Raw genomic sequence first — 72,089 nt, forward strand, 5'->3', positions numbered from 1 at the left:
TGCGTTTTCTTTTGAGGCTGCACGCTAAGAGAAAAACGCAACACCAAAGCTTTTCGAGTTACAACAAGTTGTTTAGGAAAAAAAGATAAATTCGCAGGACACATGATTTCCCTAAAACGTTCTTAAATTCTTTCGAGAGAAAACTCTCCTGTGCGTTCCCTTTTGAGGCTACAGGCTTAGACATACAGGGAACACCAAAGCTTTTCGAGTTACAACGTGTTGTTTAAGAAAAACAAGATAATTTCACACGATGCGGGATTTCCTTAAAACGTGATATTCTGACATATTTTTTTGAGAGAAAACTCTCCTGTGTGTTCTCTTTTGAGGCTACATGCTTAGACATACACGCAACACCAAATCTTTTCGAGTTACAACTGTGCATTCTCTTTTGAGACTACCATCTTAGACATACACGTAACACAAAATCTTTTCGAGTTATAACGTGTTGTTTAGGAAAACAAGATAATGTTGTACGATGCGTTATTTCTTCTCGTAAAGTTTAAGTATTTCCATTATTTGTCTTTAATCTGCAACACTGTATTTCCTTATAACGTGGTATTTTTACATATTCTTTTGAGATAGCACTGTCCTGTGTGTTCTCTTTTGAGGCTACATGCTGAGACATACAAGCTACACCAAAGCTTTTCGAGTTACAACGTGTTGTTTAGGAAATACAAAATAATTTCGCATGATGCAGGATTTCCTTAAAACGTGGTATTCTGAAATATTTTTTTGAGAGAAAACTCTCCTGTGCATTCTCTTTTGAGGCTACAAGCTTAAACATACACGCAACACAAAATCTTTTCGAGTTACAACGTGTTGTTTAGGAAAAAGAAGATAATTTTGCACGATGCTTTATTTCTTATCTTAATGTTTAGTATTTCTAATATGTACGTATTTGTCTTTACTCTGCAATACTGTATTTCCTTGTAACGTGGTATTCTAACATATTCTTTTGAGAGAAAACTCTCCTGTGCATTCTCTTTTGAGGCTACAAGCTTAGACATACATGCCACACCAAATCTTTTCCAGTTTCAACATGTTGTTTAGGAAATACTAGATAATTTTTTACGATGCGTTATTTCTTCTCGTAAAGTTTAAGTATTTCTAATATGTACGTATTTGTCTTCACTCTGCAAACTGTATTTCCATGTAACGTGGTATTCTTACATATTCTTGCAAGAGAAAACTCTCCTGTGCATTCTATTTTGAGGCTTCACACTTAGACATACACGCAACATCAAAGCTTTTCGAGTTAAAACATGCTGTTTAGGAAAAACAAGATAATTTAGCAGGATGCAGGATTTCCTTAAAACGTGGTATTCTGACATATTTTTTCGAGAGAAAATTCTTCTGTGGGTTCTCTTTTGAGGCTACACCTTTAGACATACACACAACACCAAATCTTTTCGAGTTACAACGTGTTGTTTAGGAAATACAAGTTAATTTTGTACGATGCGTTATTTCTTCTCGTAAAGTTTAAGTATTTCTAGTATATACGTATTTGCCTTTACTCTGCAACAATGTATTTACTTATAACGTGGTATTTTTACATATTCTTTCGAGAGAAAACTCTCCTGTGCGTTCTCTTTTGAGGCTATACGCTTAGACATACACGCAACTCCAAAGCTTTTCGAGTTACAACCTGTTGTTTAGAAAAAACAAGATAATATTGCACGATGCCTTATTTCTTCTCATAAAGTTTAAGTATTTCCAATATGTACATATTTGTCTCTAATCTGCAACTCTGTATTTCCTTATAACGTGGTATTCATACATATTCTTTTGAGATAAACCTGTCCTGTGTGTTCTCTTTTGAGGTTACATGCTGAGACATACAAGCTACACCAAAGCTTTTCGAGTTACAACGTGATGTTTAGGAAATACAAGATAATTTCATACGGTGCAGGATTTCCTTAAAACGTGGTATTCTGAAATATTTTTTCGAGAGAAAACTCTCCAGTGCATTCTCTTTTGAGGCTACAAGCTTAGACATACACGCAACATGAAATCTTTTCGAGTTACAACGTGTTGTTTAGGAAAAACAAGATAATTTTGCACGATGCTTTATTTCTTCTCATAAAGTTTAAGTATTTCCAAAACGTACGTATTTGTCTTTACTCTGCAACACTGTATTTCCTTATAACATGGTATTCTTACATATTCTTTCGATAGAAAACTCTCCTGTGCGTTCTCTTTTGAGGCTACACGCTTAGACATACACGCAACACCTAAGCTTTTCGAGTTGCAACGTGTTGTTTAAGAAAAACAAGATAATTTCGCACGATGCGGGATTTCCTTAAAACGTGGTATACTGACATATTTTTTCGAGTGAAAACTCTCCTTTGCATTCTCTTTTAAGGCTACATGCTTAGACATACACGCAACACCAAATCTTTTTGAGTTACAACGTGTTGTTTAGGAAATACAAGATAATTATTTACGATGCTCTATTTCTTCTCGTACTGTTTCAATATTTCTAATACGTACTTATTTGTTTTTCAGTTGCAACACTGTATTTCCTTGTAACGTGGTATTCTTACATATTCTTTCGAAAGAAAACTCTTCTGTGCATTCTCTTTTGAGGCTACACGCTTATACATACACGCATCACCAAAGCTTTTCGAGTTACAACGTGTTGTTTAGGAAAAAAAAGATAATTTCACAAGATGCGGGATTTCCTTAAAATGTGGTATTCTGACATTTTTTGTCGACAGAAAATTCCTCTGTGGGTTCTCTTTTGAGGAGTGTATGTCTAAGCGTGTAGCCTCAAAAGAGAAAGCACAGGAGAGTTTTCTCTCGAAAAAATATATCAGAATATCACGTTTTAAGGAAATCCCGCATCGTTGGAAATTATCTTGTTTTTCCTAAACAACATGTTGTAACTCCAAAAGATTTGGTGTTGCGTGTATGTCGAAACGTGTAGCCTCAAAAAAGGACCAACAGGAAATTTTCTCTCGACAATATATGTCAGAATGCACGTTTTAAGGAAATGCTGCGTCGTGCAAAATTATCTTGTTTTTCCTAAACAACACGTTGTAGCTCGAACAACTTTGTTGTTGCGTGTATGTCTAAGCGTGTAGCCTCAAAAGAGAATGCACAGGAGAGTTTTCTCTCGCAAGATTATGTAAGAATACCACGTTACAAGGAAATACAGTTTTGCAGAGTAAAGACAAATACCTACATACTAGAAATACGTAAACTTTGCCAGAAGAAATAACACATCGTACAAAATTATCTTGTATTTCCTAAACAACACGCTGTAACTCGAAATGATTTGGTGTGGAGTGTATGTCTAATCATGTAGCCTCAAAAGAGAACGCACAGGACAGTTTTCTCTCGAAAAAATATGTCAGAATACCACGTTTTAAGGAAATCCCGCATCATTGGAAATTATCTTGTTTTTCCTAAACAACATGTTGTAACTCCAAAAGATTTGGTTTTGCGTGTATGTCTGAACATGTAGCCTCAAAAGAGGACCCACAGGAAATTTTCTCTCGACAAAATATGTCAGAATACCACATTTTAAGTAAATGCCACATCGTGCAAAATTATATTTTTTTCCTAAACTACATGTTGTAACTCAAAAAGCTTTGGTGATGCGTGTATGTCTAAGCGTGTAGCCTCAAAAGAGAACACAAAGGAGAGTTTTCTCTCGAAAGAATATGTAAGAATACGACGTTATAAGGAAATACAGTGTTGCAGAGTAAAGACAAATACGTACGTATTGGAAATACTTAAAATTTACGAGAAGAAATAACGCATCGTGCAAAATTATCTTGTTTTACCTAAACAACACGTTGTAACTCGAAAAGATTTTGAGTTTTGTGTATGTCCAAGCTTGTAGCCTCGAAAGGTTATGAACAGGAGAGTTTTTTCTCAAAAAAATATGTCAGAATACCACGTCTTAAGGGAATCCCGCATCGTGTAAAATTATCTTGTTTTTCTTAAACAACACTTTGTAACTCGAAAAGCTTTGGTGTTGCGTGTATGTCTATGTGTGTAGCCTCAAAAGAGAATGCACAGGAGAGTTTTCTCTTGAAAGAATATGTAAAAATACCACGTTATAAGGAAATATATTGTTGCAGATTAAAGACAAATACGTACGTATTGGAAATACTTAAACTTTATGAGAAGAAATAACGCATCTTGCAAAATTATCTTGTTTTTCCTAAACAACACGTTGTAACTCGAAAAGATTTGGTGTTGCGTGTATGGCTAAGTGTGTAGCCTCAAAAGAGACTGCACAGGAGAGTTTTCTCTCAAAAAAATATGTCAGAATACCACGTTTTAAGGAAATCCTGCATCATGGGAAATTATCTTGTTTTTCCTAAACAACATATTTTAACTCGAAAAGCTTTGGTGTTGCGTGCATGTCTAAGTGTGTAGCCTCAAAAGAGAATGCACAGGAGAGTTTTCTCTCAAGAATATGTAAGAATACCACGGTACAAGGAAATACAGTTTTGCAGAGTAAAGACAAATACGTACATATTAGAAATACTTAAATTTTATGAGAAGAAATAACACATCATACAAAATTATCTTCTATTTCCTAAACAACATGTTGTAACTCGAAAAGATTTGGTGTGGCATGTATGTCTAAGCGTGTAGCCTCAAAAGAGTATGCACAGGAGAGTTTTCTCTCGCAAGAATATGTAGGAATACCACGTTATATGGAAATACAATGTTGCAGAGTAAAGACAAATACTTACATATTAGAAATACATAAACTTTACGGGAAGAAAAAAAACTCATCGTAAAAAATTATCTTGTATTTCCTAAACAACACGTTGTAACTCGAAAAGATTTGGTGTTGCTTGTATGTCTAAGCGTGTATCCTCAAAAGGGAATGCATAGGAGAGTTTTCACTCGAAAAAATATGTCAGAATACCACGTTTAAGGAAATCCCGCATCATGCGAAATTATCTTGTTTTTCTTAAACAACACGTTGTAAATCGAAAAGCTTTGGTGTTGAGTGTATGTCTAAGCGTGTAGCCTCAAAAGAGAAGGCACAGGAGAGTTTTCTCTTGAAAAAATATGTCAGAATACCACGTTTAAAGAAATCCCTCATAGTGCGAAATTATCTTTTTTTTTCCTAAACAACACGTTGTAACTCGAAAAGATTTGGTGTTGCGTGTATGTCTAAGCATTTAGCCTCAAAAGAGAACGCACAGGAGAGTTTTCTGTCTAAAAAATATGTCAGAATAACAGGTTTTAAGGAAATCCCGCATCGTGCGAAATTATCTTGTTTTTCTTAAACAACACGTTGTAACTAAAAAGCTTTGGTCTTGCTTGTATGTCTAAGCGTGTAGCCTCAAAAGAGAATTCACAGGAGAGTTTTCTCTCGAAAGAATATGTAAGAATACCACATTATAAGGAAATACAGTGTTGCAGAGGAAAGACAAATACATACGTATTGGAAACATTTAAACTTTAGGAGAAGAAATAATGCATCGTGCAAAATTATCTTGTTTTTCCTAAACAACATAACTCGAAAAGATTTGGTGTTGTGTGTATTTCTAAAGTGTTTCCTCAAAAGAGAACCCACAGAAGAATTTTCTCTCAAAAAATATGTCAGAATACCACGTTTTAAGGAAATCCTGCGTCGTGCATAATTATCTTGTTTTTCCTAAACAACACATTGTAACGCGAAAAGCTTTGGGGTTGCGTGTATGTGTAAGCGTGTAGACTCAAAAGAGAACGCACAGCAGAGTTTTCTCTCGCAAGATTATGTAAGAATTCTATGTTACAAGGAAATACAGTTTTGCAGAGTAAAGACAAATACGTACATATTAGAAATACTTAAACTTTACGAGAAGAAATAACGCATCGTACAAAATTATATTTTATTTCCTAAACAACACATTGTAACTCGAAAACATTTGGTGTGGTGTTTATGGCTAAGCGTGTAGCCTCAAAAGAGAATGCACAGGAGAGTTTTCTCTTGAAAAAATATGTCAGAATACCATGTTTTAAAGAAATCCTGCATCGTGCGAAATTGTCTTTTTTTCCCCTAAACAACACGTTGTAACTCGAAAAGCTTTGGTGATGCGTGTATGTCTTAGAGTGTAGCCTCAAAAGAGAACACACAGGAGAGTTTTCTCTCGAAAGAATATGTAAGAATGCCACGTTACAAGGAAATACAGTGTTGCAGAGTAAAGACAAATACTTAAACTTTATGTGAAGAAATAACGTATCATACAAAATTATCTTGTATTTCCTAAAGAACACGTTGTAACTTGAAAAGCTTTGGTGTTGCTGTATGTCTCAGCGTGTAGCCTCAAAAGAGAATGCACAGGAGAGTTTTCTCACGAAAAAATATGTCAGAATACAATGTTTAAGGAAATCCTGCATCGTGCATAATTATCTATTTTTTCCTAAGCAACACGTTGTATCTCGAAAAGCTTTGGCGTTGCATTTTTCTCTAAGAGTGCAACCTCAAAAGAGAACGCACATGAGAGTTTTCTCTGGAAATAATATGTAAGAATACCACGTTATAAGGAAATACAGTGTTACAGAGTAAAGAAAATACGTACATTTTGGAAATACTTAAACTTTACGAGAAGAAATAATGCATCATGTAAAATTATATTGTTTTTCCTAAACTACATGTTGTAACTCGAAACGATTTTGTGTTACCTGCATGACTAAGCTTGTAGCCTCAAAAGAGAATGCACAGGGGAGTTTTCTCTCGAAAGAAAATGTAAGAATACCACGTTATAAGGAAATAGTGTTGCAGAGTAAAGACAAATATGTACTTATTAGAAATAGTTAAACTTTATGAGAAGAAATAATGCATCGTACAAAATTATCTTTTATTTCCTAAACAACACATTGTAACTCGAAAAGATTTGGTGTTGCGTGTATGTATAAACGTGTAGCCTAAAAAGAGATCCCACAGGAGAATTTTCTCTCGAAAAAAATATGTCTGAATACCACGTTTTAAGGAAACACTGCATCGTGCGAAATTATCTTGTTATTCCTAAACAACACGTTGTAACACGAAAAGCTTTGGTGTTGCTTGTATGTCTCAGCGTGTAGCCTCAAAAAAGAATGCACAGGAGAATTTTCTCACGAAAAAATATGTCAGAATACAACATTTTAAGGAAATCCTGCATCATGCGAAATTACCTATTTTTCCTAAACAACTTGTTGTAACTCGAAAAGCTTTGGTGTTGCGTTGTTCTCTAAGCGTGCACCCTCAAAAGAGAATGCACAGGAGAGTTTTCTCTCGAAAGAATATGTGAGAATACCACATTATAAGGAAATACAGTGTTGCAGAGTAAAGACAAATACGTACATTTTGGAAAAACTTAAACTTTACGAGAGGAAATAGCGCATCGTGCAAAATTATCTGGTTTTTCCTAAATACACGTTGTAACTCGAAAGGATTTGGTGTTTTGTGTATGTCTAAGCGTGTAGCCTCAAAAGAGAATGCACAGGAGAGTTTCATGTCGAAAAAATATGTCAGAATACCACGTTTTAAGGAAATCCTGCATCGTGCGAAATTATCTTGTTTTTCCTAAACAACATGTTTTAACTCGAAAAGCTTTGGTGTTGCGTGTATGTCTAAGTGTGTAGCCTCAAAAGCGAATGCACAGGAGAGTTTTCTTCCGCAAGAATATGTAAGAATACCACGTTACAAGGAAATACAGTTTTGCCGAGTAAAGACAAAAACGTACATATTAGAATTACTTAAACTTTACGAGAAGAAATAACGCATCGTAAAAAATTATCTTGTATTTCCTAAACAACACGTTGTAAATAGAAAAGATTTGGTGTTGTGTGTATGTCTAAATGTGTAGCCTCAAAAGAGAACCCAAAGGAGATTTTTCTCTCGAAAAAATATGTCAGAACACCACGTTTTAAGGAAATCCTGCATCGTGCGAACTTATCTTGTTTTTCCTAAACATCACGTTGTAACTCGAAAAGCCTTGGTGTTGCGTGTATGTCTAAGCATGTAGCCTCAAAAGAGAACGCACAGGAGAGTTTTCTCTCAAAAAAATATGTCAGAATAGCACGTTTTAAGGAAATCCCGCATCGTGCGAAATTATCATATTTTTCTTAAACAACATGTTGTAACTTGAATAGCTATGATGTTGCGTGTATGTCAATGCATGGAGCCTCAAAAGAGAACGCACAGGAGAGTTTTCTCCTGAAACAATATTCAAGAATACAACGTTATAAGGAAATACAGTGTTGCAGAGTAAAGACAAATACGTACATATTGGAAATACTTAAACTTTACCAGAAGAAATAACACATCGTGCAAAATTATCTTGTTTTTCCTAAACAACACGTTGTAACTCGAAAAGATTTTGTGTTGTGTGTATGTCTAAGCTTGTAGCCTCAAAAGACAACGCACAGGAGAGTTTTCTCTCAAACAAATATGTCAGAATACCATGTTTTATGTAAATCCCGCATCGTGCGATATTATCTTGTTTTTCTTAAACAACACATTGAAACTCGAAAAGCTTTGGTGTTGCGTGTATGTCTAAGTGTGTAGACTCAAAAGAGAACACACAGGAGAGTTTTCTCTTGAAAGAATATGTAAGAATACCACGTTACAAGGAAATGCAGAGTTGCAGAGTAAAGACAAATATGTACATATTAGAGATACTTAAACTTTACGAGAAAAAAATAACTCATTGTACAAAATAATCTTGTATTTCCTAAACAACACGTTGGAATTCGAAAAGATTTGGTGTGGCGTGTATGTCTAAGAGTGTAGCCTCAAAGAGAACGCACAAGAGTTTTCACTCGAAAAAATATGTCAGAATACCACGTTTTAAGGAAATCCCGCATAGTGCAAAATTATCTTGTATTTCCTAAACTACACGTTGTAATTCGAAAATATTGGGTGTTGTGTGTATGTCTAAGTGTGTAGCCTCAAAAGAGAACGCACAGGAGAGTTTTCTCTCGAAAGAATATGTAAGAATACCTCGTTATAAGGAAATACAGTGTTGGAAATTAAAGACAAATACGTACGTATTAGAAATACTTAAACCTTACGAGAAGAAATAATGCATCGTAAAAGATTATCTTGTATTACCTAAACAACACGTTGTAATTCGAAAAGATTTGGTGTTGTGTGTATGTCTAAATGTGTAGCCTCAAAAGAGAACTCACAGGAGAATTTTCTCTCGAAAAAATATGTCAGAATACCACGTTTTAAGGAAATCCTGCATCGTGCGAAATTATCTTGTTTTTCCTAAACAACACGTTGTAACTCGAAAAGCTTTGGTGTTGCTTGTATGTCTCAGCATGTAGCCTCAAAAGAGAACAAACAAGAGAGTTTTCGCTCGAAAAAATATGTCAGAATACAACGTTTTAAGGAAATCATGCATCGTGCGAAATTATCTTTGTTTTCCTAACCAACTTGTTGTAACTCGAAAAGCTTTGGTGTTGCGTTTTTGTCTAAGCGTGCAGCCTCAAAAGAGAATGCAAAGGAGAGATTACTCTCGAAAGAATATGTAAGTATACGATGTTATAAGGAAATACAGTGTTGCAGAGTAAAGACACATACGTACATATTGGAAATACTTAAACTTTACGAGAAGAAATAACACTTCGTTCAAAATTATCTGGTTTTTCCTAAACATCACGTTGTAACTCAAAAAGATTTTGTGTTACATCTATGTCTAAGCTTGTAGCCTCAAAAGAGAAGGCACAGGAGAGTTTTCTCTCAAAAAAATATGTCAGAATACCATGTTTTAAGGAAATCCCGCATCGTGGGAAAATTATCTTGTTTTTCCTAAACAACATGTTGTAACTCGAAAAGCTTTGGTGTTGCGTGGATGTCTAAGCATGTAGCCTCAAAAGAGAACGCATAGGAGAGTTTTCTTTCGAGAAAATATGTCAGAGTACCACGTTTTAAGGAAATCCCGCATAGTGCGAAATTATCTTGTTTTTCCTAAATAACACTTTGTAATTCGAAAATATTTGTTTTTGCTTGTATGTCTAAGCATGTAGCCTCAAAAAGAACGCACAGGAGAGTTTTCTCTCAAAAGAACATGTATGAATATCACGTTATAAAGAAATACAGTGTGGCAGAATAAAGACAAATATGTACGTATTAGAAATACTTGAACTTTATGAGAAGAAATAATGCATCGTACAAAATTATCTTGTACTTCCTAAACAACACGTTGTAACTCTAAAAGATTTGGTGTTGTGTGTATGTCTAAAGGTGTAGCCTAGAAACAGAACCCACAGGAGAATTTTCTCTCGAGAAAATATGTCAGAATACCACGTTTTAAGGAAATCCTGCATCGTGTGAAATTATATTGTTTTTCCTAAACAACACGTTGTAACTCGAAAAGCTTTGGTGTTGTGTGTATGTATAAGCGTGTAGCCTCAAAATAGACCGCACTGGAGAGTTTTCTCTCGAAAAAATATGTCAGAATTGCATATGACATATGCATATGATTTTTTAAGGAAATCCCACATCGTGCGAAATTATCTTGTTTTTCTTAAACAACACGTTGTAACTTGAAAAGCTATGGTGTTGTGTTTATATCTTAGAGTGGAGCCTCAAAAGGGAACACACAGGAGAGTTTTCTCTCGAAAGAATATGTAAGAATATGACGTTATAAGGAAATACAGTGTTGCAGAGTAAAGACAAATACATACGTTTTGGAAATACTTAAACTTTACAAGAAGAAATAACACAATGGGCAAAATTATCTTGTTTTTCCTAAACAACATGTTGTAACTCGAATAGCTTTGGTGTTGCGTGTATGACTAAGCATGTAGCCTCAAAAGAGAACGCACAGGAGAGTTTTCTCTCGAAAGTATATGTAAGAATACCACGTTATAAGGAAATACAGTGTTGCAGAATAAAGACAAATACGTACGTATTAGAAATACTTAAACTTTACAAGAAGAAATAAATCATCGTGCAATATTATCTTGTTTTTCCTAAACAACACGTTGCAACTCGAAAATATTTGGTGTTGCATGTATGTCTAAGCTTGTAGCCTCAAAAGAAAAAGCACAGGAGAGTTTCCTTTCGAAAAAATATGTCAGAATACCACATGTTATGGAAATGCCGCATCGTGACTAATTATCTTGTTTTTCCTAAACAACATGTTGTAACTCGAAAAGCATTGTTGTTGCGAATATGTCTAAGTGTGTAGCCTCAAAAGACTATGCACAGGAGAGTTTTCTCTCGCAAGAATATGTAGGAATACCACGTTATAAGGAAATACAGTGTTGCAGAGTAAAGACAAATACATATTAGAAATACATAAACTTTACGAGAAGAAATAACTCATCGTAAAAAATTATCTTGTATTTCCTAAACAACACTTGTAACTCGAATAGATTTGGTGTTGCTTGTATGTCTAAGCGTGTATCCTCAAAAGTGAATGCACAGGAGAATTTTCACTCGAAAAAAATATGTCAGAATACCACGTTTAAGGAAATCCCGCATCGTGTGAAATTATCTTGTTTTTCTTAAACAACACGTTGTAACTCGAAAAGCTTTGGTGTTGCGTGTATGTCTAAGCATGTAGCCTCAAAAGAGAATGCATAGGAGAGTTTTCTCTCGAATGGATATGTAAGAAAACCACGTTATAAAGAAATACAGTATTGCAGAGTAAACACAGATACGTACCTATTACAAATACTTAAAGTTTACGAGAAGAAATAATGTATCGTAAAAAAAAATCTTGTATTTCCTAAACAACACTTTGTAACTCGAAAAGATTTGGTGTTGTGTGTATGTCTAAGCTTGTAGCCTCAAAAGGGAACACACAGGAGAACTTTTTCTCGAAAAATATGTCAGAATACCACGTTTAAGGAAATCCTGCATCGAGTGAAATTATCTTGTTTTTCCTAAACATCACGTTGAAACTCGAAAAGCTTTGGTGTTTCGTGTATGTCTAAGTGTGTAGCCTCAAAAGAGAACGCACAGGAGAGTTTACTCTCTAAAAAAATTGTCAGAATACCACGTTTTAAGAAAATCCCGTACTGTGCAATATTATCTTACTTTTCCTAAACAACACATTTTAACTCGAAAAGCTTTGGTTTTGCATTTTTGTCTAAGCATGCAGCCTCAAAAGATAATGAAAAGGAGAGTTTTCTCTCGAGAGAATACCACGTTATAAAGAAGTAAAGTGTTGCAGAGTAAAAACTAATACGTAGGTATTGGAAATTCTTAAACTTTACGAGAAGAAATAACGCATCGTAAAAAATTATCTTGTACTTCCTAAACAACACGTTTTAACTCGAAAAGATATGGTGTTGCGTGTATGTCTAAGTGTATAGCCTCCAAAGAGAACGCACAGGAGAGTTTTCGCTTGAAAAAAATATGTCAGAATACCACGTTTTAAGGAAATCCCGCATCGTGCGAAATTATCTTGTTTTTCTTAAACAACACTTTGTGACTCGAAAAGCTTTGGTGATGCATGTAAGTCTAAGCGTGTATCCTCAAAAGAGAACGCACAGGAGAGTTTTCTCTCGAAAGAATATGTAAGAATACCACGTTATAAAGAAATACAATGTTGCAGAGTAAAGACAAATACGTACATTTTAGAAATACTTAACCTTACGAGAATAAATAATGCATCATAAAAAATTATCTTGTTTTTCCTAAACAAAACATTGTAACTAGAAAAGATTTGGTGTTGTGTGCATGTGTAAATGTGTAGCCTCAAAAGAGAACCCACAGGAGAATTTTTTCTCGAAAAAATATGTCAGAATACCACGTTTTAAAGAAATCCTGCATCATGTGAAATTATCTTGGTTTTCCTAAAGAACACATTGTAACTCGAAAAGCTTTGGTGTTGCGTGTATGTCTAAGCATGTAGCCTCATAAGAGAACGCACAGGAGAGTTTTCTCTCGAAAGAATATGTACGAATACCACGTTATAAGGAAATAGTGTTGCAGAGTAAAGACAAATACATACATATTAGAAATACTTAAACTTTACGAGAAGAAATAATGCAACGTCAAAAATTATCTTGTATTTCGTAAACAAAACGTTGTAACTAGAAAAGATTTGGTGTTGTGTGCATGTGTAAATGTGTAGCCTCAAAAGAGAACCCACAGGAGAAATTTTTTCTCAAAAAAATATGTCAGAATACCACGTTTTAAAGAAATCCTGCATCATGCGAAATTATCTTGTTTTTCCTAAACAACACGTTGTAACTCGAAAAGCTTTGGAGTTGCGTGTATGTCTAAGCGTGTAGCCTCAAAAGAGAAGGCACAGGAGAGTTTTCTCTCGAAAGAATATGTAAGAAGACCTCCTTATAAGGAAATACATTGTTGCAGATTAAAGACAAATACGTATGTATTAGAAATACTTAAACACTACAAGAAGAAATAATGCATCGTAAAAAATTTTCTTGTATTTACTAAACAACACGTTGTAACTAGAAAAGATTTAGTGTTGTGTGTATGTGTAAATGTGTATCTTCAAAAGAGAACCCGCAGGAGAATTTTCTATCAAAAAAATATGTCAGAATACCACGTTTTAAGAAAATCCCATATCGTGCGAAATTATATTGTTATTCCTAAACAACTTGTTGTAACTCGAAAACTTTGGTGTTGCGTTTTTGTCTAAGGGTGCAGCCTCAAAAGAGAACACACAGGAGAGTTTTCTCTCAAAAGAATATGTAAGAATAACATGTTATAAAGAAATAAAGTTTTGCAGAGTAAAGAAAAATACGTACATATTGGAAATACTTAAACTTTACAAGAAGAAATAACGCATCGTGCAAAATTATCTAGTTTTTCCTAAACATCATGTTGTAACTCGAAAAGCTTTGGTGTTGCGTGTATGTCTAAGCGTGTAACCTCAAAAGAGAACGCACAGGAGAGTTTTCTCTCGAAAAATATGTAAGAATACCATGTTATATGGAAATACAGTGTTGCAGAGTAAAGACAAATACGTACATATTAGAAATACTTAAACTATATGAGAAGAAATAATGCTTTGTACAAAACTACCTTGTATTTCCTAAACAACATGTTGTAACTCAAAAGATTTGGTGTTCTGTGTATGTCTAAACGTATAGCCTCAAAAGAGAACCCACAGGAGAAATTTCTCTCGAAAAAATATGTCAGAATACCACATTTTGAGGAAACCCTGCATCATGCGAAATTATCTTGTTTTTCTTAAACAACACGTTGTAACTCGAAAAGCTTTGGTGTTGCGTGTATGTCTAAGCATGTAGCCCCAAAAGAGAATGCACAGGAGAGTTTTATCTCGATGGAATATGTAAGAATACCACGGTATAAAGAAATACAGTGTTGCAGAGTAAAGACAAATACGTACATATTGGAAATACTTAAACTTTATGAGAAGAAATAAAGCATCGTGCAAAATTATCTTGTTTTTCCTAAATAACATGTTGTAACTCGAAAAGATTTGGTGTTGTGTGTATGTCTAAGTGTATAGCCTCAAAGGAGAACCCACAGGAGAATTTTCCCTCGAAAAAATATGTCAGAATACCATGTTTTAAGGAAATCCTGCATCGTGCAAAATTATCTTGTTTTTCCTAAACAACATGTTTTAACTAGAAAATCTTTGGTGTTACGTGTATGTCTAAGTGTGTAGCCTCAAAAGAGAACGCACAGGAGAGATTTCTTTCGAAAGATTATGCAAGAATACCACGTTATAAAGAAATACAGTGTTGCAGAGTAAAGACAACTATGTACGTATTAGAAATACTTAAACTTTACAAGATGAAATATCGCATCGCACAAAATTTTCTTGTATTTCCTAAACAACACGTTGTAACTCGAAAGGAATTGGTGTTGCGTGTATGTGTAAGCATGTAGCCTCAAAGGAGAATGCACAGGAGAGTTTTCTCTAGAAAAAATATGTCAGAATACCACGTTTTATAAAATCACGCATCTTGGGAAATTATCGTGTTTTTCCTTAACAACATATTTTAACATGAAAAGATTTGGTGTTGCGTGTATGTCTAAGCGTGTAGCCTCAATAGAGAAGGAACAGGAGAGTTTTCACTTGAAAGAATATGTAAGAATAAAACGTTATAAGGAAATACAGAGTTGCATATTAAAGACAAATACGTACATATTGGAAATACTTAAACATTATGAGAAGAAATAAAGCATAGTGCAAAATTATCTATTTTTTCCTAAATAACACGTTGTAAATCGAAAAGATTTGGTGTTGAGTGTATGTCTAAGCTTCTAGCCTCAAAAGAGAACGCACAGGAGAGTTTTCTCTCGAAAAATCCTGTCAGAATACCCTGTTATAAGGAAATCGCACATCGTGAGAAATTATCTTGTTTTATCTAAACAACACGTTGTAACTTGAAAAGCTTTGGTGTTGCGTGTATGTCTAAGCGTGTAGCCTCAATAGAGAACGCACAGGAGAGTTTTCTCATGAAAAATTATGTCAGAATACAACGTTTTAAGGAAATCCTGCATCGTGCGAAATTATCTTTTTTTTTTTCCCTAAACAACTTGTTGTAAATCGAAAAGCTTTGGTGTTGCGTGTATGTCTAAGCGTGTAGCCTGAAAATAGAACGCACATGAGAATTTTCTCTTGTAAAAATATGTCAGAATACCACGTTTTAAGGAAATCCAGCATCGTGCGAAATTATCTTGTTTTTCCAAAACAACATGTTGTAACTCGAAAAGCCTTGGTGTTGCGTGTATGTCTAAGCATGTAGCCTCAAAAGAGAAGGCACAGGAGAGTTTTCATTCGAAAGAATATGTAAGAATACCTCATTACAAGGAAATACAGTGTTGCAGAGTAAAGACAAATACGTACATATTAGAAATACTTAAACTTTACAAGAAGAAATAAAGCATCTTACAAAATTATCTTGTATTTCCTAAACAACACATGGTAACTCAAAAAGACTTGTTCTTGCGTGTATGTCTAAGCGTGTAGCCTCAAAAGAGAAGGCACAGGAGAGTTTTCTCTCGAAAAAATATGTCAGAATACCACGTTTTAAGGAAATCCCGCATCGTGCGAAATAATCTTGTTTTTCCTAAACAACATGTTTTAACTCAAAAAGCTTTGGCGTTCGAAAAGATTTGGTGTTGCGTGTATGTCTAAGCTTCTAGCCTCAAAAGAGAACGCACAGGAGAGTTTTCTCTCGAAAGACTATATAACAATACCACGTTATAAGGAAATACAGTGTTGGAGAGTAAAGAAAACTATGTATGTATTAGAAATACTTAAACTTTACGAGAAGAAATAACACATCGTAAAAAATTATCTTGTATTTCCTAAACAACACGTTGTAACTCGAAAGGATTTGGTGTTGCGTGTATGTCTAAGCGTGTAGCCTCAAAGGAGAATGCACAGGAGAGTTTTCTCTCGAAAAATATGTCAAGATACCACGTTTTAAGGAAATCACGCATCGTGGGAAATTATCTTGTTTTTCCTAACAACACGTTGTAACTCGAAAAGCTTTGGTGTTACGAGTATGTCTAAGCATGTAGCCTCAAAAGAGAACGCACAGGGGAGGTTTCTCTCGAAAAAATATGTCAGAATACTATGTTTTAAGGAAATCCCGCATGGTGAGAAATTATCTTGTGTTTCCTAAACAACACGTTGTAACTTGAAAAGATTTGGTGTTGCGTGAATATCTAAGCATGTAGTCCCCAAAGAGAACGCACAGGAGAATTTTCCCTCGAAAGAATATGTAAGAATTCCACGATATAACGTAATACAGTGTTGCAGAGTAAAGACAAATATGTACGTAATTGAAATACTTAAACATTACAAGAAGAAATAACGCATCATGCATAATTATCTTGTATTTCCTAAACAATGCGTTGTAACTCGAACTGAATTGGTGTTGCCTGTATGTATAAACGTGTAGCCTCAAAAGAGAACCCACGGGAGAATTTTTTCTCAAAAAATACATCATAATACCACGTTTTAAGGAAATCCTGCATCATGCTAAATAATCTTGTTTTTACTAAACAACACGTTGGAACTCGAAAAACTTTGGTGTTGCGTGTATGTCTAAGCTTGTAGCTGCAAAAGAGAACGCCCAATAGAGTTTTCTCTCGAAAAAATATGTAAGAATACCACGTTATAAGGAAATACAGTGTTGCAGAGTAAAGACAAATACGTACGTATTAGAAATACTTAAAATTTATGAGAATAACACATCGTGCAAAATTATCTTGTATTTCCTAAACAACACGTTGTAACTCGAAAAGATTTGGTGTTGCGTGTATGAGTAAGCATGCAGCCTCAAAAGAGAACGCACAGAAAATTTTTCTCTCGAAAAAATATTTCAGAATACCACGTTTTATGAAAATACCGCATCTTGCGAAATTATCTTGTTTTTCCTAAACAACACGTTGTAACTCGAAAAGCTTTGGTGTTGCGTGTATGTCTAAGAATGTAGACTCAAAAGAGAATGCACAAGAGAATTTTCTCAGGAAAGAATATGTAAGAGTTTCACGTTATAACGTAATACATTGTTGCAGAGTGAAGACAAATATGTACGTATTATAAATACTTAAACTTTACGAGAAGAAAACGCATCATGCAAAACTATCTTGTTTTTCCTAAACAACAGGTTGTAACTCGAAATGATTTGGTGTTGAGTGTATGACTAAGCGTCTAGCCTCAAAAGTGAACGCACAGGAGAGTTTACTCTCGAAAAAAATATGTCAGAATACCACATTTTAAGGAAATCCAGCTTTGTGTGATATTATATTTTTTTTCCTAAACAACACGATTTAACTCGAAAAGCTTTGGTGTTGTGTGTATGCCTAAGTGTGTAGCCTCAGAAGAGAATGCAGAGGAGAGTTGTCTCTCGAAAGAATATGTCAGAATACCACGTTACAAGGAAATACAGTGTTGCAGAGTAAAGACAAATACGTACATATTAGAAATACTTAAACTTTATGAGAAGAAATAACGCTCCGTAAAAAATTATCTTGTATTTCCTAAACAACAAGTTGATATTCATAAAGATTTGGTGTTGCGTGTATGTCTAAGCATGTAGCCGGAAAAGAGAACACACAGGAGATTTTTCTCTCGAAAAAATATGTCAGAATACCACGTTTTAAGGAAATCCCGCATCCTGCGAAATTATCTTGTTTTTCCTAAACAACATGTTGTAACTCAAAAAGCTTTGATGTTGCATGCATGTGTAAGGGTTCAGCCTCAAAAGAGAATGCACAGGAGAGTTTTCTCTCAAAATAATATGTAAGAATACACGTTATAAGGAAATACAGCGTTGCAGTGTAAAGACGAATTCGTACATATTAGAAATACTTAAAATATACGAGAAGAAATAACGCACCGTGCAAAATTATCTTGTACTTCCTAAACACCATGTTGTAACTAGAAACGATTTGGTATTGCGTGTATGTCTAAGCTTGTAGCCTCAAAAGTGAACGCACAGGAGAGTTTTCTCTCGAAAAAATATGTCAGAATACCACGTTTTAAGGAAATCCAGCATTGTGCGAAATTATCTTGTTTTTCCTACACAACACGTTATAACTCGAAAAGCTTTGGTGTTGCGTGTATGTCTAAGCGTGTAGCTTCAAAATAGAATGCACAAGAGAGTTTTCACTCGAAAGAATATGCAAGAATACCACATTACAAGGAAATACAGTGTTGCAGAGTAAAGACAAATACGTACATATTAGAAATACTTAAACTTTATGAGAAGAAATAACGCATCATACAAAATTAACTTGTATTTCCTAAACAACACATTGTAAATCGAAATGATTTGGTGTTGCGTGTATGTCTAAACGTGTATCCTCAAAGAGAACCCACAGGAGAGTATTCTCTCGAAAAATTATGTCAGAATACCACGTTTTAAGGAAATCGCGCATCGTGTGAAATTATCTTGTTTTTCCTAAACAACATGTTTTAACTCGAAAAGCTTTGGTGTTGCGTGTATGTCTAAGTGTGTAGCCTCAAAAGAGAATGCACAGGAGAGTTTTCTCTCGAAAGAATATGTAAGAATACCACGTGATAAGGAAATACAGTGTTGCAGAGTAAGGACAAATATGTATTTATTAGAAATACTTAAACTTTACGAGAAGAACTAACGCATCGTACAAAATTATCTTGTATTTCCTAAACAACACGTTGTAACTCCAAAAGATTTGGTGGTGCATGTATGTCTAAGCTTGTAGCCTCAAAAGAGAATGTACAGGAGAGGTTTTTCTCGAAAAATTATGTCATAATACCACGTTTTAAGGAAATCCCGCATCATGCGAAATTATCTTGTTTTTCCTAAACAACACGTTGTAACTCGAAAAGGTTTTGTGTTGCGTGTATGTCTAAGCATGTAGTCTCCAAAGAGAACGCACAGGAGAGTTTTCTCTCGAAAAAATACGTCATAATACCACGTTTTAAGGAAATCCTGCATCGTTGGAAATTATCGTGTTTCTCCTAAAGAACACGTTGGAACTCGAAAAACTTTGGTGTTGCGTGTATGTCTAAGCATGTAGACGAAAAAGTGAATGCACAGGAGAGATTTCTCTCGAAAGAATATGTAAGAATACCACGTTATAAGGAAATACAGTGTTGCAGAGTAAAGACAAATACATACGTATTAGAAATACTTAAACTTTACGAGAAGAAATAACGCATCATGCAAAATAATCTTATTTTTCCTAAACAACACTTTGCAACTCGAAAAGATATAGTGTTGCATGTATGACTAAGTGTGCAGCCTCAAAAGATAACCCACAGGAGAGTTTTCTCTCAAAAAAATATGTCAGAATACCACGTTTTAAGGAAATACCGTATCATTCGAAATTATCTTGTTTTTCTTAAACAACATGTAGTATTTCGAAAAGCTTTGGTGTTGCGTGTGTGTCTAAGCATGTAGCCTCAAAAGAGAATGCACAGGAGAGTTTTCTCTTGAAAGAATATGTTAGAATTCCACGTTATAACGGAATATAGTGTTGCAGAATAAAGTCAAATATGTACGTATTAGAAATACTTAAACTTTACGAAAAGAAATAACGCATCATGCAAAATTATCTTGTTTTTCCTAAATAACATGCTGTAACTTGAAAAGATATGGTGTTGAGTGTATGGCTAAGCGTGTAGCCTCAAAAGAGAACGCACAGGAGAATTTTCCCTCGAAAAAATATGTCAGAATACCAAGTTTTATGTAAATCCAGCATTGTGCGATATTATCTTGTTTTTCCTAAACAACACGTTTTAACTCGAAAAGCTTTGGTGTTGTGTGTATGTCTAAGTGTGCAGCCTCAGAAGAGAATGCACAGGAGAGTTTTCTCTTGAAAGAATATGTCAGAAGACCACGTTACAAGGAAATACAGAGTTGCAGAGTAAAGAAATATACGTACGTATTAGAAATACTTAAACTTACGAGAAATAATAATGCTCAGTACAAAATTATCTTGTATTTCCTAAACAACAAGTTGAAATTCGTAAAGATTTGGTGTTGCGTGTATGTCTAAGCATGTAGCCGCAAAAGAGAATGCACAGGAGAGTTTTCTCTCGAAAGAATATGTAAGAATTCCACGTTATAACTGAATACAATGTTGCAGAGTAAAGACAAAAACATACGTTTTAGAAATACTTAAACTTTACGAGAAGAAATAATGAATCGAGCAAAATTATCTTGTTTTTACTAAACAACATGTGGTAACTCTAAAAGATTTGATGTTGCGTGTATGACTAATCATGTAGCCACAGAAAAGAACACCCAGGATAGTTTTCTCACAAATGAATATGTCAGAACACCACGTTTTAAGAAAATCCTGCATCATGCGTAATTATCTTGTTTTTACCTAAACAACCAGTTTTAACTCGAACAGCTTTGGTGTTGCGTGTATGTCTAAATGTGTAGCCCCAGAAGAGAACACACAGGAGAGTATTCTCTCAAAAGCATATGTAAGAATACCTCGTTGCACGGAAATACAGTGTTGCAGAGTAAACACAAATAAGTACGTATTAGAAATACTTAAACTTTACCAGAAGAAATAAGGCATCATACAAAATTATCTTGTATTTCCTAAACAACATGTTGTAACTCAAAAAGATTTGGTGTTGCGTGTATGTCTAAGCATGTAGACTCAAAAGAGAATGCACAGGAGAGATTTCTCTTGAAAAAAATATGTTACAATACCACGTTTTAAGGAATTCCCGCATCTTGCGAAATTAACTTGTTTTCCTTAATAACACATTGTAACTCAAATAGCTTGCGTGTTGTGTGTATGTTTAAGCGTGCAGCCTCAAAAGAGAATGCATAGGAGAGTTTTCTCTCGAAAGAATATGTAAGAATACCACGTTACAAGGAAATACAGTGTTGCAGAGTAAAGACAAATACATACGTATTAGAAATACTTAAAATGTTCGAGAAGAAATAATGCATCCTGCAAAATTATCTTGTTTTTCCTAAACAACACATTGTACTCGAAAAGCTTTGGTGTTGCGTGTTTGACTATGCGTGTAGCCTCAAAAGAGAACGCACAGGAGAGTTTTCTCTCGATTGAATGTGTCAGAATACCACATTTTAAGGAAATACCACATCGTGCAAAATTAATTTGTTTTTTTCCTAAACAACAAGTTTTAAATCGAAAAGCTTTGGTGTTGCGTATATGTCTAAGTGTGTAGCCTAAGAAGAGAACGCACAGGAGAGTTTTCTCTCGAAAGAATATGTAAGAATACCACGTTACACGGAAATAGAGTGTTGCAGAGTAAAGACAAATATGTACGTATTAGAAATACTTACACTTTATGAGAAGAAATAACGCATCGCACAAAATTATCTTGTATTTCGTAAAGAACACTTTGCACTCGAAAAGATATGGTGTTGCATGTATGTCTAAATGTGTAGCCTCAAAAGAGAACCCACAGGAGAATTTTCTCTCAAAAAATATGTCAGAATACCATGTTTTAAGAAAATACCGCATCATGCGAAATTATCTGGTTTTTCCTAAACAACACGTTGTAACTCGAAAAGCTTTGGTATTGCGTGTATGTCTAAGGGTGTAGCCTCAAAAGAGAACGCACAGGAGATTTTTCTCCCGAAAGAATATGTAAGAATACCACGTCATAAGCATACAGTGTTTCAGAGTAAAGACAAATACGTATGTATTTGAAATACTTAAACATTACGAGAAGAAATAACACATCGTTCAAAATTATCTTGTATTTCCTAAACAACACGTTGTAACTCGAAAAGATTTGGTGTTGCGTGTATGACTAAGCATGCAGCCTTGAACGAGAATGCACAGGAGAATTTTCTCTCGAAAGAATATGTAAAAATACCATGTTATAATGAAATACAGTGTTGCAGAGTAAAGACAAATACGTACATATTGGAAATACTTAAAATTTACGAGAAGAAATAAGGCATCATGCAAAATTATCTTGTTTTTCCTAAACATGCAAAATTATCTTGTTTTTCCTAAACAACACCTTGTAACTCGAAAAGATTTGCTGTTGCATGTATGACTAAGCGTGTAGCCCCAAAAGACAACGCACAGGAGAGTTTTCTCTCGAAAAAATATGTCAGAATACCACGTTTTAAAGAAATCCAGCATTGTGCGAAATTATCTTGTTTTTCCTCATCAACACGTTTTAACTCGAAAACCTTTGTGTTGCGTGTATGTCTAAGTTTGTAGCCTCAGAAGAGAATGCACAAGAGAGTTTTCTCTCGAAACAATATGTCAGAATACCATGTTACAAGGAAATACAGTGTTGCAGAGTAAAGACAAATACGTACGTATTAGAAATAGTTGAAGTTTACGAGAAAAAATAACGCTCCGTAAAAAATTATCTTGTATTTCCTAAACAAAAAGTTGAAATTCAAAAAGATTTGGAGTTGCATGTATGTCTAAGCCTGTAGCCGCAAAAGAGAATGCACAGGAGAGTTTTCTCTCGAAAAAAAATATATCAGAAGACCACGTTTTAAGGAAATCCCGCATCTTGCGAAATTATCTTGTTTTTCCTTAACAACATGTTGTAACTCGAAAAGCTTTGGTGGTGCGTGTATGTCTAAGCGTGCAGCCTCAAAAGAGAACGCACAGGAGAATTTTCTTTCAAAATAATATGTAAGAATACCACGTTATAAGGAAATACAGTGTTGCAGAGTAAAGACAAATATGTATGTATTGGAAATACTTAAACTTTATGAGAAGAAATCCCGCATTATGCGGAATTATCTTGTTTTTCCTAAACAACACGATGGAACTCGAAAAGATTTGGTGTTGCGTGTATGTCTAAGCTTCTAGCCTCAAAAGAGAATGCACAGGAGAGTTTTCTCTCGAAAAAAACATGTCAGAATACCCCGTTTTAAGGAAATCCCGCATCTTGCGAAATTATCTTGTTTTTCCTAAACAACACGGTGTAACTCGAAAAGGTTTGGTGTTGCGTGTATGTCTAAGTGTGTAGCCTCATACGAGAATGCACAAGAGAGTTTTCTCTCGAAAGAATATGTAAGAATACCCCGTTACAAGGAAATACAGTGTTGCATATTAAAGACATATATGTACATATTGGAAATACTTAAACTTTATGAGAAGAAATAATGCATCGTGCAAAAATATCTTGTTTTTCCTAAATAACAATTTGTAACTCGAAAAGATTTTGTGTTGCGAGTATGTCTAAGCTTCTAGCCTAAAAAGAGAAAGCACAGGAGAGTTTTCTAACGAAAAACCATGTCAGAATACCCCGTTTTAAGGAAATTGGTCATCGTGCGAAATTATCTTGTTTTTCCTAAACAACACGTTGTAACTTGAAAAGCTTTGGTGTTGCGTGTATGTCTAAGCATGTAGCCTCAAAAGAGAATGCACAGGAGCGTTTTCTCTCAAAAGGATATATAAGAATACCACGTTATATGCAAATACCGTGATGCAGAGTAAAGACAAATACGCACATATTAGAAATACTTAAACTTTACGAGAAGAAATAACGCATCGTACAAAATTATCTTGTATATCCTAAACAACACATTGTAACATGAAAAGATTTTGTGTTGTTTATAAGTCTAAATGTGTTGCCTCAAAAGAGGACCCACAGGAGAATTTTCTCTCGAAAAAATATGTCAGAATACCACGTTTTAAGGAAATCCCGCATCGTGCGAAATTATCTTGTTTTTCCTAAACAACACGTTGTTACTTGAAAAGCTTTGGTGTTGCGTGTATGTCTAAGCGTGTAGCTTCAAAAGAGAACGAAGAGGAGAGTTATCTCTCGAAGGAATATGTAAGAATACCACGTTATAAGGAAATACAGTGTTGCAGAGTAAAGACAAATACTTACCTATTAGAAATACTTAAAATTTATGAGAAGAAATAAAGCATCATGCAAAATTATCTTGTTTTTCCTAAACAACACGTTGTAACTAGAAAATATTTGTTGTTGCGTGTATGTCTAAATTTGTAGCCTCTAAAGAGAGCCCACAGGAGAATTTTCTCTTGAAAGAATATGTCAGAGTTCCACGTTTTAAGGAAATACCGCATCATGCGAAATTATCTTGTTTTTCCTAAACAACACGTTGCAACTCGAAAGTCTTTGGCGTTGCGTTTATGTCTAAGCATGTAGGCTCAATAGAGAACACACATGAGAGTTTTCTCTCGAAAGAATATGTAAGAATTTGACGTTATAACGGAATACAGTGTTACAGAGTAAAAACAAATAAGTACATATTAGAAATACTTAAACATTACGAGAAGAAATAAAGCATCATGCAAAATTATCTTGTTTTTCCTAAACAACATGTTGAACCTCGAAAAGATTTGGTGTTGCGTGTATGATTAAGTGTGTAGACTCAAAAGAGAACACACAGGAGAGTTTTCTCTCTAAAAAATATGTCAGAATACCACATTATAAGGAAATCCCGCATTGTGCGAAATTATCTTGCTTTTCCTAAACAACACGTTTTAACTCAAAAAGGTTTGTGTTGTGTGTATGTGTTAGTGTGTAGCTTCAGAAGAGAACGCACAGGAGAGTTTTCTCTCGAAAGAATATGTAAGAATACCATGTTTTAAGGAAATACAGTGTTGCAGAGTAAAGACAAATATGTACATATTAGAAATACTTAAAATTACGAGAAGAAATAATGCATCGTGCAAAATTATCTTGTTTTTCCTAAACAACACGTTGTAACTCTAAAAGATTTGGTGTTACGAGTATGTCTAAGTGTGTAGCCTCAAAAGAGAACGCACATGAGAGTTTTCTCTCGAAAAAATATGTCAGAATACCACGTTTTAAGGAAATCCTGCATCGTGCGAAATTATCTTGTTTTTCCTAAACAACACGTTGTAACTCGAAAAGCTTTGGTGTTGCGTATATGTCTCCATGTATAGCTTCAAAAGCGAATGGACGGGAGAGTTTTCTCTCAAAAAAATGTCACAGTACCATGTTTTAAGGAAATCCTGCATCATGGGAATTATCTTGTTTTTCCTAAACAACATGTTTTAAAACGAAAAGCTTTGGTGTTGCATGTAGGTCTAAGTGTGTAGCCTCAAAAGAGAATACACAGGAGAGTTTTCTCTCGCAAGAATATGTAAGAATACCACGTTACAAGGAAATACAGTTTTGCAGAGTCAAGACAAATACGTACATATTAGAAATACTTAAACTTACGAGAAGAAATAACGCATCATACAAAATTATCTTGTATTTCCTAAACAACAGGTTGTAACTCGAAAAGATTTGGTGTTGTGTGTATGTCTAAGCATGTAGCCTCAAAGGAGAACGAACAGGAGAATTTTCTCTCGTAAAAATGTCAGAATACCAAGTATTAAAAAAATCATGCATCATTGGAAATTATCTTGTTTTTCCTTAACAAAATATTTTAACTCGAAAAGCTTTGGTGTTGCGTGTATGTCTAAGCGTTTAGCCTCAATAGAGAAAGCACAGGAGAGTTTTCACTCGAAAGAATATGTAAGAATTCCACGTTATAAGGAAATACAGAATTGCATATTAAAGAGAAATACGTACATATTGGAAATACTTAAACTTTATGAGAAGAAATAACGCATCGTGCAAAATTATCTTGTTTTTCCTAAATAACACATTGTAACTTGAAAAGATTTGGTGTTGTGTGTACGTCTAAGCTTCTAGCCTCAAAAGAGAATGCACAGGAGAGTTTTCTCTCGAAAAAACATGACAGAATACCCCGTTATTAGGAAATTGCACATCGTGCGAAATTTTCTTGTTTTTCCTAAACAACACATTTTAACTTGAAAAGCTTTGGTGTTCCGTGTATGTCTAAGCGTGTAGCCTCAAAAGAGAATGCACAGGAGTGTTTTCTCTCGAAAGAATACGTAAGAATACCACGTTATAAGGAAATACAGTATTGAAGAGTAAAGACTAATACATACGTATTAGAAATACTCAAAATTCACGAGAAGAAATAACGCATCAGGCAAAATTATCTTGTTTTCCCGAAACAACACGTTGTAACTCGAAAAGAATTGGTGTTGCCTGTATGTCTAAACGTGTAGCCTCATAGGAGAACGCACATGAAAGTTTTCTCTCAAAAAAATATGTCAGAATACCACGTTTTAAGGAAATCCCGCATCGTGCGAAATTATCTTGTTTCTCCTAAACAACACGTTGTAACTCGAAAAGCTTTGGTGTTGCCTGTATGTCTAAGCGTGTAGCCGCAAAAGAGAATGCACAGGAGAGATTGCTCTCGGAAAAATATGTAAGAATACCACATAATAAGTAAATACAGTGTTGCAGAGTAAAGACAAATACGTACATATTAGAAATACTTAAACTTTACGAGAAGAAATATTGCATCATAGAAAATTACCTTGTATTTCCTAAACAACACGTTGTAATTCGAAAAGATTTGTTGTTGCGTGTATGTCTAAACGTGCATCCTCAAGAGAGAACCCACAGGAGAATTCTCTCTAGAAAAAATATGTCAGAATACCACGTTTTAAGGAAATCCCGCATCGTGCGAAATTATGTTATTTTTCCTAAACAACACGTTGTAACTCGAAAAGCTTTGGTGTTGCGTGTATATCTAAGCTTGTAGCCTCAAAAGAGAACGCACAGGAGAGTTTTCTCTCGAAAGAATATGTAACAATACCACGTTATAAGGAAATACAGTGTTGCAGAGTAAAGACAACTATGTACATATTAGAAATCCTTAAACTTTAGGAGAAAAAATAAGGCATCGTACAAAATTATATTGTATTTCCTTAACAACACGTTGTAACTCGAAAAGTTTTGGTGTTGCGTGTATGTTTAAGCTTCTAACCTCAAAAGAGAACGCACAGGAGAGTTTTCTCTTGAAAAAAACATGTCAGAATAGCCCGTTATAAGGAAATCGCACATCGTGCGAAATTATCTTGTTTTTGCTAAACAACACGTTGTAACTTGAAAAGCTTTGGTGTTGCGTGCATGTCTAAGCATGTAGCCTCAAAAGGGAACGCACAGGAGAGTTTTCTCACGAAAAAATATGTCAGAATACAAAATTTTAAGGAAATCCTGCATCGTGCGAAATTATCTTTTTTTTCCTAAACAACTTGTTGTAACTCGAAAAGCTTTGGTGTTGCATTTTTCTCTAAGCATGCAGCCTCAAAAGAGAACGCACAGGAGAGTTTTCTCTCGAAATAATATGTAAGAATACCACGTTATAAAGAAATACAGTGTTGCAGAGTAAAGACAAATACGTACGTATTAGAAATACTTAAAATTTACGAGAAGAAATAACGCATCATGCAAAATTATCTTGTTTTTCCTAAACAACACGTTGTAACTCGAAAAGCTTTGGTGTTGCGTGTATGTCTAAGCGGGTAGCCTCAAAAGAGAACGCACAGGAGAGTTTTCACTTGAAAGAATATGTAAGAATACCACATTATATGGAAATTCAGTGTTGCAGAGTAAAGACAAATACATATTAGAAATACTTAAACTTTACGAGAAGAAATATTGCATCATACAAAATTATCTTGTATTTCCTAAACAACACGTTGTATCTCGAAAAGATTTGTTGTTGCGTGTATGTCTAAACGTGGATTCTCAAAAGACAACCCACAGGAGAATTCTCTCTAGAAAAAATATGTCAGAATACCACGTTTTAAGGAAATCCCGCATCGTGCGAAATTATGTTTTTTTTTTCCTAAACAACACGTTGTAACTCAAAAAGCTTTGGTGTTGCGTGTATGTCTATGCTTGTAGCCTCAAAAGAGAACACACAGGAGAGATTTCTCTCGAAAGAATATGTAAGAATACCACGTTATAAAGAAATACAGTGTTGCAGAATAAAGACAACTATGTACGTATTAGAAATACTTAAACTTTAGGAGAAGAAATAACGCATCGTACAAAATTATCTTGTATTTCCTAAACAACACGTTGTAACTTGAAAGGTTTTGGTGTTGCGTGTATGTCTAAGCTTCTAGCCTCAAAAGAGAACGCACAGGAGAGTTTTCTCTCGAATAAAAACATGTCAGAATACCCCGTTATAAGGAAGCTACACATAGTGCGAAATTATCTTGTTTTTCCTAAACAGCACATTGTAACTTGAAAAGCTTTGGTGTTACGTGTATGTCTAAGCATGTAGCCTCAAAAGGGAACGCTCAGGGGAGGTTCCTCATGAAAAAATATGTCAGAATACAACGTTTTAAGGAAATTGTGCATCGTGCAAAATTATCTTTTTTTTCCTAAACAACTTGTTGTAACTCGAAAAGCTTTGGTGTTGCATTTTTCTCTAACTTTGCATACTCAAAACAGAAGGCACAGGAGAGTTTTCTCTCGAAAGAATATGCAAGAATACCACTTTATAAAGAAATATAGTGTTGCAGAGTAAAGACAAATACGTACGTATTAGAAATACTTAAAATTTACGAGAAGAAATAACGCATCATGCAAAATTATCTTGTTTTTCCTAAACAACACGTTGTAATCCGAAAAGATTTGGTGTTGCGTGTATGTCTAAACATGTAGCCTCGAAAGAGAACCCACAGGAGAATTTTCTCTCGAAAAAATACGTCATTATAACACATTTTAAGGAAATCCTGCATCGTGCGAAATTATCTTGTTTTTCCTAAACAACACGTTGAAACTCGAAAAACTTTGGTGTTGCGTGTATGTCTAAGTGTTTGCTCTCAAAAGGGAACGCACAGGAGAGTTTTCTCTCAAAAGAATATGTAAGAATACCACGTTATAAGGAAATACAGTGTTGCAGAGTAAGGAAAAATACGTACATATTAGAAATACTTAAACTGCGAGAAGAAATAATGCATCGTAAAAAGTTATCTTGTATTACCTAAACAACACGTTGTAACTCGAAAAGATTTGGTGTTGCGTGTATGTCTAAGCGTGTAGCCTTAAAGGAGAATGCACAGGAGAGTTTTCTCTCAAAAAATATGTCAGAATACCACGTTTTAAGGAAATCCCGCATCGTGCGAAATTATCTTGTTTTTCCTAAACAACATGTTTTAACTCGAAAAGCTTTGGTGTTACGTGTATGTCTAAGTGTGTAGCCTCAAAAGAGAATGCACAGGAGAGTTTTCTCTCAAAAGATTATGTAAGAATACCACGTTATAAGGAAATACAGTGTTGCAGAGTAAAGACAACTATGTACGTATTAGAAATACTTAAACTTTACAGGAAGAAATAAGGCATCGTTCAAAATTATCTAGTATTTCCTAAACAACACGTTGTAACTCAAAAGGATTTGGTGTTGCTTGTATGTGTAAGCGTGTAGCCTCAAAGGAGAACGCACAGGAGAGTTTTCTCTCGAAAAAATATGTCAGAATACCACGTTTGAAGGAAATAACGAATCATGGGAAATTATCTTGTTTTTCCTAAACAACAAATTGGAACTCAAAAAACTTTGGTGTTGCGTGTATGTCTAAGCGTGTAGCCGCAAAAGAGAACGCACAGGAGAGTTTTCTCCCGAAAAAAATATGTAAGAATACCACGTTATAAGGAAATCCAGTGTTGCAGAGTAAAGACAAATACTACATATTAGAAATACTTAAACTTTACGAGAAGAAATAATGCATCGTGCAAAATTATCTTGTATTTCCTAAACAACATGTGGTAACTCGAAAAGATTTTGTGTTGCGTGTATGGTAAAGCATGTAGTCTCAAAAGAGAACACACAGGAGAATATTCTCTCAAAAAAATATTTCAGAATACCACTTTTTAAGGAAATCCAGCATCGTGCGAAATTATCTTGTTTTTCCTAAACAACACGTTGTAACTCGAAAAACTTTGGTGTTGCGTGTATGTCTAAGTGGGTAGCCTCAAAAGAGAACGCACAGGAGAGGTTTCACTTGAAAGAATATTTAAGAATACCACATTATATGGAAATACAGTGTTGCAGAGTAAAGACAAATACGTACATATTAGAAATACTTAAACTTCATGAGAAGAAATATTGCATCATAAAAAATTATCTTGTATTTCCTAAACAACACGTTGGATCTCGAAAAGATTTGTTGTTGTGTGTATGTCTAAACGTGGATCCTCAAAAGACAACCCACAGGAGAATTCTCTCTAGAAAAATATGTCAGAATACCACGTTTTAAGGAAATCCTGCATCTTGCGAAATTATGTTATTTTTCCTAAAAAACACGTTGTAACTCGAAAAGCTTTGCGTGTATGTCTAAGCTTGTAGCCTCAAAAGAGAACACACAGGAGAGATATCTCTCCAAAGAATATGTAAGAATACCACGTTATAAGGAAATACAGTGTTGCAGAATAAAGACAACTATGTACGTATTAGAAATACTTAAACTTTAGGAGAAGAAATAACACATCGTACAAAATTATCTTGTATTTCCTAAACAACACGTTGTAACTCGAAATGTTTTGGTGTTGCATGTATGTCTAAACTTCTAGCCTCAAAAGAGAATGCACAGGAGAGTTTTCTCTCGAAAAGAACATGTCAGAAAACCCCGTTATAAGGAAATCGCAGATCTTGTGGTTTTATCTTGTTTTTCCTAAACAACACATTGTAACTTGAAAAGCTTTGGTGTTACGTGTATGTCTAAGCGTGTAGCCTCAAAAGGGAATGCACAGGAGAGTTTTCTCACAAAAAAATATGTCAGAATACAACGTTTTAAGGAAATCCTGCATCGTGTGAAATTATCTTTTTTTTCCTAAACAACTTGTTGTAACTTGAAAAGCTTTGGTGTTGCATTTTTCTCTAAGCTTGCAGCCTCAAAAGAGAACACACAGGAAAGTTTTCTCTAGAAATAATATGTAAGAATACCACATTATAAAGAAATACAGTGTTGCAGAGTAAAGACAAATACGTACGTATTAGAAATATTTAAAATTTACAGGAAGAAATAACGCATCATGCAAAATTATCTTTTTTTTCCTAAACAGCACATTGTAACTAGAAAAGAATTGGTGTTGCGTGTATGTCTAAACGTGTAGCCTCAAAAGAGAACCCACAGGAGAATTTTCTCTCGAAAAAATACGTCATTATACCACGTTTTAAGGAAATCCTGCATCGTGCAAAATTATCATGTTTTTCCTAAACAACACGTTGGAACTCTAAAAACTTTGGTGTTGCGTGTATGTCTAAGCGTGTAGCCACAAAAGAGAACGCACAGGAGAGTTTTCACTCGAAAAAATATGTAAGAATACCACGTTATAAGGAAATACAGTGTTGCAGGGTATAGACAAATACGTACATATTAGAAATACTAAAAAATGACGAGAAGAAATAATGCATCGTGCAAAATTATCTTCTATTTCCTAAACAACACGTTATAACTCGAAAAGATTTTGTGTTGCGTGTATGGTAAAGCATGTAGTCTCAAAAGAGAACACACAGTAGAATTTTCTCTCGAAAAAAATGTTTCAGAATACCACTTTTTAAGGAAATCCAGCATCGTGCGAAATTATCTTTTTTTTTTTCCTAAACAACATGTTGTAACTCGAAAAACTTTGGTGTTGCGTGTATGTCTAAGTGTGTAACCTCAAAAGAGAACGCACAGGAGAGTTTCCTCTCGAAAGAATATGTAAGAATACCACGTTATAAGGAAATACAATGTTGCAGAGTAAGTACATATACGTACGTATTAGAAATACTTAAAATTTACAAGAAGAAATAACACATCGTGCAAAATTATCTTGTATTTCATAAACAACATGTTGTAACTCGAAAAGATTTGGTGTTGCGTGTATGAGTAAGAGTTCAGCCTCAAAAGAGAACGCACAGGAGAGTTTTCTCTCGAAAAAATAAGTCAGAATACCACGTTTTAGGGAAATACTGCATCATGCGAAATCATCTTGTTTTTCCTAAACAAAACGTTGTAACTCGAAAAGCTTTGGTGTTGCGTGTATGTCTAAGCATGTAGCCTCAAAAGAGAACGCACAGAAGAGTTTTCTCTCGAAAAAATATGTCAGAATACCACGTTATAAGGAAATCCTGCATCGTGGGAAATTATCTTGTTTTTCCTAAACAACATGTTTTTACTCAAAAAGATTTGGTGTTGGGTGTATGCCTAAGTGTGTAGCCTCAAAAGAGAATGCACAGGAGAGTTTTCTCTCGCAAGAATATGTAAGAATAACACGTTACAAAGAAATACAGTTTTGCAGAGTAAAGACAAATACGTACATATTAGAAATATTTAAACTTTACGAGAAGAAATAACGCATCGTACAAAATTATCAAGTATTTCCTAAACAACACATTGTAACTCGAAAAGATTTGGTGTGGCGTGTATGTCTAAGCGTGTAGCCTCAAGAGAGAATGCACAAGAGAGTTTTCTCTCGAAAGAATATGGAAGAATACCACGTTACAACGAAATACACTGTTGTAGAATAAAGACAAATAAGTACGTATTAGAAACATTTAAACATTAAGAGAAGAAATAAAGCATCGTACAAAATTATCTTGTATTTCCTAAACAACACGTTGTAACTCGAAATGATTTGGTGTTGCGTGTATGTCTAAGCATGTAGCTTCAAAAGAGAACGCACAGAAGAGTTTTCTCTCAGAAAAATATGTCAGAATACCACGATTTAAGGAAATCACGCGTCGTACGAAATTATCTTATTTTTCTTAAACAAGACGTTTTAACTCGAAAAGCTTTGGTGTTGCGTGTATGTCTAAGCGTGTAGCCTCAAAAGAGAATGCACAGGAGAGTTTTCTCTCAAAAGAATATATAAGAATACCATGTTATAAGGAAATACAGTGTTGCAGAATAAAGACAAATACGTACTTATTGGAAATACTTAAACTTTACGAGAAGAAATAAAGCATCGTGCAAAATTATCTTGTTTTTCCTAAACAACACGTTGTAACTTGAAAAGATTTTGTGTTTCGTGTATGTCTAAGGTTGTAGCCTCAAAAGTGAATGCCCAGGAGAGTTTTCTCTCCATAAAATATGTCAGAATACCATGTTTTAAGGAAATACTGCATCGTGCGAAATTATCTTGTTTTTTTTTAAACAACACGTTGTAACTCGAAAACCTTTGGTGTTGCGTGTATGTCTAAGTTTGTAGCCTCAAAGGAGAACTCACAGGAGAGTTTTCTCACGAAAGATATGTAAGAATACCACGTTATAAGGAAATACAGTATTGCAGAGTAAAGACAAATACGTACGTATTGGAAATACTTAAACTTTACAAGAAGAAAAAACGCATCGTGCAAAATTATCTTGTTTTTCCTAAACAACACATGGTAACTCGAAAAGATGTAGTGTTGCGCATACGTCTAAGCATGTAGCCTCAAAAGAGAATGCACAGGAGAGTTTTCTCTCTAAAGATTATGTAAGAGTACCACGTTACAAGGAAATACAGTGTTGCAGAGTAAAGACAAATACATACGTATTAGAAATACTTTAAATTTACGAGAAGAAATAACGCATCATAAAAAATTATCTTGTATTTCCTAAACAACACGTTGTACCTCGAAAAAAATTGGTTTTGCATGTATGTCTAAATGTGTAGCCTCAAAAGAGACCACACAGGTGAGTTTTCTCTCTAAAAAATATGTCAGAATACCACGTTTTAATGAAATCCTGCGTCGTGCGAAATTATCTTGTTTTTCCTAAACAACATGTTTTAACTCGAAAAGCTTTGGTGTTGCGTGTATGTCTAAATGTGTAGCTTCAAAGAGAATGCACAGGAGAGTTTTCTGTCGAAAAATATGTCAGAATACCAGGTTTTATGGAAATCCTGCATTGTGCGAAATTATGTTGTTATTTCCTAAACAACATATTGTAACTCGAAAAGCTTTGGTGTTGCTTGTATGTCTCAGCGTGTAGCCTCAAAAGAGAATGTACAGGAGAGTTTTCTCATGAAAAAATATGTCAGAATACAAAGTTTTAAGGAAATACAGTGTTGTAGAGTAAAGACAAATACGTACATATTGGAAATACTTAAACTTTACGAGAAGAAATATCGCATCGTGCAAAATTATATTATATTGTTTTTTCTAAACAACATGTTTTAACTAGAAAAAGCTTTGGTGTTGCATGTATGTCTAAGCGTATAGCCTCTAAAGAGTACGAACCGGAGAGTATTCTCTCGAAGGAAAATGTAAGAATACCACGTTATAAGGAAATACAGTGTTGCAGAGTAAAGACAAATATGTACTTATTAGAAATACTTAAATTTTATGAGAAGAAATAACGCATCGTACAAAATTATCTTGTATTTCCTAAACAACACGATGTAACTCGAAAAGATTTGGTGCTATGTGTATGTCTATACGTGTAGCCTCAAAAGAGAACCCACAGGAGAATTTTCTCTCGAAAAAATATTTCTGAAAACCACGTTTTAAGGAAATCCTGCATCATGTGTAATTATCTTGTTATTCATAAACAACACGTTGTAACTCGAAAAGCTTTGGTGTTACTTGTATGTCTCAGCGTGTAGCCTCAAAACAGAATGCACAGGAGAGTTTTCTCTCGAAAAAATATGTCAGAATACGACATTTTAAGGAAATACAGTGTTGCAGAGTAAAGACAAATACGTACATATTGGAAATACTTAAACTTTACGAGAAAAAATAACGCATAATGCAAAATTATCTTGTTTTTTTCTAAACAACATGTTTTAACTTGAAAACCTTTGGTGTTGCGTGTATGTCTAAGCGTGTAGCCTCAAAAGAGAACGCACTGGAGATTATTCTCTCGAAAGAAAATGCAAGAATACCACGTTATAAGGAAATACAGTGTTGCAGAGTAAAGACAAATATGTACTTATTAGAAATACTTAAACTTTATGAGAAGAAATAACGCATCGTTCAAAATTATCTTTTATTTCCTAAACAACACGTTGTAACTCGAAAAGATTTGGTGTTGCATGTATGTCTAAATGTGTAGCCTGAAAGGAGAACCCACAGGAGAATTTTCTCTCGAAAAAAAAATATGTCTGAATACCACGTTTTAAGGAAATCCTGCATCGTCTGAAATTATCTTGTTATTCCTAAACAACACGTTGTAACTCGAAAAGCTTTGGTGTTGCTTGTATGTCTCAGCGTGTAGCCTCATAAGAGAATGCACACGAGAGTTTTCTCTCCAAAAAATATGGCAGAATACAACGTTTTAAGAAAATCCAGTATCTTGGGAAATTACCTTGTTTTTCCTAAACAACATGTTGTAACTCGATAAGCTTTGTTGTTGCTTCTATGTCTCAGCGTGTACCCTCAAAAGAGAACGCACAGGAGAGTTTTCTCTCGTAAAAATATGTCAGAATACCACGTTTTAAGCAAATCCTGCATCGTGCAAAATTATCTTGTTATTCCTAAACAACACATTGTAACTTGAAAAGCTTTGGTGTTACTTGTATGTCTCAGCCTGTAGCCTCATAAGAGAACGCACAGGAGAGTTTTCTCTCGAAAAAATATGGCAGAATACCACGTTTTAAGAAAATCCAGTATCCAGCGATATTATCTTGTTTTTCCTAAACAACATGTTGTAACTCGAAAAGCTTTGGTGATGCTTGTATGTCTCAGCGTGTAGCCTCAAAAGAGAACGCACAGGAGAGTTTTCTCTCGTAAAAATATGTCAGAATACCACGTATTAAGTAAATCCTGCATCGTGGGAAATTATCTTGTTTTTCCTAAACAACATATTTTAACTCGAAAAGCTTTGGCGTTGCGTGTATGGCAAAGTGTGTAGCCTCAAAAGAGAATGTACAGGAGAGTTTTCTCTCGCAAGAATATGTAAGAATACCACGTTAAAGGAAATACAGTTTTGCAGAGTAAAGACAAATACGTACGTATTAGAAATACTTAAACTTATGAGAAGAAATATGGCATCGTACAAAATTATCTAGTATTTCCTAAACAATACATTGTAACTCGAAAAGATTTGCTGTGGCATGTATGTCTAAGCGTGTAGCCTCAAAAGAGAACGCACAGGAGAGTTTTCTCTCGAAAGAATATGTAAGAATACCACGTTACAAGGAAATACAGTGTTGTAAGGACAAATAAGTACGTATTAGAAACACTTAAACATTAAGAGAAGAAATAAAGCATTGTACAAAATTATCTTGTATTTCCTAAACAACACGTTGTAACTCGGAATGATTTGGTGTTGCGTGTATGTCCAAGCATGTAGCCTCAAAAGAGAATGCACAGAAGAGTTTTCTCTCGAAAAAATATGTCAGAATACCACGATTTAAGGAAATCCTGCATCGTGCGAAATTATCTTGTTTTTCTTATACAAGACGTGGTAACTCGAAAAACTTTGGTGTTGTGTGTATATCTAAGCATGTAGCCTCAAAAGATAATGCACAGGAGAGTTTTCTCTCGAAAGAATATGTAAGAATACCACGTCACAAGGAAATACAGTGTTGCAGAGTAAAGACAAATACGTACATAATAGAAATACTTAAACATTAAGAGAAAAAATAAAGCATCGTAAAAAATTATCTTGTTTTTCCAAAACAACACATTGTAATTCAAAAAGATTTGGTGTTGCGTGTATGTCTAAGCTTGTAGCCTCAAAAGAGAATGCACAGGAGAGTTTTCTCTCGCAAGAATATGTAAGAATACCACGTTACATGGAAATACAGTGTTGCAGAGTAAAGACAAATACGTACATATTAAAAATACTTAAACATTAAGAGAAAAATTAAAGCATCGTAAAAAATTATCTTGTATTTCCTAAACAACAGGTTGTAACTCGAAAAGATTTGGTGTTGTGTTTATGTCTAATCGTGTAGCCTCAAAAGAGAACCCACAGGAGAATTTTCTCTCGAAAAAATTTGTCAGAATACCAAGTTTTAAGGAAATCCTGCATCGTGCAAGATTATCTTGTTTTTCCTAAACAACACGTTGTAACTTGAAAAGCTTTGGTGTAGCTTGTATGTCTCAGCGTGTAGTCTCAAAAGTGAACACACAGGAGAGTTTTCTCTGGAAAAAAATTGTCTAAATACCACGTTTTAAGGAAATCCTGCATCGTGCGATATTATCTGTTTTTTCCTAAACAACTTGTTGTAACATGAAAAGCTTTGATGTTGCATTTTTGTCTAAGCGTGCAGCCTCAAAGAGAACGCACAGGACAGTTTTCTCTCAAAAGAATATGTAAGAATACCACGTTATAAGGAAATACAGTGTTGCAGATTAAAGACAAATAAGTACAAATTGGAAATACTTAAACTTTATGAGAAGAAATAACGCATCGAGCAAAATTATCTTGTTTTTCCTAAACAACACGTTGTAAATCGAAAAGATTTGTGTTACAAGTATTTCTAAGCTGGTACCCTCAAAAGAGAATGCACAGGAGAGTTTTCTCTCGAAAGAATATGTAAGAATACCACGTTACAAGGAAATACAGTGTTGCAGAGTAAAGACAAATATGTACGTATTAGAAATACTTAAACATAAAGAGAAGAAATAAAGCATCGTACAAAATTATCTTGTATTTCCTAAACAACACGCTGTAACTCGAAAGGATTTGGTGTGCCGTGTATGTCTAAGCATGTAGCCTCAAAAGAGAACGCACAGGAGAGTTTTCTCTTGAAAAAATATGTCAGAATACCACGTTTTAAGGAACTCCTGCATGGTGCGAAATTATCTTGTTTTTCCTAAACGACACGTTGTAACTCGAAAAGATTTGGTGTTGCGTGGTTGTCTAAACGTGTAGCCTCAAAAAGAGCCCACAGAGGAATTTTTTCTCGACAAAATATGTCAGAATACCACGTTTTAAGGAAATCCCGCATCTTGCAAAATTATCTTTTTTTTTTTTTCCAAAACAACACGTTGTAACTCCAAAACTTTGGCGATGCGTGTATGTATAAGCATGTAGCCTCAAAAGAGAACACACAGGAAAGTTTTCTCTCGAAAGAATATGTAAGAATACCACATTACAAGGAAATACAGTGTTGCAGCATAAAGACAAATACATACGTATTAGAAATACTTAAACATTATGAGAAGAAATAAAGCATCGTAAAAAATTATCTTGTATTTCCTAAACAACACGTTGTAACTCGAAAAGATTTGGTGTTGCGTGTATGTCTACGCATGTAGCCTTAAAAGAGAACACAAAGGAGAGTTTTCTCTCGATAAAATATGTCAGAATACCAAGTTTTAAGGAAATCCCGCATCGTGCTAAATTCTTGTTTTTCTTAAACAACACGTTGTAACTCGAAAAGCTTTGGTGTTGCGTGTATGTCTAAGCATGTAGCCTCAAAAGAGAATGCACAGGAGAGTTTTCTCTCAAAAAAATATGTAAGAATACCATGTTATAAGGAAATACAGTGTTGCAGAGTAAAGACAAATACGTACATATTGGAAATACTTAAACTTTACGAGAAGAAATAATGCATCGAGCAAAATTATCTTGTTTTTCCTAAACAACACGTTGTAGCTCGAAAAGATTTCGTGTTACGTGTATGTCTAAGCTTGTAGCCTCAAAAGAGAATGCACAGGAGAGTTTCCTCTCGAAAAAATATGTCAGAATACCACGTTTTAAGGAAATCCCACATCGTGCGAAATTATCTTGTTTTTCCTAAACAAGAGGATGTAACTTGAAAATCTTTGGAGCTGCGTGTATGTCTAAGCGTGTAGCCTCAAAGAGAAGGCACAGGAGAGTTTTCTCTCGACAGAATATGTAAGAGTAAAACGTTATAAGTAAATACATTGTTGCAGAGTAAAGTCAAATACGTATGTACTAGAAATACTTAAACTTTAAGAGAAGAAATAACGCATCGTACAAAATAACTTGTATTTCCTAAACAACACGTTGTAACTCGAAAAGATTTGGTGTTGCGTATATGTCTAAACATGTAGCCTCAAAAGGGAACCCACAGGAGAATTTTCTCTCGAAAAAATATGTCAGAATACCACGTTTTAAGGAAATCCTGCATCCTGCGAAATTATCTTGTTTTTCCTAAACAACATGCTGTAACTCGAAAATCTTTGGTGATGCATGTATGTCTAAAAGTGTAGCCTCAAAAAAGAACGCGCAGGAGAGGTTTCTCTCGAAAGAATATGTAAGAATACCACGTTACAAGGAAATACAGTGTTGCAGAGTAAAGACAAATACGTACGTATTAGAAAGCGTTAAACATTACGAGAAGAAATAAAGCATTGTAAAAAATTATCTTATATTTCCTAAATAACACGTTCTAACTCGAAAAGATTTGTTGTTGCGTGTATGTCTAAGCATGTAGCCTTAAAAGAGAACGCAAAGGAGAGTTTTCTCTCGAAAAAATATGTCAGAATACCACGTTTTAAGGAAATCCCGCATCGTGTGAAATTATCTTGTTTTTCTTAAACAACATGTTGTCACTCGAAAAGCTTTGGTGTTGCGTGTATGTCTAAGCGTGTAGACTCAAAAGAGAATGCACAGGAGAGTTTTCTCTCGCAAGAATATGTAAGAATACCACGTTACAAGGAAATACAGTGTTGCAGAGTAAAGACAAATACGTATGTATTAGAAATACTTAAACATTAAGAGAAGAAATAAAGCATCTTACAAAATTATCTTGTATTTCCTAAACAACACGTTGTAACTCGAAAAGATTTGGTGTGGGGTGTATGTCTAAGCTTGTAGCCTCAAAAGAGAACACACAGGAGACTTTTCTCTCGAAAAAATATGTCACAATACCACGTTTTAAGGAACTCCCACACAGTGCGAAATTATCTTGTTTTTCCTAAACAACACGTTATAACTCGAAAAGATTTGGTGTTGCGTGGTTGTCTAAACGTGTAGCCTCAAAAGAGAACCCACAGAGGAATTTTCTCTCGACAAAATATGTCAGAATACCACATTTTAAGGAAATCCTGCATCTTGGGAAATTATCTTTTTTTCCTAAACAACAGGTTGTAACTCGAAAAACTTTGGTGATGCGTGTATGTCTAAGCATGTAGCCTCAAAAGAGAATGCACAGGAGAGGTTTATCTCGAAGGAATATGTAAGAAAACCAGGTTACAAGGAAATACAGTGTTGCAGAGTAAAGACAAATACGAACGTATTAGAAATACGTAAACATTAAGAGAAGAAATAAAGCATCGTAAAAAATTATCTTGTATTTCCTAAACAACACATTGTAACTCGAAAAGATTTGGTGTTGCGTGTATATCTAAGCATGTAGCCTAAAAGAGAACACACAGTAGAGTTTTCTCTCGAAAAAATATGTCAGAATACCACGTTTTAAGGAAATCCAGCATCCTGCAAAATTATCTTGCATTTCCTAAACAACACATTGTAACTTGAAAAGCTATGGTGTTGCGTGAATTTCTAAATGTGTAGCCTCCAAAGAGAACCCACAGGAGAATTTCCTCTCAACAAAATATGTCAGAATACCACGTTTTGAGGAAATCTCTCATCATGCAAAATTTTCTTGTTTTTCTTAAAGAACAAGTTGTAACTCGAAAAGATTTTGTGTTGCGTGTATTTCTAAGCTTGTAACCTCAAAAGAGGACACACAGGAGAGCTTTCTCTCCAAAAAATATGTCAGAATACCACGTTTTTATGAAATCCCGCATCGTGCAAAATTATCTTGTTTTTCTTAAACAATACATTGTAATTCAAAAAGCTTTGGTGTTGCGTGAATGTCTAAGTGTGTAGCCTCAAAGGAGAACGCACAGGCGAGTTTTCTCTCGAAAGAATATGTAAGAATACCAAGTTATAAGGAAATACAGTGTTGCAGATTAAAGACAAATACGTACATATTGGAAATACTAAAACTTTACAAGAAGAAATAACGCATCATGCAAAATTATCTTGTTTTTCATAAACAACACGTTGTTTATGAAAAGATTTGCTGTTGTGTGTATGACTAAGCCTGTAGCCTCAAAAGAGATCACACAGGAGAGTTTTCTCCCAAAAAAAATATGTCAGAATACCACGTTTTAAGGAAATCTTGCATCGTGCGAAATTATCTTGTTTTCCCTTACAACATGTTTTAACTCGAAAAGCTTTGGTGTTGCGTGTATGTCTAAGTGCGTAGCTTCAAAAGAGAATGCACAGGAGAGTTTTCTCTAGCAAGAATATGTGAGAATACCACGTTAAAAGGAAATACAATTTTGCAGAGTAAAGACAAATACGTACATATTAGAAATACTTAAACTTTATGTGAAGAAATAACGCATCATACAAAATTATCTTGTATTTCTTAAACAACACGTTGTAACTCGAAAAGATTTGGTATTGCGTGTATGACTAAGCGATTAGCTTCAAAAGAGAACGCACAGGAGAGTTGTCTCTTGAAAGAATATGTAAGAATACCACATTATCCTTATTACATGGTGGGGAATCCTCTGGGTATATGCCCAGGAGTGGTATAGCAGGATCTTCTGGAAGTGAGGTGCCCAGTTTTCGGAGGAACCGCAAGATTGCTTTCCAGAATGGTTGTACCAATTTGCAACCCCACCAGCAGTGAAGGCGTGTTCCTCTTTCTCCACACCCTCTCCAACACCTGCTGTCTCCTGAATTTTTAATCTTAGCCATTCTGACTGGTGTAAGATGAATTCTCAGGGTTGTTTTGATTTGCATTTCCCTAATGACTAATGAAGTTGAGCATTTTTTAAGATGCTTCTCCGCCATCCGAAGTTCTTCAGGTGAGAATTCTTAGTTTCACATTGTACCCCATTTTTTAATAGGGTTCTTTGGTTTTCTGGAGTCTAACTTCTTGAGTTCTTTATATATATTGGATATTAGCCCTCTATCTGATGTAGGATTGGTGAAGATCTTTTCCCAATGTGTTGGTTGCCGATTTGTCCTCTTGATAGTGTCCTTTGCCTTACAGAAACTTTGTAACTTTATGAGGTCCCATTTGTCAATTCTTGCTCTTAGAGCATACGCTATTGGTGTTCTGTTCAGAAACTTTCTCCCTGTACCGATGTCCTCAAGGGTCTTCCCCACTTTCTTTTCTTTTACCTTCAGAGTGTCTGGCTTTATGTGGAGGTCCTTCATCCATTTGGATTTGAGCTTAGTACAAGGAGACAAGAATGGATCAATTCGCATTCTTCTGCATGCTGTCCTCCAGTTGAACCAGCACCATTTGTTGAAAAGGCTGTCATGCTCTACTATGTTCATAGCGGCCCTATTTATAATTGCCCGATGCTGGAAACAACCCAGGTATCCCTCAACAGAAGAGTGGATGCAAAAAATGTGGTATATCTACACAATGGAGTACTTTTCAGCCATTAGAAACAATGAATTCATGAAATTCTTAGGCAAATGGATGGAGCTAGAGAACATCATACTAAGTGAGGTAACCCAGACTCAAAAGGTGAATCATGGTATGCACTCACTAATAAGTGGATATTAACCTAGAAAACTGGAATACCAAAAACATAATCCACACATCAAATGAGATACAAGAAGAAAGGAGGAGTGGCCCGTGGTTCTGGAAAGACTCAGTGAAGCAGTATTCGACAAAACCAGAACGGGGAAGTGGGAAGTGGTGGGTGGGAGGACAGGGGAAGAGAAGGGGGCTTACGGGACTTTCGGGGAGTGCGGGGCTAGAAAAGGGGAAATCATTTGAAATGTAAATAAATCATATCGAATAAAAAAAGTTAAAAAAAAGAATACCACGTTACAAGGAAATACAGTGTTTCAGACTAAAGACAAATACATACGTATTAGAATTACTTAAACTTTATGAGAAGAAATAATGCTTTGTAAAAAATTATCTTGTATTTCCTAAACAACACGTTGTAACTCGAGAAGATTTGGTGTTTTGTGTATGTCTAAATGTGTACCCTCAAAAGAAAACGCACAGGAGATTTTTTTCTCCAAAAAATATGTCAGAATACCACGTTTTAAGGAAATCCTGCATCGTGCAAAATTATCTTGTTTTTCCTAATCAACACGTTGTAACTCGAAAAGTTTTGGTGTAGCTTGTATGTCTTAGCGTGTATCCTCAAAACTGAACACACAGGAGAGTTTTCTCTCAAAAAAAATATCAGAATACCACGTTTTAAGGAAATCCTGCCTCGTGCGAAATTATCTTGTTTTTCCTAAACAACATGTTTTAACTCGAAAAGCTTTGGTGTTGCGTGTATGTCTAAGTGTGTAGCCTCAAAAGAGAATGCACAGGAGAGTTTTCTCTTGCAAGAATGTGTAAGAAAACCACGTTACAAGGAAATACAGTTTTGCAGAGTAAAGACAAATATGTACATATTAGAAATACTTAAACTTTATGAGAAGAAATAAGGCATCATACAAAATTATCTTGTATTTCCTAAACAACACGTTGTAACTTGAAATGATTTGTTGTGTCGTGAATGTCTAAGCGTTTAGCTTCAAAGGAGAATGCACAGGAGAGTTTTCTGTTGAAAAAAATATGTCAGAATACCAAGTTTTAAGGAAATCCTGCATCGTGCGAAATTATCTTGTTTTTCTTAAACAACACGTTGTATCTCGAATAGCTTTGGTCGTCCGTGTATGTCTCAGCGTGTAGCCTCAAAAGAGAACGCACAGGAGCATTTTCTCTCGAAAGAATATGTAAGAATACCAAATTATAAAGAAATACAGTGTTGCAGAGTAAAGACAAATACGTACGTATTAGAAATACTTAAACTTTACGAGAAGAAATAACGCATCATGCAAAATTATCTAGCTTTTTCTAAACAACATGTTGTAATTCGACAAGCTTTCGTGTTGCGTGTATGTCTAATCGTGTATCTTCAAAAGAGAACGCACAGGAGAGTTTTCTCTCGAAAGAATATGTAAGAATTCCACGTTATAAGGAAATACAGTGTTGCAGAGCAAAGACAAATATGTATGTATTAGAAATGCTTAAACTTTACGAGAAGAAATAACGCATCATAAAAAAATTATCTTGTATTTCCTACAAAACTGTTGTAACTCGAAAAGATTTGGTGTTGTGTGTATGTCTAAATGTGTAGCCTCAAAAGAGAACCCACAGGAGAATTTTCTCTCAAAAAAAAATATGTCAGAATACCACGTTTTAAGGAAATCCTGCATCTTGCGAAATTAACTTGTTTTTCCTAAACAACACATTGTAACTCGAATAGGTTTGGTGTTGCATATATGTCTAAGCATGTAGCCACAAAAGAAAACGCACAGGAGTGTTTTCTCTCAAAAAAATATGTCAGAATAGCACATTTTAAGGAAATCCCGCATCGTGCGAAATTATCTTGTTTTTCCTAAACAACACGTTGTAACGTGTAAAACTTTGGTGTTGCGTGTATGTCTAAGAGTGTAGCCTCAATAGAGAATGCACAGGAGAGTTTTCTCTTGAAAGAATATGTACGAATACCACATTATGTGAAAATACAGTGATGCAGAGTAAATACAAATATGTACGTATTACAAATGCTTAAAGTTTACGAGAAGAAATAATGCATAGTAAAAAAAAATATGTTGTGTTTCCTAAACAACACATTGTAACTCGAAAAGATTTGGTGTTGTATGTATGTCTAAGCTTGTAGCCTCAAAAGGGAACGCACAGGAGATTTTTTTCTCGAAAAATATGTCAGAATACCACGTTTTAAAGAAATCATGCATTGTGTGAAATTATCTTGTTTTTCCTAAACAACACGTTGTAACTTGAAAAGCTTTGGTGTTGCGTGTATGTCTACGCATGTAGCCTCAAAGGAGAACGCACAGGAGAGTTTACTCTCGAAAAATATGTCAGAATACGACACTTAAAGAAAATCCCATATCGTGCAATATTATCTTGTTTTTCCTAAACAACACATTGTAACTCGAAAAGCTTTGGTGTTGCGTTTTTGTCTAAGCATGCAGCCTCAAAAGAGAACGCACAGGAGAGTTTTCTCTCGAAAGAATATGTAAGAATACCACGTTATAAAGAAATAAAGTGTTGAAGAGTAAAGAGAAATTCGTATGAATTGGAAATTCTTAAACTTTACGAGAAGAAATAACACATCGTACAAAATTATCTTGTAATTCCTAAACAACACGTTGTAACTCGAAAAGATTTGGTGTTGCATGTATGTCTAAGGGTGTAGCCTAAAAAGGGAATGCACAGGAGAGTTTTCACTCGAAAAAAAAGTGTCAGAATACCACGTTTTAAGGAAATCCTGCATCGTGCGACATTATCTTGTTTTTCTTAACACGTTGTAACTCAAAAAGTTTTGGTGTTCCGTATATGTCTAAGCGTGTAACCTCAAAGGAGAACGCACAGGAGAGTTTTCTCTCGAAAGAATATGTAAGAATACCACGTTATAAGGAAATACAGTGTTGCAGAGTAAAGACAAATACGTACGGATTAGAAATACTTAAACTTTACGAGAAGAAATAATGCATCATAAAAATTTTCTTGTATTTCCTAAACAACACGTTGTAACTAGAAATGATTTGGTGTTGTGTGTATGTATAAATATGTAGCCTTAAAAGGGAACCCACAGGAGAATTTTATCTCGAAAAAATATGTCAGAATACCACGTTTTAAAGAAATCCTGCATCATGCGAAATTATCTTGTTTTTCCTAAACAATAGGTTGTAGGTCGAAAAGCTTTGGTGTTGCCTGTATGTCTAAGCGTGTAGCCTCAAAGGAGAACGCACAGGAGAGTTTTCTATCGAATAAATATGTCAGAATACCACGTTTTAAGAAAATCCCGTATCGTGCGAAATTATTTTGTTTTTCCTAAACAACTTGTTGTAACTCGAAAAGCTTTTGTGTTGTGTTTTTGTCTAAGCATGCAGCCTCAAAACAGAACTCACAGGAGAGTTTTCTCTCGAAAAAATATGTCAGAATACCACGTTTTAAGGAAATCCCGCATCGTGCGAAATTCTCTTGTTTTTCCTAAACATCACGTTGTAACTCGAAAACCTTTGGTGTTGCGTATATGTCTAAGCGTGTAGCCTCAAAAGAGAACGCATCGGAGTGTATTCTCTCAAAAGAAAATATAAGAATACCACGTAATAAGGAAATACAGTGTTGCAGAGTAAACACAAATATGTACATATTAGAAATACTTAAACTTTATGAGAAGAAATAACGCATCGTACAAAATAATCTTGTATTTCCTAAACAACACGTTGTAACTCAAAAAGATTAGGGGTTGTGTGTATGTCTAAACGTGTAGCCTCAAAAGAGAACCCACAGGAGAATTTTTTTTCTCGAAAAAATATGTCTGAATACCACGTTTTAAGGAAATCCTGCATTGTGCGAAATTATCTTGTTATTCCTAAACAACACGTGGTAACTCGAAAAGCTTTGGTGTTGCTTGTATGTCTCAGCGTGTAGCCTCAAAAGAGAATGCACAGGAGAGTTTTCTCACGAAAAAATATGTCAGAATACAACGTTTTAAGGAAATGCAGTGTTGCAGAATAAAGACAAATACGTACATATTGGAAATACTTAATCTTTACGAGAAGAAATAACGCATCATGAAAAATTATCTTGTTTTTCCTAAACAACATGTTTTAACTCGAAAAGCTTTGGTGTTGCGTGTACGTCTAAGAGTGTAGCCTCAAAAGAGAGTGCACAGGAGAGTTTCGTTTCAAAAAAATATGTCAGAATACAACGTTTTAAGGAAATCCTACATCATGCGAAATTATCTTGTTTTTCCTAAACAACATGTTTTAACTCGAAAAGCTTTGGTGTTGCGTGTATGTCTAAGTGTGTAGCCTCAAAAGAGAATGCACAGGAGAGTTTTCTCTTGCAAGAATATGTAAGAATACCAAGTTACAAGGAAATACAGTTTTGCAGAGTAAAGACAAATACGTACATATTCGAAATACTTAAACATTACGAGAAGAAATAACGCATCGTAAAATATTAGCAAGTTTTTCCTAAACAACACGAAGTAACTCAAAACAATTAGGGGTTGTGTGTATGTCTAAATGTGTAGCTTCAAAAGTGAACCCACAGGAGAATTTTCTCTGGAAAAAATATGTCAGAATACCACGTTTTAAGGAAATCCTGCATCGTGCGAAATTATCTTGTTTTTCCTAAACAACACATTGTAACGCAAAATGCCTTGGTGTTGAGTGTATGGCTAAGCGTGTAGCCTCAAAAGAGAACACACAGGAAAGTTTTCTCTCGAAAAAATATGTCAGAATAGCATATTTTAAGGAAATCCCGCATCATGCGGAATTATCTTGTTTTTCTTAATTAACACTTTGTAACTTGAATACCTTTGGTGTTGCGTGTATGTCTAAGTGTGGAGCCTCAAAAGGGAATGCACAGGAGAATTTTCTTTCGAAAGAATATGGAAGAATACGACATTATAAGGAAATACAGTGTTGCAGAGTAAAGACAAATACGTAAGTATTGGAAATACTTAAACTTTACGAGAAGAAATAACGAATCGTGCAAAATTATCTTTTTTTTCCTAAACAACACGTTGTAACTCAAAAAGATTTTGTGTTGTGTGTATTTCTAAGCTTGTAGGCTCAAAAGAGAATGCATTGGAGAGTTTTCTCTCCAAAAAATATGTCATAATACCAAGTTTTAATGAAATCCCGCATCTTGTGAAATTATCATGTTTTTCTTAAACAACACGTTATAACTCGAAAAGGTTTGGTGTTGCGTGTTTGTCTAAGTGTGTAACCTCAAAAGAGAACACACAGGAGAGTTTTCTCTCAAATGAATATGTAAAAATACCACGTTATAAGGAAATACAGTGTTGCAGAGTAAAGACAAATACGTACGTATTGGAGATACTTAAAATTTACAAGAAGAAATAACGCACCGTGCAAAATTATCTTGTATTTCCTAAACAACATGTTGTAACTCGAAAAGACTTGTTGTGGCGTGAATGTCTAAGCGATTAGCCTCAAAAGAGAACTCACAGGAGAGTTTTCTGTCGAAAAAATATGTCAGAATACCACGTTTTAATGAAATCATGCATCGTGGGAAATTATCTTGTTTTTCCTAAACAACATGATGTAACTCGAAAAGCTTTGGTGTTGCGTGTATTTCTAACCGTGTAGCCTCAAAAGAGAATGCACAGGAGAATTTTCTCTCGAAAAAATATGTCAGAATACCTCGTTTTTAGGAAATCCCGCATCGTGCGAAATTATCTTGTTTTTCCTAAACAACACGTTGTTACTTGAAAAGCTTTGGTGTTGCGTGTATGTCTAAGTGTGGAGCCTCAAAAGGGAATGCACAGGAGAATTTTCTTTCGAAAGAATATGGAAGAATACGACATTATAAGGAAATACAGTGTTGCAGAGTAAAGACAAATACGTAAGTATTGGAAATACTTAAACTTTACGAGAAGAAATAACGAATCGTGCAAAATTATCTTTTTTTTCCTAAACAACACGTTGTAACTCAAAAAGATTTTGTGTTGTGTGTATTTCTAAGCTCGTAGGCTCAAAAGACAATGCATTGGAGAGTTTTCTCTCCAAAAAATATGTCATAATACCAAGTTTTAATGAAATCCCGCATCTTGTGAAATTATCATGTTTTTCTTAAACAACACGTTATAACTCGAAAAGGTTTGGTGTTGCGTGTTTGTCTAAGTGTGTAACCTCAAAAGAGAACACACAGGAGAGTTTTCTCTCAAATGAATATGTAAAAATACCACGTTATAAGGAAATACAGTGTTGCAGAGTAAAGACAAATACGTACGTATTGGAGATACTTAAAATTTACAAGAAGAAATAACGCACCGTGCAAAATTATCTTGTATTTCCTAAACAACATGTTGTAACTCAAAAAGACTTGTTGTGGCGTGAATGTCTAAGCGATTAGCCTCAAAAGAGAACTCACATTAGAGTTTTCTGTCGAAAAAGTATGTCAGAATAGCACGTTTTAAGGAAATCCTGCATCGTGGGAAATTATCTTGTTTTTCCTAAACAACATGATGTAACTCGAAAAGCTTTGGTGTTGCGTGTATTTCTAACCGTGTAGCCTCAAAAGAGAATGCACAGGAGAATTTTCTCTCGAAAAAATATGTCAGAATACCTCGTTTTTAGGAAATCCCGCATCATGCGAAATTATCTTGTTTTTCCTAAACAACACGTTTTTACTTGAAAAGCTTTGGTGTTGCGTGTATGTCTAAGTGTGGAGCCTCAAAATGGAATGCACAGGAGAATTTTCTTTCGAAAGAAAATGGAAGAATACGACATTATAAGGAAATACAGTGTTGCAGAGTAAAGACAAATACCTAAGTATTGGAAATACTTAAACTTTACGAGAAGAAATAACGAATCGTGCAAAATTATCTTTTTTTTCCTAAACAACACGTTGTAACTCAAAAAGATTTTGTGTTGTGTGTATTTCTAAGCTCGTAGGCTCAAAAGACAATGCATTGGAGAGTTTTCTCTCCAAAAAATATGTCATAATACCAAGTTTTAATGAAATCCCGCATCTTGTGAAATTATCATGTTTTTCTTAAACAACACGTTATAACTCGAAAAGCTTTGGTGTTGCGTGTTTGTCTAAGTGTGTAACCTCAAAAGAGAACACACAGGAGAGTTTTCTCTCAAATGAATATGTAAAAATACCACGTTATAAGAAAATACAGTGTTGCAGAGTAAAGACAAATACGTACGTATTGGAGATACTTAAAATTTACAAGAAGAAATAACGCACCGTGCAAAATTATCTTGTATTTCCTAAACAACATGTTGTAACTCGAAAAGACTTGTTGTGGCGTGAATGTCTAAGCGATTAGCCTCAAAAGAGAACTCACAGGAGAGTTTTCTGTCGAAAAAATATGTCAGAATACCACGTTTTAATGAAATCCTGCATCGTGGGAAATTATCTTGTTTTTCCTAAACAACATGATGTAACTCGAAAAGCTTTGGTGTTGCGTGTATTTCTAACCGTGTAGCCTCAAAAGAGAATGCACAGGAGAATTTTCTCTCGAAAAAATATGTCAGAATACCTCGTTTTTAGGAAATCCCGCATCGTGCGAAATTATCTTGTTTTTCCTAAACAACACGTTGTAACTCGAAAAGCTTTGATGTTGCGTGTATGTCTATGCGTGTAGCCTCAAAAGAGAACGCACAGGAGAGTATTCTCTCAAAAGAAAATGTAAGGATACCACGTTATAAGGAATTACAGTGTTGCAGAGTAAAGACAAATACGTACGTATTAGAAATACTTAAACTTTATGAGAAGAAATAACACATCGTACAAAATTATCTTGTATTTCCTAAACAACTCGTTGTAACTCGAAAAGATTTGGTGTTGCGTGTATGTCTAAACGTGTAGCCTCAAAAGAGAACCCACAGGGGAATTTTCTCTCGAAAAAAATATGTCAGATTACCACGTTTTTAGGAAATCCTGCATCGTGAGAAGTTATCATGTTATTCTTAAACAACACGTTTTAACACGAAAAGATTTGGTGTTGCGTGTATGTCTAAGCTTGTAGCCTCAAAAGAGAACGCACAGGAGAGTTTTCTCTCAAAAAAATATGTCAGAATACCACTTTTTATGGAAATCCCGCATCGTGTGAAATTATCTTGTTTTTCCTAAACAACACGTTGTAACTCGAAATGCTGTGGTATTGCGTGTATGTCTCAGCGTGTAGCCTCAAAGGAGAACACACAGGAGATTTTTCTCATGAAAAATCATGTCAGAATAGAACGTTTTAAGGAAATCCCGCATCGTGGAAATTATCTTGTTTTTCTTAAACAACAAGTTGTAACTCGAAAAGCTTTGGTGTTGCGTGTTTGTCTAAGCGTGTAGCGTCAAAAGAGAATGCAGAGGAGAGTTTTCTCTCCAAAGAATATGTAAAAATACCACGTTACAAGGAAATACAGTGATGCAGGTAAAGACAAATACGCACGTATTAGAAATACTTAAACTTTACCAGAAGAAATAACGCATCATATAATATTATCTTGTATTTCCTAAGCAACACGTTGTAACTCGAAAAGATTTGGTGTTGCGTGTATGTCTAAGCCTGTAGCCTCAAAAGAGAACGCAAAGGAGAGTTTTCTCTCGAAAAAATATGTCAGAATACCACGTTTTTAGGAAATCCCGCATCGTGCGGAATTATCTTGTTTTTCCTAAACGTTGTAACTTGAAAAGATTTGGTGTTGCGTGTATGTCTAAGCCTGTAGCCTCAAATGAGAACGCACAGGAGAGTTTTCTCTCGAAAAAATACGTCAGAATACCACGTTTTTAGGAAATCCCGCATCGTGTGGAATTATCTTGTTTTTCCTAAACGTTGTAACTGGAAAAGATTTGGTGTTGCGTGTATGTCTAAGCCTGTAGCCTCAAATGAGAACGCACAGGAGAGTTTTCTCTCGAAAAAATATGTCAGAATACCACGTTTTTAGGAAATCCTGCATCGTGCGGAATTATCTTGTTTTTCCTAAACGTTGCAACTTGAAAAGATTTGGTGTTGCGTGTATGTCTAAGCCTGTAGCCTCAAATGAGAACGCACAGGAGAGTTTTCTCTCGAAAAAATATGTCAGAATACCACGTTTTTAGGAAATCCTGCATCGTGCGGAATTATCTTGTTTTTCCTAAACGTTGTCACTGGAAAAGATTTGGTGTTGCGTGTATGTCTAAGCTTCTAGCCTCAAAAGAGAATGCACAGGAGAATTTTCTCTCGAAAAAATATGTCAGAATACCTCGTTTTTAGGAAATCCCGCATCGTGCGAAATTATCTTGTTTTTCCTAAACAACACGTTGTTACTTGAAAAGCTTTGGTGTTGCGTGTATGTCTAAGTGTGGAGCCTCAAAAGGGAATGCACAGGAGAATTTTCTTTCGAAAGAATATGGAAGAATACGACATTATAAGGAAATACAGTGTTGCAGAGTAAAGACAAATACGTAAGTATTGGAAATACTTAAACTTTACGAGAAGAAATAACGAATCGTGCAAAATTATCTTTTTTTTCCTAAACAACACGTTGTAACTCAAAAAGATTTTGTGTTGTGTGTATTTCTAAGCTCGTAGGCTCAAAAGACAATGCATTGGAGAGTTTTCTCTCCAAAAAATATGTCATAATACCAAGTTTTAATGAAATCCCGCATCTTGTGAAATTATCATGTTTTTCTTAAACAACACGTTATAACTCGAAAAGGTTTGGTGTTGCGTGTTTGTCTAAGTGTGTAACCTCAAAAGAGAACACACAGGAGAGTTTTCTCTCAAATGAATATGTAAAAATACCACGTTATAAGGAAATACAGTGTTGCAGAGTAAAGACAAATACGTACGTATTGGAGATACTTAAAATTTACAAGAAGAAATAACGCACCGTGCAAAATTATCTTGTATTTCCTAAACAACATGTTGTAACTCAAAAAGACTTGTTGTGGCGTGAATGTCTAAGCGATTAGCCTCAAAAGAGAACTCACATTAGAGTTTTCTGTCGAAAAAGTATGTCAGAATAGCACGTTTTAAGGAAATCCTGCATCGTGGGAAATTATCTTGTTTTTCCTAAACAACATGATGTAACTCGAAAAGCTTTGGTGTTGCGTGTATTTCTAACCGTGTAGCCTCAAAAGAGAATGCACAGGAGAATTTTCTCTCGAAAAAATATGTCAGAATACCTCGTTTTTAGGAAATCCCGCATCATGCGAAATTATCTTGTTTTTCCTAAACAACACGTTTTTACTTGAAAAGCTTTGGTGTTGCGTGTATGTCTAAGTGTGGAGCCTCAAAATGGAATGCACAGGAGAATTTTCTTTCGAAAGAAAATGGAAGAATACGACATTATAAGGAAATACAGTGTTGCAGAGTAAAGACAAATACCTAAGTATTGGAAATACTTAAACTTTACGAGAAGAAATAACGAATCGTGCAAAATTATCTTTTTTTTCCTAAACAACACGTTGTAACTCAAAAAGATTTTGTGTTGTGTGTATTTCTAAGCTCGTAGGCTCAAAAGACAATGCATTGGAGAGTTTTCTCTCCAAAAAATATGTCATAATACCAAGTTTTAATGAAATCCCGCATCTTGTGAAATTATCATGTTTTTCTTAAACAACACGTTATAACTCGAAAAGCTTTGGTGTTGCGTGTTTGTCTAAGTGTGTAACCTCAAAAGAGAACACACAGGAGAGTTTTCTCTCAAATGAATATGTAAAAATACCACGTTATAAGAAAATACAGTGTTGCAGAGTAAAGACAAATACGTACGTATTGGAGATACTTAAAATTTACAAGAAGAAATAACGCACCGTGCAAAATTATCTTGTATTTCCTAAACAACATGTTGTAACTCGAAAAGACTTGTTGTGGCGTGAATGTCTAAGCGATTAGCCTCAAAAGAGAACTCACAGGAGAGTTTTCTGTCGAAAAAATATGTCAGAATACCACGTTTTAATGAAATCCTGCATCGTGGGAAATTATCTTGTTTTTCCTAAACAACATGATGTAACTCGAAAAGCTTTGGTGTTGCGTGTATTTCTAACCGTGTAGCCTCAAAAGAGAATGCACAGGAGAATTTTCTCTCGAAAAAATATGTCAGAATACCTCGTTTTTAGGAAATCCCGCATCGTGCGAAATTATCTTGTTTTTCCTAAACAACACGTTGTAACTCGAAAAGCTTTGATGTTGCGTGTATGTCTATGCGTGTAGCCTCAAAAGAGAACGCACAGGAGAGTATTCTCTCAAAAGAAAATGTAAGGATACCACGTTATAAGGAATTACAGTGTTGCAGAGTAAAGACAAATACGTACGTATTAGAAATACTTAAACTTTATGAGAAGAAATAACACATCGTACAAAATTATCTTGTATTTCCTAAACAACTCGTTGTAACTCGAAAAGATTTGGTGTTGCGTGTATGTCTAAACGTGTAGCCTCAAAAGAGAACCCACAGGGGAATTTTCTCTCGAAAAAAATATGTCAGATTACCACGTTTTTAGGAAATCCTGCATCGTGAGAAGTTATCATGTTATTCTTAAACAACACGTTTTAACACGAAAAGATTTGGTGTTGCGTGTATGTCTAAGCTTGTAGCCTCAAAAGAGAACGCACAGGAGAGTTTTCTCTCAAAAAAATATGTCAGAATACCACTTTTTATGGAAATCCCGCATCGTGTGAAATTATCTTGTTTTTCCTAAACAACACGTTGTAACTCGAAATGCTGTGGTATTGCGTGTATGTCTCAGCGTGTAGCCTCAAAGGAGAACACACAGGAGATTTTTCTCATGAAAAATCATGTCAGAATAGAACGTTTTAAGGAAATCCCGCATCGTGGAAATTATCTTGTTTTTCTTAAACAACAAGTTGTAACTCGAAAAGCTTTGGTGTTGCGTGTTTGTCTAAGCGTGTAGCGTCAAAAGAGAATGCAGAGGAGAGTTTTCTCTCCAAAGAATATGTAAAAATACCACGTTACAAGGAAATACAGTGATGCAGGTAAAGACAAATACGCACGTATTAGAAATACTTAAACTTTACCAGAAGAAATAACGCATCATATAATATTATCTTGTATTTCCTAAGCAACACGTTGTAACTCGAAAAGATTTGGTGTTGCGTGTATGTCTAAGCCTGTAGCCTCAAAAGAGAACGCAAAGGAGAGTTTTCTCTCGAAAAAATATGTCAGAATACCACGTTTTTAGGAAATCCCGCATCGTGCGGAATTATCTTGTTTTTCCTAAACGTTGTAACTTGAAAAGATTTGGTGTTGCGTGTATGTCTAAGCCTGTAGCCTCAAATGAGAACGCACAGGAGAGTTTTCTCTCGAAAAAATACGTCAGAATACCACGTTTTTAGGAAATCCCGCATCGTGTGGAATTATCTTGTTTTTCCTAAACGTTGTAACTGGAAAAGATTTGGTGTTGCGTGTATGTCTAAGCCTGTAGCCTCAAATGAGAACGCACAGGAGAGTTTTCTCTCGAAAAAATATGTCAGAATACCACGTTTTTAGGAAATCCTGCATCGTGCGGAATTATCTTGTTTTTCCTAAACGTTGCAACTTGAAAAGATTTGGTGTTGCGTGTATGTCTAAGCCTGTAGCCTCAAATGAGAACGCACAGGAGAGTTTTCTCTCGAAAAAATATGTCAGAATACCACGTTTTTAGGAAATCCTGCATCGTGCGGAATTATCTTGTTTTTCCTAAACGTTGTCACTGGAAAAGATTTGGTGTTGCGTGTATGTCTAAGCTTCTAGCCTCAAAAGAGAATGCACAGGAGAATTTTCTCTCGAAAAAATATGTCAGAATACCTCGTTTTTAGGAAATCCCGCATCGTGCGAAATTATCTTGTTTTTCCTAAACAACACGTTGTTACTTGAAAAGCTTTGGTGTTGCGTGTATGTCTAAGTGTGGAGCCTCAAAAGGGAATGCACAGGAGAATTTTCTTTCGAAAGAATATGGAAGAATACGACATTATAAGGAAATACAGTGTTGCAGAGTAAAGACAAATACGTAAGTATTGGAAATACTTAAACTTTACGAGAAGAAATAACGAATCGTGCAAAATTATCTTTTTTTTCCTAAACAACACGTTGTAACTCAAAAAGATTTTGTGTTGTGTGTATTTCTAAGCTCGTAGGCTCAAAAGACAATGCATTGGAGAGTTTTCTCTCCAAAAAATATGTCATAATACCAAGTTTTAATGAAATCCCGCATCTTGTGAAATTATCATGTTTTTCTTAAACAACACGTTATAACTCGAAAAGGTTTGGTGTTGCGTGTTTGTCTAAGTGTGTAACCTCAAAAGAGAACACACAGGAGAGTTTTCTCTCAAATGAATATGTAAAAATACCACGTTATAAGGAAATACAGTGTTGCAGAGTAAAGACAAATACGTACGTATTGGAGATACTTAAAATTTACAAGAAGAAATAACGCACCGTGCAAAATTATCTTGTATTTCCTAAACAACATGTTGTAACTCAAAAAGACTTGTTGTGGCGTGAATGTCTAAGCGATTAGCCTCAAAAGAGAACTCACATTAGAGTTTTCTGTCGAAAAAGTATGTCAGAATAGCACGTTTTAAGGAAATCCTGCATCGTGGGAAATTATCTTGTTTTTCCTAAACAACATGATGTAACTCGAAAAGCTTTGGTGTTGCGTGTATTTCTAACCGTGTAGCCTCAAAAGAGAATGCACAGGAGAATTTTCTCTCGAAAAAATATGTCAGAATACCTCGTTTTTAGGAAATCCCGCATCATGCGAAATTATCTTGTTTTTCCTAAACAACACGTTTTTACTTGAAAAGCTTTGGTGTTGCGTGTATGTCTAAGTGTGGAGCCTCAAAATGGAATGCACAGGAGAATTTTCTTTCGAAAGAAAATGGAAGAATACGACATTATAAGGAAATACAGTGTTGCAGAGTAAAGACAAATACCTAAGTATTGGAAATACTTAAACTTTACGAGAAGAAATAACGAATCGTGCAAAATTATCTTTTTTTTCCTAAACAACACGTTGTAACTCAAAAAGATTTTGTGTTGTGTGTATTTCTAAGCTCGTAGGCTCAAAAGACAATGCATTGGAGAGTTTTCTCTCCAAAAAATATGTCATAATACCAAGTTTTAATGAAATCCCGCATCTTGTGAAATTATCATGTTTTTCTTAAACAACACGTTATAACTCGAAAAGCTTTGGTGTTGCGTGTTTGTCTAAGTGTGTAACCTCAAAAGAGAACACACAGGAGAGTTTTCTCTCAAATGAATATGTAAAAATACCACGTTATAAGAAAATACAGTGTTGCAGAGTAAAGACAAATACGTACGTATTGGAGATACTTAAAATTTACAAGAAGAAATAACGCACCGTGCAAAATTATCTTGTATTTCCTAAACAACATGTTGTAACTCGAAAAGACTTGTTGTGGCGTGAATGTCTAAGCGATTAGCCTCAAAAGAGAACTCACAGGAGAGTTTTCTGTCGAAAAAATATGTCAGAATACCACGTTTTAATGAAATCCTGCATCGTGGGAAATTATCTTGTTTTTCCTAAACAACATGATGTAACTCGAAAAGCTTTGGTGTTGCGTGTATTTCTAACCGTGTAGCCTCAAAAGAGAATGCACAGGAGAATTTTCTCTCGAAAAAATATGTCAGAATACCTCGTTTTTAGGAAATCCCGCATCGTGCGAAATTATCTTGTTTTTCCTAAACAACACGTTGTAACTCGAAAAGCTTTGATGTTGCGTGTATGTCTATGCGTGTAGCCTCAAAAGAGAACGCACAGGAGAGTATTCTCTCAAAAGAAAATGTAAGGATACCACGTTATAAGGAATTACAGTGTTGCAGAGTAAAGACAAATACGTACGTATTAGAAATACTTAAACTTTATGAGAAGAAATAACACATCGTACAAAATTATCTTGTATTTCCTAAACAACTCGTTGTAACTCGAAAAGATTTGGTGTTGCGTGTATGTCTAAACGTGTAGCCTCAAAAGAGAACCCACAGGGGAATTTTCTCTCGAAAAAAATATGTCAGATTACCACGTTTTTAGGAAATCCTGCATCGTGAGAAGTTATCATGTTATTCTTAAACAACACGTTTTAACACGAAAAGATTTGGTGTTGCGTGTATGTCTAAGCTTGTAGCCTCAAAAGAGAACGCACAGGAGAGTTTTCTCTCAAAAAAATATGTCAGAATACCACTTTTTATGGAAATCCGGCATCGTGTGAAATTATCTTGTTTTTCCTAAACAACACGTTGTAACTCGAAATGCTGTGGTATTGCGTGTATGTCTCAGCGTGTAGCCTCAAAGGAGAACACACAGGAGATTTTTCTCATGAAAAATCATGTCAGAATAGAACGTTTTAAGGAAATCCCGCATCGTGGAAATTATCTTGTTTTTCTTAAACAACAAGTTGTAACTCGAAAAGCTTTGGTGTTGCGTGTTTGTCTAAGCGTGTAGCGTCAAAAGAGAATGCAGAGGAGAGTTTTCTCTCCAAAGAATATGTAAAAATACCACGTTACAAGGAAATACAGTGATGCAGGTAAAGACAAATACGCACGTATTAGAAATACTTAAACTTTACCAGAAGAAATAACGCATCATATAATATTATCTTGTATTTCCTAAGCAACACGTTGTAACTCGAAAAGATTTGGTGTTGCGTGTATGTCTAAGCCTGTAGCCTCAAAAGAGAACGCAAAGGAGAGTTTTCTCTCGAAAAAATATGTCAGAATACCACGTTTTTAGGAAATCCCGCATCGTGCGGAATTATCTTGTTTTTCCTAAACGTTGTAACTTGAAAAGATTTGGTGTTGCGTGTATGTCTAAGCCTGTAGCCTCAAATGAGAACGCACAGGAGAGTTTTCTCTCGAAAAAATACGTCAGAATACCACGTTTTTAGGAAATCCCGCATCGTGTGGAATTATCTTGTTTTTCCTAAACGTTGTAACTGGAAAAGATTTGGTGTTGCGTGTATGTCTAAGCTTCTAGCCTCAAAAGAGAATGCACAGGAAAGTTTTCTCTCGAAAAAACATGTCAGAATACCCCGTTTTAAGGCAATCGCTCATCGTGCGAAATTATCTTGTTTTTCCTAAACAACACGGTGTAACTTGAAAAGCTTTGGTGTTCGTGTATGTCTAAGTGTGTAGCCTCAGACGAGAACGCACAGGAGAGTTTTCTCTCAAGAGAATATGTAAGAATACCCCGTTACAAGGAAATAGAGTGTTGCATATTAAAGACATATATGTACATATTGGAAATACTTAAACTTTATGAGAAGAAATAACGCATCGTGCAAAATTATCTTGTTTTTCCTAATAACACGTTGTAACTCGAAAAAATTTGGTGTTGCGCATATGTCTAAGCTTCTAGCCTCAAAAGAGAACGCACAGGAGAGTTTTCTCTCGAAAAAAACATGACAGAATACCCCGTTTTAAGGAAATCGCTCATCGTGCGAAATTATCTTGTTTTTTCCTAAACAACAAGTTTTAACTCGAAAATCTTTGGTGTTGCGTGTATGTCTAAGCATGTAGCCTCAAAAGAGAACGCACAGGAACGTTTTCTCTGGAAAGAATATGTAAGAATACCACATTACAGGCAAATACAGTGTTGCAGAGTAAAGACAAATACATACGTAATAGAAATACTTAAACTTAACGAGAAGAAATAACGCATCGTAATAAATTATCTTGTATATCCTAAACAACACATTGTAACCTGAAAAGATTTGGTGTTGCTTGTAAGTATAAATGTGTAGCCTCAAAAGAGAACCCACAGGAGAATTTTCCCTTGAAAAAATATGTCAGAATACCGCGTTTTTTTGGAAATCTCGCATCGTGCAAAATTATCTTGTTTTTCCTAAACAACACGTTGCTACTCGAAAAGCTTTGGTGTTGCGTGTATGTCTAAGCGTGTAGCTTCAAAAGAGAACAAAGAGGAGAGTTTTCTCTCAAAAGAGTATGTAAGAATACCATGTTATAAGGAAATACAGTGTTGCAGATTAAAGAAAAATATGTACATATTGGAAATACTTAAAAGTTACGAGAAGAAATAACGCATCGTTCAAAATTAACTTGTTTTTCCTAATTAACACGTTGTAACTCGAAAAGATTTTGTATTACGAGTATGTCTAAGCATGTAGCCTCAAAAGAGAACGCACAGGAGAGTTTTCTCTCGAAAAAATATGTCAGAATACCACGTTTTAAGGAAATACATTGTTGCAGAGTAAACACAATTACGTATGTATTAGAAATACTTAAACTTTACTAGAAGAAATAACGCATCGTAAAAAATTATCTTGTATTTCCAAAACAACACGTTGTAACTCGAAAAGATTTGGTGTTGTGTGTTTGTCTACACTTGTAGCCTCAAAAGAGAACGCACAGGAGAGTTTTCTCTCGAAAAAATATGTCAGAATACCACGTTTTAAGGAAATCCCGCATCGTGCGAAATTATCTTGTTTTTCCTAAACAACACGTTGTAACTCGAAAAGCTTTAGTGTAGCTTGTATGTCTCAGCGTGTAGCCTCAAAAGAGAATGCACAGGAGAGTCTTCTCTCGAAAGAATATGTAAGAATACCACGTTATAAGGAAATACATTGTTGCAGAGTAAACACAAATACGTATGTATTAGAAATACTTAAACTTTACTAGAAGAAATAACGCATCGTAAAAAATTATCTTGTATTTCCAAAACAACACGTTGTAACTCGAAAAGATTTGGTGTTGTGTGTATGTCTAAATGTGCAGCCTCAAATGAGAACCCACAGGAGAATTTTCTCTCGAAAAATTATGTGAAAATACCACGTTTTAAGAAAATGCTGCATCGTGCGAAATTATCTTGTTTTTCCTAAACAACACATTGTAACTCGAAAAGCTTTGGTGTTGCGTGCATGTGTAAGCGTGTAACCACAAAAGAGAATGCACTGGAGAGTTTTCTCTCGAAAAAATATGTCAGAATACCACGTTTTAAGAAAATCCCGAATCATGCGAAATTATCTTTTTTTTTCCTAAACAACTTGTTGTAACTCGAAAAGCTTTGGTGTTGCATTTTTGTCGAAGCGTGCAGCCTCAAAATAGAACACACAGGAGAGTTTTCTCTCGAAAGAATATATAAGAATACCACGTTACAAGGAAATACAGTGTTGCAGAGGAAAGACATATACGTACGTATTGGAAATACTTAAACTTTACGAGAAGAAATAACGCATTGTGCAAAATTATCTTGTTTTTCCTAAACAACACGTTGTAACTCGAAAAGATTTGGTGTTGCGTGTATGTCTACACTTGTAGCCTCAAAAGAGAACGCACAGGAGAGTTTTCTCTCGAAAAAATATGTCAGAACACCACGTTTTTAGGAAATCCTGCATCCTGCGAAATTATCATATTTTTCCTAAACAAGACGTTGTAACTCGAAAAGCTTTGGTGTAGCTTGTATGTCTCAGCGTGTAGCCTCAAAAGAGAACGCACAGGAGAGTTTTCTTTCAAAAAATTATGTCAGAATACCACGTTTTAAGGAAATCTTGCATCGTGCGAAATTATCTTTTTTTTCCTAAACAACATGTTGTAACTCGAAATGCTTTGGTGTTGCTTGTATATTTCAGCGTGTAGCCTCAAAAGAGAACGCACAAGAGAGATTTCTGTCGAAAAAATATGTCAGAATACAACGTTTTAAGGAAATCCTGCATCGTGCGAAATTATCTTTTTTTCCCTAAACAACATGTTTTAACTCGAAAAGCTTTGGTGTTGCGTGTATGTCTAAGTGTGTAGCCTCAAAAGAGAATGCACAGGAGAGTTTTCTCTCGCAAAATTGTGAGAATATCACGTTACAAGGAAATACAGTTTTGCTGATTAAAGCAAATACGTACCTATAAGAATACTTAAACTTTTCAGGAAGAAATAACGCATTGTACAAAATTATCTAGTATTTCCTAAACAACACATTGTAACTCGAGAAGATTTGGTATTGCATGTATGTCTAAGCATGTAGCCTCAAAAGAGAATGCACAGGAGAGTTTTCTCTCGAAAATATATGTCAGAATACCACGTTTTAAGGAAATCCCGCATCGTGCGAAATTATATAGTTTTTCTTAAACAACACGTAACTCCAAACGTTTTGGTTTTACGTGTATGTCTAAGCGTGTAGCCTCAAAAGAGAACGCACAGGAGAGTTTTCTCTCGAAAGAATATGTAAGAATACCACGTTATAAGGAAATACAGTGTTGCAGAGTAAAGACAAATATGCACGTATTTGAAATACTTAAACTTTATGAGAAGAAATAACGCATTGTAAAAAATTATTTTGTATTTCCTAAACAACACATAGTAACTCGAAAAGATTTGGTGTTGTGTGTATGTCTAAATGTGTAGCCTCAAAAGAGAATGCCCAGGAGAGTTTTTTATTTAAAAAATATGTCAGAATACCACGTTTTAAGGAAATCCTGCATCGTGCGAAATTATCTCGTATTTCCTAAACAACACGTGGTAACTGGAAAAGATTTGGTGTTGTGTGTATGTCTAAATATGCAGCCTCAAAAGAGAACCTACAGGAGAATTTTCTCTCTAAAAAATATGTCAGAATACCACCTTTTAAGGAAATCCCGCATAGTGCGAAATTATCTTGTTTTACCTAAACAACATGTTTTAACTCGAAAAGCTTTGGTGTTGCGTGTATGTCTAAGTGTGTAGCCTCAAAAGAGAAGGCACAGGAGAGTTTTCTCTCGCAAGAATATGTAAGAATACCATGTTACAAGGAAAAACAGTTTTGCAGAGTAAAGACAAATACGTACATATTCGATATACTTAAACTTACGAGAAGAAATTACGCATCTTACAAAATTATCTAGTATTTCCTAAACAACACATTGTAACTTGAAAAGATTTGGTGTGGCGTGTATGTCTAAGCGTGTAACCTCAAAAGAGAACGCACAGGAGAGTTTTCTCTCGAAAGAATATCTAAGAATACCACGTTACAAGGAAATACAGTGTTGTAGAGTAAATACAAAAAAGTACGTATTAGAAATACTTAAACTTTACAAGAAGAAATAACGCATCATACAAAATTAACTTGTATTTCCTAAACAACATGTTGTAACTCGAAAAGATTTAGTGTTGCGTGTATGTCTAAACGTGTAACCTCAAAAGAGATCCCACAAGAGAATTTTCTCTCGAAAAAATATGTCAGAATACCACGTTTTAAGGAAATCCTGCATCATGACAAATTATCTTGTTTTTCTTAAATAACATGTTGTAACTCGAAATGCTTTGGTGTTGCTTGTATGTTTCAGCGTGTTGCCTCAAAAGAGAATGCACAGGAGAGATTTCTGTTAAAAAAATATGTCAGAATACCACGTTTTAAGGAAATCCAGCATCGTCCGAAATTATCATTTTTTTCCTAAACAACATGTTTTAACTCGAAAAGCTTTGGTGTTGTGTGTACATCTAAGCGTGTAGCCTCAAAAGAGAATGCACAGGAGAGTTTTCTCTCGAAAAATATGTCAGAATACCACGTTTTAAGAAAATGCTGCATAGTGCGAAATTATCTTGTTTTTCCTAAACAACACGTTGTAACTCGAAAAGATATGGTGTTGCGTGTATGTCTAAACGTGTAGCCTCAAAAGAGAACACACAGGAGAATTTTCTCTCAACAAAATATGTCAGAATACCACCTTTTAAGGAAATCCCGCATCATGCGAAATTATCTTTTTTTTCCTAAACAACACGTTGTAACTCAAAAATCTATGGTGATGCGTGTATGTCTAAGCGAGTAGCCTCAAAAGAGAATGCACAAGAGAGTTTTCTCTCGAAAGAATATGTAAGAATGCCACGTTACAAGGAAATACAGTGTTGTAGAGTAAAGACAAATGCGTATGTATTAGAATTACTTAAACTTTATGAGAAGAAATAATGCATCGTACAAAATTACCTTGTATTTCCTAAAGAACACGTTGTAACTCGAAAAGATTTTGGTGTTGCGTGTATGTCTAAGAATTTAGCCTCAAAAGAGAACGCACAGGACAGTTTTATGTCGAAAAAAATATGTCAGAATACCAAGTTTTAAGGAAATCCCCCATGGTGCGAAATTATCTGGTTGTCTTAAACAACACATTGTAACTCGAAAAGCTTTGGTGTTGCGTGTATGTCTAAGCGTGTATCCTCAAAAGAGAATGCACAGGAGAGTTTTCTCTCGAAAGAATATGTAAGAATACCATGTTATAAGGAAATACTGTGTTGCAGAGTAAAGACAAAAATGTACATATTAGAAATATTAAACTTTACGAGAAGAAATAACGCATCGTAAAAAATTATCTTGTATTTCATAAACAACACGTTGTAACTCGAAAGGATTTGGTGTTGTGTGTATGTCTAAATGTGCAGCCTCAAAGGAGAACCCACAGGAGTATTTACTCTCGAAAAAATATGTCAGAATACAACGTTTTAAGGAAATCCTGCATCGTGGGAAATTATCTTGTTTTTCGTAAACAACACGTTGTAACTAGAAAAGCTTTGGTGTTGCGTGTATGTCTAAACGTGTACCCTCAAAAGAGAACACACAGGAGAGTTTTCTCTCAAAAAATATGTCAGAATACCACGTTTTAAGAAAATCCCGTATTGTGCGAAATTATCTTGTTTTTCCTAAACAACTTGTTGTAACTCGAAAAGCTTTGGTGTTGCGTTTTTGTCTAAGCGTGCAGGCTCAAACGAGAACGCACAGGAGAATTTTCTTTCGAAAGAATATGTAAGAATACCACGTTATAAGGAAATACAGTGTTGCAGAGTAAAGACAAATACGTACATATTGGAAATACTTAAATTACACGAGAAGAAAGAATGCATCGTGCAAAATTTTCTTGTTTTTCTTAAACAAAATGTTGTAGCTCGAAAAGATTTGGTGTTGCGTGTATGTCTAAACGTGTAGCCTCAAAAGAGAATGCACAGGAGAGGTTCCCTCGAAAAAATATGTCAGAATACCACGTTTTAAGCAAATCCTGCATCGTGCAAAATTATCTTGTTTTTCCTTTTCTTTTTTTTTAATTTTTTTATTCGATAAAATTTATTTACATTTCAAATGATTTCTCCTTTTCTAGCCCCCCACTCCCCGAAAGTCCCGTAAGCCCCCTTCTCTTCCCCTGTCCTCCCACCCACCCCTTCCCACTTCCCCGTTCTGGTTTTGTCGACTACTGCTTCACTGAGTCTTTCCAGAACCAGGGGCCACTCCTCCTTTCTTCTTGTATCTCATTTGATGTGTGGATTATGTTTTGGGCATTCCAGTTTTCTAGGTTAATATCCACTATTAGTGAGTGCATACCATGATTCACCTTTTGAGTCTGGGTTACCTCACTTAGTATCACGTTCTCTAGTTCCATCCATTTGCCTAAGAGTTTCATGAATTCATTGTTTCTAATGGCTGAATAGTACTCCATTGTGTAGATATACCACATTTTTTGCATCCACTCTTCTGTTGAGGGATACCTGGGTTTTTTCCAGCATCTGGCAATTATAAATAGGGCTGCTATGAACATAGTAGAGCATGTATCCTTATTACATGGTGGGGAATCCTCTGGGTATATGCCCAGGAGTGGTATAGCAGGATCTTCTGGAAGTGAGGTGCCCAGTTTTCAGAGGAACCGCCAGATTGCTTTCCAGAGTGGTTGTACCAATTTGCAACCCCACCAGCAGTGGAGGAGTGTTCCTCTTTCTCCACACCCTCTCCAACACCTGCAGTCTCCTGAATTTTTAATCTTAACCATTCTGACTGGTGTAAGATGAAATCTCAGGGTTGTTTTGATTTGCATTTCCCTAATGACTAATGAAGTTGAGCATTTTTTAAGATGCTTCTCCGCCATCCGAAGTTCTTCAGGTGAGAATTCTTTGTTTAACTCTGTACCCCATTTTTAATAGGGTTGTTTGGTTTTCTGGAGTCTAACTTCTTGAGTTCTTTATATATATTGGATATTAGCCCTCTTTCTGATGTAGGATTGGTGAAGATCTTTTCCCAATGTGTTGGTTGTCAATTTGTCCTCTTGATGGTGTCCTTTGCCTTACAGAAACTTTGTAATTTTATGAGGTCCCATTTGTCAATTCTTGCTCTTAGAGCATACGCTATTGGTGATCTGTTCAGAAAATTTCTCCCTGTACCGATGTCCTCAAGGGTCTTCCCCAGGTTCTTTTCTATTAGCTTCAGAGTGTCTGGCTTTATGTGGAGGTCCTTGATCCATTTGGATTTGAGCTTAGTACAAGGAGACAAGAATGGATCAATTCGCATTCTTCTGCATGCTGCCCTCCAGTTGAACCAGCACCATTTGTTGAAAAGGCTATCTTTTTTCCCTTGGATGTTTTCAGCCTCTTTGTCGAGGATCAAGTGGCCATAGGTGTGTGGGTCCATTTCTGGATCTTCAATCCTGTTCCATTGATCCTCCTGCCTGTCACTGTACCAATACCATGCATTTTTAACACTATTGCTCTGTAGTAATGCTTGAGGTCAGGGATACTGATTCCCCCAGATTTTCTTTTGTGGCTGAGAATAGTTTTAGCTATCCTGGGTTTTTTGTTGTTCCAGATGAATTTGATAATTGCTCTTTCTAACTCTGTGAAGAATTGAGTTGGGATTTTGATGGGTATTGCATTGAATCTGTATATTGCTTTTGGCAAAATGGCCATTTTAACTGTATTGATTCTACCAATCCATGAGCATGGGAGTTTTTCCCATTTTTTGAGGTCTTCTTCCATTTCCTTCTTCAGAGTCTTGAGGTTCTTGTCATACAGATCTTTCACATGTTTTGTAAGAGTCACCCCAAGATACTTTATACTGTTTGTGGCTATTGTGAAGGGGGTCATTTCCCTAATTTCTTTCTCAGCCTGCTTATCATTTGAGTATAGGAAGGCCACTGATTTGCTTGTCTTGATTTTATAACCTGCCACTTTGCTGAAGTTGTTTATCAGCTGTAGGAGCTCTCTAGTGGAGTTTTTTGGGTCACTTAGGTAGACTATCATGTCGTCTGCAAATAATGATAGTTTGACTTCTCCCTTTCCAATTTGTATCCCTTTGACCTCCTTATGTGGTCGAATTGCCCGAGCTAGTACCTCAAGTACAATATTGAAAAGATAAGGAGAAAGGGGGCAGCCTTGTCTGGTCCCTGATTTCAGTGGGATTGCTTCAAGTTTCTCTCCTTTTAGTTTGATGCTGGCTACTGGTTTGCTGTATATTGCTTTTACTATGTTTAGGTATGGGCCTTGAATTCCTGTTCTCTCCAAGACTTTAAGCATGAAAGGATGCTGAATTTTGTCAAATGCTTTTTCAGCATCCAATGAAATGACCATGTGGTTTTGTTCTTTGAGTTTGTTTATGTAGTGGATTGCATTGATGGATTTCCGTATATTGAACCAACCCTGCATTACCGGGATAAAGCCTACCTGATCATGGTGGATGTTCGTTTTGATGTGTTCTTGGATTCGGTTGGCAAGAATTTTATTGAGTATTTTTGCATCGATGGTCATAAGGGAAATTGGTCTGAAGTTCTCTTTCTTTGTTGGATCTTTGTTTGGCTTTGGTATCAGCGTAATTGTGGCTTCGTAGAAGGAATTGGGTAGTGTTCCTTCTGTTTCTATTTTGTGGAATAGTTTGAAGAGTCTTGGTGTTAACTCTTCTTTGAAGGTCTGATAGAATTCTGCACTGAAACCATCTGGTCCTGTGCTTTTTTTGGTTGGAAGACTTTCTATGACTCCTTCTATTTCTTTAGGCATTATGGGACTGTTTAGATGGTCTAGTTCGTCCTGATTTAATTTTGGTATTTGGTATCTGTCAAGGAAATTGTCCATTTCCTCCAGATTCTCCAGTTGTGTTGAGTACAGTCTCTTGTAGTAGGATCTGTTGATTTTCTGGACTTCCTCAGTTTCCGTTGTTATATCACCCTTTTCATTTCTAAGTTTGTTAATTTGGATACTTTCTCTGTGCCCTTTGGTCAGTCTGGCTAAGGGTTTATCTATCTTGTTGATTTTCTCAAAGAACCAGCTCCTTGTTTTGTTGATTTTTTGTATAGTTCTCTTTGTTTCTACTTGATTGATTTCGACCCTGAGTTTGATGATTTCCTGCCTTCTACTCCTCCTGGGTGAAATAGCTTGTTTTTGTTCCAGAGCTTTCAGGTGTGTCATTAAGCTGGTAATGTATGCTCTCTCCATTTTCTTTTTGGAGGCACTCAGGGCTATGAGTTTTCCTCTTAGCACTGCTTTCATTGTGTCCCATAGGTTTGGGTATGTTGTGTTTTCATTTTCATTGTGTTCTAAAAAGTTTTTAATTTCTTTCTTTATTTCTTCCTTGACCAAGGTATCATTGAGTAGAATATTGATCAGTTTCCACGGGTATGTGGGTTTTCTGTTGTTTCTGTTGCTATTGAAGATCACTTTTACTCCATAGTGATCTGATAGGAGGCATGGGATTAGTTCAATCTTCTTATATTTGTTGAGGTCTGCCTTGTGTCCAATTATATGGTCGATTTTGGGGAAGGTGCCATGAGGTGCCGAGAAAAAGGTATATTCTTTTGCTTTAGGGTGAAATGTTCTATAAATATTAGTCAAATCCAATTGGTCCAAAGCTTAAATTAGTTTTACTGTGTCCCTGTTTAGTTTCTGTTTTCCCGATCGGTCCATTGAGGAAAGTGGAGTGTTGAAGTCCCCCACAATTATTGTGTTAAGTGCAATGTGTGCTTTGAGCTTTAGTAAAGTTTCTTTTACGAATGAGGGTGCCCTTGCATTTGGCGCATAGATGTTCAGAATTGAAAGTTCTTCGTGGTGGATTTTTCCTTGACCAGCAAGAAATGTCCTTCTGTGTCTCTTTTGATGACTTTAGGTTGAAAGTCAATTTTATCTGATATTAGAATGGCTACTCCTGCTCGTTTCCTGTGACCATTGGCTTGTAAGATTGTCTTCCAGCCATTTACTCTAAGGTAGTATTTATCTTTGACACTGAGGTGTGTCTCCTGTATACAGCAAATTGTAGGGTCCTGTTTCCTTATCCAGTCTGTTAGTCTATGTCTTTTTATTGGGGAACTGAAACCATTGGTGTTAAGAGATATTAGGGAATAGTGATTATTACTTCCTGTCATTTTTGGTGTTCTTTTTATATTTGAGTGGTTATCTTCTTTTGGGTTTGATGAAGGAAGGTAACTATCTTGCTTTTTCCAGGGTGTAGTTTCCCTCCTTGTACTGGAGTTTTCCTCCTATTATTCTTTGCAGAGCTGGGTTTGTGGAAAGATATTGTGTAAATTTGGTTTTGTCATGGAATATCTTGGTTTCTCCATCTATGGTGAATGAGAGTTTTGCTGGGTATAGTAGTCTTGGCTGACATTTGTGTTCTCTTAGAGTCTGCATGAGATCTGCCCAGGATCTTCTAGCTTTCATTGTCTCTGGTGAGAAGTCTGGTGTGATTCTGATAGGTCTTCCTTTATATGTTACTTGGCCTTTCTCTCTTACTGCCTTTAATATTCTTTCTTTGTTTAGTGCATTTGGGGTTTTGATTATTATGTGATGAGAGGTATTTCTGCTCAGGACCAGTCTGTTTGGAGTTCTGTAGGCTTCTTGTATAATCATTGGCATCTCTCTCTTTAAGTTAGGAAAGTTTTCTTCCATAATTTTGTTGAAGATATTTGCTGGCCCCTTCTGTTGTAAATCTTAACTCTCATCTATACCTATAATCCTTAGGTTTGGTCTTCTCATTGTATCCTGGATTTCCTGGATGTTCTGGGATACAAGCTTTTTGCATTTTGCCTTTTCTTTGATAGTTGAGTCAATGGTTTCTATGGTATCTTCAGCATCTGAGATTCTTTCTTCCATCTCTTGTATTCTGTTGTTTATATTTGCATCTATGGCCCCTGATTTCTTCTCAAGGTTTTCTATCTCCAAAGTTGTCTCCTTTGTGATTTCTTAGTTGTTTCTACTTCTGTTTTTAGGTCCAGGATGGTTTTGCTCAGTTCCATCATTTGTTTGTCTGTGTTTTCCTGTATTTCTTTAGGAGATTTTTGTGTTTCCTCTTTCATGACTTCTTCCTGTTAACTCAAGTTCTCCTGCATTTCTTTAAGTTTTTTTTTTTTTTTTTTTTTTTTTTTTTTTTTTTTTTTTTTTTTTTTTGCCTTTCTTCTTTATTGGCTTCTATCTCTTGGGCCTTATTCTCCTGCATTTCTTTAAGTGTTTTTTGTGTTTCCATTAAACGGGTTTCTAGCTTATTCATGTTCCCCTGTATTGCTTTAAGAGATTCATTCATGTCCTTTTTGTGTCCTTCTAGCAGCATCATGAACAGTGATTTTAAATCCAAATCTTGTTTCTCTGGTGTGTTGGCATAACCAGGACTTGCTGATGTTGGAGAGTTTGGTTCAGATGCTGCCATATTGCCTAGATTTCTGTTAGTAGCGTTCCTGTGTTTGCCCTTTGCCATCTTGTTCTCTGGAGCTAATTGGTCTTGTCTCCGGCTGGTGTTTCAGCCTCCTGAGAGGCTCTAGGGCTATTTCTGCAACACTGGAGAGCAGGGTTCCCCTGTTGCAGATTGCTGATGTGCTTTCCTCCTCTTGGGTGCCCTTGCAGCCCTAGTGTTCTTTGCCCCAGATTGTGTCTGTGAGACAGAAGGTGCCCGTTTGCTCCTTCAGGGAGTGCTGAGGCTGTATGCTGCAGGGACCTTTTCTGCGTGCTGATCTCTCTGCTGGGCAGCAGAACTTCCAACCGGGTTGGTGCACACAAGGCTAGCCTAGCTGCTCAGGCCCTGAGTCTAGGCAAAAGCCTGGCAGGCCAATGTCGGAGCAAAGTTCCCCTCAGCTGTGAGTGTTAATTGGGTCTGTCAGGTGGCTAGGATGGTGACCTGCGCGTGTTCCCTGAGAGTGCTGGGAGAGTCTGCTGGGCTAACAACCTCCTGGCTGGGTCAGCACATAGGATGGCCCACCGAGCAGCCCAGGGCCTGGGTGCAGTCCAGGGCGTGACCATCTGAGACCCCTGCTATGTCTGCCTTGGGCTATGCCTGTGAGCTGGTTTGGTTTTGTCTGCTAGTCTCTCAGGCTTCCCGTAGGCAAAATGGCGGTGGTGCGCTCTGGCCTGGGCAAACAAGCTCCTGGCTGGGTCGGCACACAGATGGCCCACCGAGCAGCCCAGGACCTGGGGGCAGTCCAGGGCCTGACCATCTGAGACCCCTGCTATGTCCGCCTCGGGCTATGCCTGTTAGCCAGTTTTGTTTTGCCTGCTAGGTCTCTCTGGCTTCCCTTAGGCAAAATGGCGGTGGTGCGCAAACGGGCCCGGATAAACAACCTCCTGGCCCGGTCGGCACACAGATGGCCCACCGAGCAGCAAAGGACCTGGGGGCAGTCCAGGGCCTGACCGTCTGAGACCCTGCTATGTCCGCCTTGGGCTATGCCTGTGAGCTGGTTTGGTTTTACCTGCTAGGTCTCTCTGGCTTCCAGTAGGCAAAATGGCGGCAGTACGCGCAGGCCCGGGCAAACAAGCTCCTGGCTGGGTCGGCACACAGATGGCCCACCGAGCAGCCCAGGACCTGGGGGCAGTCCAGGGCCTGACCGTCTGAGACCCCTCCTATGTCAGCCTTGGGCTATGCCTGTTAGCCGGTTTGATTTTGCCTGCTAGGTCTCTCTGGCTTCCCTTAGGCAAAATGGCGGTGGTACGCGTGCCAGCCCGGGGGAAAAAACCTCCTGGCCAGGTTTGCACCCTGGTGGTCCCCTGATCAACCCAGGGCCTGGGTGCAGGCCAATGCCCGTCGGGCTTAGACACCCGCGATGATGGTCTCAGGTTATATTTGCGTACCTCAGTCTGATTTCTCTGGCGACCGAGAACCAATATGGAGCCCTTGTAACTGTCTGGCAGGAGGCAGAGTTCTATCTTGTTTTTCCTAAACAACATGTTGTAACTCAAAACGCTTTGGTGTAGCTTGTTTGTCTCAGCGTGAAGCCTCAAAAGAGAACACACAGGAGAGTTTTCTCTCCAAAGAATATGTAAGAATACCACGTTATAAGGAAATACAGTGTTGCAGAGTAAACACAAATACTTACTTATTAGTAATACTTAAACTTTACGAGAAGAAATAACACATCGTAAAAAATTAACTTGTGTATCCTAAACAACACGTTGTAACTCGAAAAGATTTGGTGTTGCGTGTATGTCTAAACGTTTAGCCCCAAAAGAGAACCCACAGGATTATTTACTCTCGAAAAAATATGCCAGAATACCATGTTTTAAGGAAATCCTGCATTGTGCAAAATTATCTTGTTTTTCCTAAACAGCATGTTGTAACTCGAAAAGCTTTGGTGTTGTTTGTATGTCTCAGCGTGTAGCCTCAAAAGAGAACGCACAGGAGAGTTTTCTATCGAAAAAATATGTCAGAATACCACGTTTTATGGAAATCCTGCATCGTGCGAAATTATCTTGTTTTTCCTAAACAACACGTTACAACTCGAAAAGCTTTGGTGTTGCGTGTACGTCTAAGCGTGTACTCCCAAAGAGAAGGCACAGGAGAGTTTTCTCTCGAAAAAATATGTCAGAA

Source organism: Apodemus sylvaticus, chromosome 17, assembly GCF_947179515.1.
Source record: "Apodemus sylvaticus chromosome 17, mApoSyl1.1, whole genome shotgun sequence".
Classification (NCBI taxonomy): Eukaryota; Metazoa; Chordata; class Mammalia; order Rodentia; family Muridae; genus Apodemus; species Apodemus sylvaticus.